Genomic DNA, 55,359 nt, shown 5'->3' on the forward strand with positions numbered 1-55,359 from the left:
TCAGAGAGGCGGGCCATGGCCAGGGACTCTGGTGGACACAGGTGAGTTCCAGTTGAGGAAGCCTGTCCCACTGGTTCTCCCTTCATATGAAAGGTCAAGTGTAACAAAGCAGCTTTGTGAGACTGGTTGATGCCAGCCTGGTTTGGGGCTGACTCAGTGTACTAGTGCAATAGAAAGAAGTTGACGATGTATATATTAGCAGAACCAGCCAAAGTTGCTGGTAGATTGGATGTAGTAAAATGATGGAAAGAAGGGAACCAGGGATGATGACTCCTGGGTTTTGCGTTGAGCAGCTGGTAGAAGTGGAGAATTTGGCTAGGATTGGGAAACACTAAGGGAAGAAACAGGTTTAGGTGACACTGAGCTTCAAATCCCAGCGACTAAGAGAACAGTTGTCACCGATATATGAAGTTTGGAAATGGGAGATAGGAATAGGGACGAATTCCATTTGTGTCACATTGTGTTTGAGAAAGTGGGGTACTCCAGAAGTGCTCAGGCGGTAACTAATATCATTTCAACTCAACAACCTCCAGAAGGTGACATTTGAAGGTAAGTGAAAATTTAGGACATTGATTTAAAAACACAAAATTCATTTCCAATGTGAAGACAACTACAATTAAGCTTCTAGAGTTGTCTATTTCCATCAACAAACTCAGTGCTCTATAATTGGTCATATTAAATCCTCTAATCCCTCACTTCAATCTGCAGAGACATCATCATAGGCTGTGAACTTAACTTGTATTAAGACAGGAAGAAGAAAAACTCGTATTAAGGAAGCTAGCCTTAATCTAGGATCTTTTCTGTGACCGTTGTTCCTTACAAAAAAATACATTTATTGAACAGTTACTGTTTACCAAGGACTGTGCTAAACGCAACATACTCATTATTCTCATTATCATCTTCCCAACCACCCTGTGAAGTAGTCAGCTTTGCTAACCTGCCCAAACTCACACTATGAATCCAATCCCTACTGGAATTAGAACTCAGACAATCCAACTTCACTGCTTTTTAAAGATGAAACTCTCATTCCAGTAGGACCGATCACAATTCCTGGCCCGAGATCCATCACAAAATGGAGTTCAATGAGTGAGTTAATTTATACTCAGCTCAATTTCCTCTCAAACTAAGAAAAACTGTATTTCAAAACAGAAAGGTAACTACGATTAAGTTTGCGAACTCATCCTAGAAAAATTGCTGCATACCTCATTGCTGAATATCACTAGTCACCTTTGAAGTCCTTCTCTTGGGAAGATACACACTGACGCCAGCACCTAGTCCACCCTTCAAAGCAATTTTGGAACTCTTTCTGGAATGGCCATCAGAGCTGTCATCGTGTTACCCTTGATGTCCTGAATGTCATCAAACTGTCTTCCTTTCAATATTTCCTTTATCTTTGGGTAAAGAAAGAAGTCATTGGGGGCCAAATCAGGTGAGTAGGGAGGGTGTTCCAATACAGTCATGTGTTTACTGACTAAAAACTCCCTCACAGACAGTGCCATGTGAGCTGGTACACTGTCATGATGCACGAGCCATGAATTGTTGGCGAAAAGCTCAGGTCGTCTTTAACTTTTTCATGCAGCCTTTTCGGCACTTCCAAACAGTAAACTTTGTTAGCTGTTTGTCCACTTGGTACGAATTCATAATGAATAATCCCTCTGGTATCAAAAACAGGTTAGTAACATCGTTGCAACAAGTTTGTGAACTTAATTGTCACACCTCATACTTGTGTTTGCCTCTCCCTCCATGGCTAGGGAGAAAGGGGGTTGATACAAAGGTCATTTGCCTCCGGAAATAGGACTGCTGACAATCACTAGAAGGATTTAGGTCAGACTCAGAGTGAAGTAACCATACAGCTTCAGTGTCTTTGAATAACTATTTCTGTGTCCATATTTTTCTTCATAAATGAACTGGGCAGAATCCATTGATATTTGGGGGAAATCGTGTAATTATTAATATACTAATTCTACTAGCTTTAGCTTTGGGAAAATTCAACCTATTTTAGACTTTATTCAGGAAATGTTTACTTTAGGGGGAAAAAAGCTTAGAGCCTCCTGTTTCGTTATCCCTCTCCTATACCCATCACTTCCTTTTCTTCCCTCAGGCACTTTCTGCTACAGTCAGATGAACTACTTTTAATTTCACTTTCACTCAACTTCCCAGGCTTCCTTTGTTTGGTGGCAACCAAATCTTTCACTGCTTTTTCTTAATCACACCACATTCTTTTGCTACTTTTAAAAAGTTTTAAATGGTAAGTTTTAAATTACCATTTAAAAATTTTTTTGAGCTCCACTAGTCATTTTAAATTATGCAATTTATGAAATTAAGTAAATAATTTAACTGTGACATCTGAGTACTTAAGTGTACCAAGCACTGTTGTAAGAGCTTTACACATATTATACTATACTTCATCCTCAAAATCGCATACATTACAGATAAACTGAGGCCAAAAAGGGTAAGACCATCAATGTTGGAGCTTGTATTTAATTGTAAAAGTACAATATTTTCCAGCAATAAATAAAATATCTTTATTATAATTTTAATGGTTAAAACTTCCATGTTTCCTAGTCTGTAACAAAATTAAAAAATTACAAAAATACAAGCTTCTTAATGTTTCATTTGAATTAACTATAAAATTAAAATACCTGCTAATTACTTAATACTAAAATAACAAAATATATTCAATAAGTAATACAAATCTCAAAAATCTGACTCTATTATGCAATTATTTACAAACTGAACTAAGAGGAAAAGATTTAGCTAAACAGAAAAATTAAGAAACATGTTCTTAATTTTATTCTAAGTAATCTATTCTTTGGAGTAGAAATACTTATTTAATACAATGTTAATTGTATCAATTTTTAGTTACATTTTGCTGGTGTAAATTTATCCCTATTTAAATTCCTGTGTACCTGGAAAATACAACTATTCTTTTTAAAAGCTATTAAGAATTTGTAACAGAGTTTAATAATTCAGGCTGACATCCTACCTTACTCATTTTAAAGATAAAGAATTTAATGACAGCTTTTTGATAAACGGAACTCATTCTCATTAACAATGTAAAACATTTCCTTTCTAAACTGTGTAATTTTATTCAGTCATCTATGTTAACAATTTTATACACTAGTAAGCAAAGCAAGCAACATTACTTTTTTTAAATAACATCTTTAATTAAAGTTTTTGCAAAGGTAAAATATTAAACTTAAAATAGGTCTTAGTACATCAAAATACTAAGTTCTCTAATTGTATTCCAAGATGGTTTTTAAAACATAATATCCCATATATCGCAGAAGAGCAACCTTGATCTGCAATTGTACAGAATTATACAAACTTAATAAATATATTTACGCCCTTACACATAACAGTATGTACAACAGCAGTTGACAATAGTAGCTCAGAACAGCAAAAAGGATTAGTCCCTCCCCCAAATTTTAGCCCTGATGCATCCTGGACTGATTTAAGGAACCTTGACTGAAATATTTACTAACTAGTTAAATAGTAACTTAATAGTTACCAATAGTAGTTACTAACTCAATGTAGTTCTCTTAAAAGAGAAGAAAAAAAATTTCTCGTTCCTCAAAATAAACAAAAATATTAAGTTTGGTGTGTTCCTTAAACCATAAAAAAAATGACAAAAGATAAGACTAAGGCAGGCTTAAAAGGGGAATATAAACTTCAGAATAATTTCCATAGCATAATAGATTAAAATGCAAAACTAACATAAACTCATGAGGAAATATAAAGCAACTATTTTTTAACCAATGAATTCAAAATCTGAAATAGCTGATTCAGACAGATAGGTGAGAGACAGACATGAAAATGAAAATGTACAAAGATGGATCAGTTAAATATTACATTGCACAAAACCTCAAAAAATTTCAAGATGAAATAATCTGAAAATATAGGAATTTTCTCGAGTGGAAGAAAATGCTAAGTTAAAAAGGGAACTCCCAAGAGGAAATTATGTCTGCTTTCCTGCACAAGGCGTATTTACCTTCTGAAAACAATGGTGATATTATTGCTATAAGATAATCAAAAATTGCTCTTAGGAGATAACCCTTTTCATTCCTCCGTAAAAGCCAGAAAAAATATAAGAAAACCAAATCCTTGATTTTCACTATAGCAAAAGAAAATCTTTATACAAAAGCTGTTATATTTTTATGTTCTTGATGTCTAAAACAAGAATCTATTAGAATATGCTCTTCAAGAACACATTCTAATCACTATACACACTGCTCAAATCTTGATGTATTCCTAGAATAACATCAAAGTGGTTTTGATTTTAAGAGCGGCAACAATATAAATGTGATAGTATGATGACATTTAATTAACAGAAAGAAATGTGAACATTTAAAAAAATATAAAAGCCCAATATAAAGATCCCCCTCACATAACAGACATTTTACTCTAGAATCTAATTGCACACTGAAGAGTTGTTTTAGCCAAATGGGCTCTTTACAGAAATTAAATGCATTCTCAAGCATTCGTATGGTCTGATTATCCAAATGACCACCAAAAAGAGTCCGTATACTGAAAGGCACATTTCCACTTTATCAAGTCATTTTGTATAAATTTTCCTTAGCACTGTTGATTAACATAACTCTTTTTTATAAGTAAAAGGTGCCATCACCATCTGTGCAAATCTAAACAAATCCTCTTCTGAAACCTTCATCTATTTTCATAATACGTTTGAACTATTTTCTCTCTTTGAACAAACGTATTATTTTCATTTTGAAATTCTGAAGTGGGAATTCTTGCCTTTTCAAAGGAATGACATTTTTATGGAACCTAATGAAATGATTTGTAAAATACAATGTTAAAAACATGATTAAGAATTCAAGTACAATAAAAGATAAGCAAGTGGCATTCTTAGAGCAAGCGACCATAATAAAACTAAAACATGCTAGTTGATTAAAGAGGAACACAATGCAGTAATATATAAGAGCACTGTTTGGTATGCTATGTTGTTTGGACTGGCTTTCAGAACTTTCACAGGTAAAAGCATTTGCCAAGTGTGCTGTAATTAATAGGCAATATGTGTACACAGGTGCAAATACAAATAGTTACTTCCTGCTTCAAAATAACCCTAGTGAATCACTCTGAAGCAGTGGTTGTTCATATTTTGAAAATAATGTTATAAAGACAAGCCAGTATACAATTCTACTATGAATATGAATGTCTACGCAGAGGGGCCAAAACATGAGCTGAATATCATATACGAATACAAGGATCAGTAGCATAAGAACTACTAGATAGTCAAGGGGTTACAATCAACACTGCAGCACTGCTCAACTTTTATAGGTAGGTCAGGTAGGTGACTCTTCATCAGGTAAAATATAAACCTCCTATCAACTACACGGAAGGGCAACTGAACTGGACTTCTGTGATGTCATCCCTCCTTCCTCTTCCCTCAGTTTCATTAATAAAAAACTAAAAACAAAAAAAAACCTGTGTGCTTTCAGAGTAGTGGGGTAAACAAATAAATCTCCCCTCCAAAAAACTAAATTAATATAGTAAAAATAAAAACCGTATTACCAGTTATGGCATCCAAATGAAACCTAACTTGCAAGCTAGAAACCACCATTTAAACCAAAGTTCAGAACATAAGTTAAAGGAATCAAAAGTTGGTGTGTGAGGTGGGAAGTAGGAAAAAACACAGCCTTTTTGAAGAAGTTTAAAAATTTGTGTTAAAAAAAAGAAAAAAATACAATATATAATAGCTCACAGTTTTTCTTTGCAATGTACTTTAAAAGTGTTTCTATGTTACTTCTGAAAACACAAAGGCAAATAAAAGGAAGACAAAAATGGAAGACTTAAAAAAAATCAATATACAAAAGTAACTTAAAACACATGTGAATTTTGTCAAGATAAATCATCAAAAGAATTAGCTGTAAGAACACAAAGGTGAAGACAAGTGTTCCTACAGTTCTCCCAGGTAACTAGATCACACTGAACACAGCAACGCCATATTGCATTTTAGAGGCCCTTATAGAACACAGAGCTATGCATTCTTAATATACATACTAAACTTCTATTATTTTTAATATAAGTCAAATTTATATGCTTTCTTCCCCATGTGCAAACTGGAGCCCATGTCTATATTATCAATGGCCTGGATGGGCCACCAAATGAAAGAGAGGTAAATATGTACTTAATGCCCCCCAACCCCCAAATTGCCCCTCAAATTACAAAGTTGCATTTAAAAAAATTAGTTCAATTAAAATAATAGTTTTAAAATTCTTTACTAGTAAACACAAGAAACTTTTATAATTACTAAATTGTTTAATAAAAATCCAGGTCTTCACCACCTACCCAATGCTTCAGTCAATGCACAGAATGGTATCTGAATGTTCGTTTAGCTTAAAGACTAAACACATATATAAGCATACACTTCAGCCCAACAAGAAAAAAATCTGTACTTTTCATGTGTATAGAATTTCAGTTATATGGTACTTTTGTGAAATAAAACCATAGTCCTGAGGAGCCACTTTGGGGTTTCTTTTTAAGGTGTAGGACTAAAAGAAACAATTACAATTTTCTGTAAGGAATTTGAAGTTGCCATTTTAATTCTGCTCAACTCAGATGAGACTCAAGTTTAATGAAAATGACAACCTAATTAAAATACATATTCATTCCTGGGTCAAATTTTGTCTCCACACTGTAATCATTAATTACTTCCTTTAACTCTTCAATAGATGTTTCATAAAGCAGGGAAAGAGGTATATGTTACTGAGGGAGAACAGCAAGTAAAAATATTTAAGACCTATTATGAGAGCTCTAAATTATTTCCTTATACAAGGAAATTAAAATTCAACACCATAATTCTTGCCCTTTTGTAAAAAGCCCACACGCAATTTTTACCAAATATAACCACATACAATAAGCAGTTTCGTTTCAATCTATCAAAAGGGAAGTTTCTTCAGTTCATTCCAACTAGTATTTTCTGATTGAACCCAAGTTGGAGGAAGGATATAGACAAAGCTTTACATGCTAATTACCGTGGCAGGTACCTGTATTTAAAATCGACACTTATGGTTTTCCTACACAAAACCCCAACCCCCCTCCCCGCCCCAACAACCCCAGGTGCTACAGTTCCATGGCTTGCTAGTTAGAAGTAGTGTCTATGTTGTCAAGGTCTCTTTGTTCCAGTAGCTTTGCTTCTACTGCACTTTTCTGACATGCAGAAGATAAGTTTTGGTTGTTGTATGTCCCAAGTTTCAAACTGTCCACTTTAATTTTTTTTTAAGTTTCTTCTGTTTTATTTATAAAAGAAAAGAACCAACTCTTCACCATTCTGCATCGCCAATGGCTTTGGAAAATATATAATCTCTTCCATTAAGATTCATAATACCATCCTTGAGATGAAATTTCCATTTGTTTTTACTTCTGTGTATCTAAATAAACAAATAAAAAAAAAGAATGTAAGATACAATCAAAAGACAGAGGAAACAAAACAAAAAACCCATTCACACCAAAAAAAAAAACTTTCCTATATATTACTGCATTTGCAAATTGGTTTCTTTTTTTTATTATTGAGCTATAATTGACATGTAACATTATATTAGTTTCAGGTGTGTAACATAATGATTCACTGTTTTTATATACTAAGAAATGATCACCACAGTAAGTCTAGTTAACATTCGTCACCACACAGTTATAAGCTTTTTTTGTTGTTAAGATGAGAAGTTTTTAAGATCTACTCTCTTAGCAACTCTCAAATATACAACACAGTATTAATTACTCACCATACTGTACATTATATCCCATGACTTATTTATAACTGGAATTTTTTACCTTTTAACCACCTTCACCCATTTCACCAACCCTCTACCCCTCATTTCTGGCAATCATCAATTCACTCTCTGTAACTATGAGTTCAGTTTGTTCGTTTTAGACTCCACATACAAATGAGATGGTATGGTATGTGTCTTTCTCTCACTTCACTTACCATGTGCCCTAAGGTACATCGATGTTGTAACAAACGGCAAGATTTCACTTGTTTTTATGGCTAATATTCCATATATATATATATATATATATATATATATATATATATATACATATATATATGTGTGCATATATGTGTATATATATACACACACACACACACACACACACACACACAAAGACACTTAGATTGTTTCCATGTCTTGGTTATTGTAAATAATGCTGCAATGAACATGGGATCATGCATCTTTTCAAGTTAGTGTTTTTGTTTCCTTCGAGTAAATACCCAGAAGTGAAATTGCAAGATTATACAGTATTTCTGTTTTTAATTTTTTGAGGAACCTTCATACTATATACAGTAGTGGCTATACCAATTTACATTCCCAACGACAGTGCACAAGGTTTTCTTTTTCTCCACATTCTCACCAACACTTGTTATTTCTTGTCTTTTTGATGATAGCCATTCTACAGGTAATATTAATGAGGTTAATATCTCACTGTGGATTTGATTTGTACTTCCCTGATTAGTGATGTTGAGTACCGTTTTGTATACCTATTGGCCATCTGTATGTCTTCTTTGGAAAACTGTCCATTTAGATCTTTTTCCCGTTTTTTAAACATTGTATTTTTGCTATTGAGTTATATGAGTTCTTTATATATTTTGGATATTATCTCCTTATCATATATATGATTTGCAAATATTTTCTTCCATTTAGTAGGTTGCCTTTTATTCTGTTGATTTCCTTTGCTGTGCAGAAGCTTTTTAATTTGATTTTGTCCCACTTGATTATTTTTGCTTTTGTTGCCTTTGCTTTTGGTATGAAATCCAAAAAGAACATCACGAAGACTGATGTCAAAGAGCTTACCACCTACGTGTTGTTCTAGAAATTTTTCATCCATTTTGCTTTGATTTTTGTGCGTGGTGTTAAGACAATGGTCCAGTTTTCTTAACATCATTTGTTGAAGAGACTGTCCTTTCCCTATTGTGTATTCTTGGCTCTTCTGTCATAATACACATGCATGGGTTTAGTTCTGGGTTCTTTTCTGTCCCATTTATCTTTGTGCCTGTTTTTACATCAATACCATACTATTTTGATTACTATAGATGCATAATATAGCTTGATTATCAGGGGACATGATGACTCCAGCTTTTTGCCCTTCTTTCTCAAGACTGCGTTGGCCTTCATTTGTTCTTCCTTAACTAGTTCTTTCTCATTTCTTAAAATAGAGTTGTAATGATATAAACTTCCCTCTTAGTAAACGCTTTTGTTGCATCCCAAGAATTCTCATTTGTCTCTATGTATCTTTTCATCTCTCCTTTTAGTTCTCCTTTGGCCTAGTTGTACTTTAGTAGCATGTTGTTTAATTGCCACATATTTGTGGTTTTACCCAATTTTGTTTTGCAGCTGACTTCCAATTTCACAGCACTGTGGTCGGAGGATACGCTTGGTGTGATTTCAATGTTCTTAAGTTTCCTGAGGCTAATTTTATGTCCCAACATATGGTCTATCCTTGAGAATGTTCCATGTGCACTAGAGAAGAATGTGTAATCTGGTGTTCTGGGATGAAAGGTTCTGTAAATGTCAATTATGTCCATTTGGTCTAATGTGTCATTTAGGGCCAACATTTCCTTATTAATTTTGTTTGACCTACCCATAGCTGTCAGTGGCATCCCCTGCTATAATTCTGTTTTTGTCAGTTTCTCCCTTTAATTCTGTTAGTAGTTACTTTATATATTTTGGCACTCCCTGATTGGGTGTATATACTATCGTGTTTCCCCTAAAATAAGACCTAGCAAGACAATCAGCTCTAATGCATCTTTTGGAGCAAAAATTAATATAATGCCCAGTCTTATTTTAATATAAGACCAGACATAATATAATTAATACAATATAATTAATATAATATAATGCAATATAGTATAATACCTGGGTCTTACATTAATTTTTGCTCCAAAAGATGCATTAGAGCTGATTGTCTGGCTAGGTCTTATTTTCAGGGAAACATGATATATTGATTAAGTGTTATGTCTTCTTGATGTATTATCTGTCCCCTTTATCATTATGAAGTGCCAATCTTTGTCTCTTGTTACCATTTTTATCTTGAAATATATTTTGGCAGATATAAAAGTACAACTACAACCGCATTTGCTTATAGTATCATTTTCCACCCTTCCACTTTGAGTTGGTATTTGTTCTTGCAGCTGAGATGTATTTCTTGAAGGCAGCATATGGTTGGGTTTTGCTTTTTGATCCAGTCTGCTACTCTGTACCATTTTATTGGTGAGTTCAGTCCATTTACATTTAGGGTGATTACTGATGTATTTAGATCTCCTATAGCTGTTTTTCTCTTTTGTCTTTTGGCAAATATAACATACACACACACACACACACACACACATGCACGCACACAAAATTACAGACCAATATCTCTGAAGAATACAAATGCAAAAATCCTACACAAAATACTACCAAATCTAATACAACAATACATTAAAAAGATAATATATCACAATCAAGCAGGGTTAATTTCAGGAGTGCAAGGATGGTTCAACACGTGCAAAACAATAATAACAAAATAAAGGATAAAAATCATATATCAATAGATGCAGAAAAAAAAATCTTTGAGAAAAACATCATCCATTTATGATTAAAACACTCAAAGGCATAAAAGGAAAGTACCTCAACACAATCAAAGCCTTATGATAAACCCTCAGATATATTCAATAGTGAAAAATTGAAAGCTCTTATTCTAAGACAAGGATGCCTACTCTCACCACTGTTATTCAACACAGTACTGGAAGTCTTAGAGCAATCAGGCAATAGAAAGAAAGAAAAGGCATCTAAGTTGGGAATGAAGAAGTCAAACTGTCACTTTTTTCAGACGACATGATTTGTTATACAGAAAACCCTAAAGGCTCCACCAAAAAACTATGAGAAACAATAAACAAATACAGTCAAGTTGCAGGATACAAAATCAATGTACGAAAAATCCAATGCATTCCTATATACTAACAATGAAATTTCGGAAAAATGGGAAAACAATTTCTTTGGTAATTGCAACAAAAATAAAATACATAGGAATAAATTTAAAGAACGTGAAGAATCTATACAATGAAAACTACAAGACGTTATTGAAAAAAATTGAAAAAGACACAAAGAAATGGAAAGATATTCCATGTTCATGATTGGAAGAATAAACATAGTTAAAATGGCCATGTTACCCAACACAATACACAGATTTAATGCAATCTTCATCAAAATCCCAACGGTATTTTAAAAAGAAATACAAGGAAAAAAAACTCATCTGATTTACACAGACCACAAAAGACTCCAAGGAGCCAAAGCAATCCTGAAAGCAAAACAACGAAGCCGGAGCTATCACACTCCCTAACTTCAAATTATACAACAAAGCAACAACAATCAAAACAGCAAGGTATTCGCAGAAAAAAGAGACTACACAGACCAATGGAACAGAATTGAAAGTCCAGAAATAAACCCACTGAATATGAGCAAATAATTTTCGACAAAGGAACCAAAAACATACAATGGAGAAAAGAAAGCCTCTTCAATAAATGGTGCTAGCATAATTGGAAAGCCAAGTGCAAAGGAATAAAACTAAACTATTTGTCACCATACATGAAAACTAACTCAAAATGAAACGAAGACCTAAATATAAGACCTAAAACGATAAAATACCTGGAAGAAAACACAGGTACTAAAGTTATGGACTTTCGTCTTAAAATGCTCAGCTTCACTAGCTATTAGGAAAATGCAAATCAAAACCACAATGATACCACCTCACACCTGTTAGAATGCCTAGCATCAACTAGACAAGCAATAACAAGTGTTGGAAATGCTGTGAAGAAACAGGAATCCTCATACACCGCTGGTAGGAATGTAAACTGGTATAGTCACTATGGAAAACAGTATGGAGATTCCTCAACAAGTTAAGAATAGAATTACCATATGACCCAGCAATCCCTCTTCTGGGTATAGCACCAAAAATCTGAAAACGTTTTTCCGTAAAGATATACATACCCCTATGTTCACTGCAGAATTATTCACAGTGCCAAGACATGGAAACAACTGAAGTGCCCTTCGATGGATAACTGGATAAAGATGTGGTACAATGCAATGGAATATTATTCAGCCATGAGAAAAGATGAAATACTGTGTTTTGCTACAACATGAATGGATCTTGAGATTATCATGCTAAGGGAAGTAAATCACATGTAAAAAGTCAAGAACCATTACAATTTCATTCATATGTGGGATATAAAACTGAGCAACAAAAACTCATAGTCACAGACAACAGTATGGTGGTTACTAAAGGGAAAGGGGCATGGGGTAGGTAGCAAAGTGTAAAGGGGTCATGTATATGGTGACGGAAGTAAATCTGACTTTGGGTAGTGAACACACAATACAATATACAGATGATATATTATAGAATTGTATACTTGAAACCTATATAACTTTGTCATACCATATGACCACAATAATTTTTTAAAAATTTATTGGGGTGATAATTGTTAGTGAAATTACATAGATTTCAGATGTATAATTCTGTATTACATCATCTATAAATCCCATTGTGTGTTCACCCAGAATCAGTCCTCCTTCTATCACCATTTATTTGATCCCCAACCACAATAAATGTAATTTTAAAAAAATTATAATGTAAAAGAAACAAAGATTGGTTTGGATATTCAGGTCTTCTGTGGTTTCATACAAATTTTAGTATACCTACTGTTCTAGTATATCTATGAGAAATGTCACTGGAGTTTTGATAGGGACTGCACTGAATCTGTGGATTGGTTGTATGGACATTTTAACAATATTAATTCTTCCAATCCATGAGCACAAAATGTCTTTCCACTTATTATTTGTGTCTTCTTTCTTTCATCAAAGACTTTATAAAAGTTTTCAGTGTACAGAGTCTTTCACCTCCTTGGTTAAATTTATTCCTGGGTATTTTATTAAAATTTTTGACACAATGGGAAATGGGATTGTTTTTCATAATTCCTCATTTTGATAGTTTGATTCCAAGGTATAGAAATACAACAGATTTTTGTATATTGATTTTGTATCCCACAACTTTACTGAATTTGGTTTTTAGTTTAACAGTTTCTTGGAGTCTTTAGGGTTTTCTACATATAATATCATGTCATCTGCAAATCGTGACAGTTTTATTTCTTCCTTTCTAATTTGGATAACTTCTATTTCTTGCCTAACTGCTCTCGGCTAGGACTTCCAACAATGTGTTAAATAAAAGTGGTAAGAGCAGACAGGCATTCTTGTCTTGTTCCTGATCTTACCAGAAAAGTTTTCAGCTTTTCACCACTGAGTATTATGTTAGATGTGGGCATATATAAGTCCTTTATTATGTTGAAGTATGTTCTCTCTATTATCACTTTGTTGAGAGTTTTATAATAAATTACATTGAATTTTGTCAAGTGCTTTTTCTGCATCTATTGAGATGTTCATATGACTTTTATCTTTCATGTTGATGTACTGTATTACATTGATCTATTTGAGTATACCGAACCATCCTTTTTAACCCTAGAATAAATTCCACTTGGTCATCGTGTATGATCCTTTTAGTGTGCTGTTGAATATAGTTTTCTATCTTTATAAAGTCTTTATTTTTATAGTCTTTATTATATATATAGTCTTTATTTATTTTATAGTCTCTATATTTATCTGCTCTTTATTTCCTTCCTTCTACTAACTTTGGGCTTCACTTGTTCTTCCTTTTCTAGTTTCTGGAGATGTACAGTTAGGTTGTTTGAGATCTCTTTTTCTTCATGTAGGCATTTACCTCTGTGAATTTCTCTCTTAAAACTGCTTCTGCTGCCGAAGTTTTGGTATGTTGTTTTTCCATTTTCATTTGTCTCGAGGTATTTTTTAAATTTCTCTTTAGATTTCTTCACTGACCCACTGGTTGTTCAGTAGTATACTGTTTAATCTACAAATATTTGTGAATTTACCAGTTTTCTTCTTGTAATTGACTTCTAGTTTCGTATCATTATGGCTGACAAATTGGTTTTTTAATAAAGTTTAATCAGACCCAAAAACAATTCACTCACTAGGTGGGGTTTTAAAAAAATAAATCGATAATTGTTTTTTAAAAGCTCTTAGTATTTGTGTTTATTAAAGCAGTTAATATTTCTCTGTAAAATGTCTTATCTCTATCAGGTTTGCATATACAAATGTCTTTTTCCACAGGAAGATTTATACTGACAAACATTTAAAACAGGAATACCCCTTATTCTCCCTGATGTTTCTAGATCACAGTTTTGCCTTTTCTCTCTAATTCCTTTTATGTCTATACCATTTGCTTAACCTTAGGCTTTTCTTATTACTCCTACCTACTGACCACCAGGACACTCTCTCAATACTGGTATCAGGTACAGCCATTCTCTTCTTCTTTCTCACATGCAGCAAGAACTTCCACACTGCTGACCCTTTTAATACTGCAGCCTCACAGTATTATTGTTCATACTAATATTAGTATTTTTAATCTCTAATTACTTTTTTTCTAATTCTACTTTGTCTTCAAGACACCTGGCAACTGTTTTCTCAAAGGCCACCAATAATCTTCTAGTTACCACATCAATAGCCACTTCTCACCTGATTTATTACAATAGCTTTCTAACTGATTTCCATTCTTCATTCTCCCCTTCCTTCCAATCATCTTATAAACATCGCTGCCAGGAGCACAATTCTAACCAATAACCTCTTCTTGACTATTTCCATTTCTAAATGACCTGGTAATAACTCACCTTCCCAAGCGTATTTCCTATCTTCACATTACTCAAAAGACTATATTCCAATCAAAAGAAGTGTTAGCCCTTACTCCCATTTTTACAAATTCAATTCTTATTTGAACACACCTCAAAAACACTGTGTCCTCCACAAAGCTTTCCCTCATCTCCTCAGCTAAAAGTACTCTTTCCTATTGATCAATTCCCAATGGCACTTCCAAAGACCTTTCTGGTATCATTTCTAAGTATATGCAAACATAGATTGATTCCTTCTACCAAAATAAGTGTGATAGTTACCAGTCCTGTTTGTTGCCGTAGTTCTCTCCTTAGCAATAAAAAAAGTTGTTGGGATTCAATTAAAGCCTTTTAGTTTTGAGATAGTTGAGGCTAAAAAAAGACAGGATCTTCCCACTGAGCTATTACTGATGTTAAAGGACAACTCAAAGCGCTTTGTTTACTTTGTTAACAAGTTGAGACTTAACAACTCTCCTTAGCCTTCATTCGTACCTTATTTTTCAAATGTAAAGCTACACAAGTTAATTTCTCATCCTATTAAAATAATCTATTAAACTATAAAATGTTTTCATTCACACTGTTTATCCTGAATATGAGAGGCATCAATCAGCTTCCCAAATGTTTGAACAAGGCAGAAAGAATGGTTTAGGGAAGCAATTACAATAGAAAAAATGTCAGTAATCTGATAAAATCCTTACCTTATCATATTGGCACACAACAACATTTTCTGTATCAAAGAGTTCTTGTCCTTCCTCATCACTCACATCATCTTCACTATTGAGGGGCTCCTACCAAAAAAAGGAGAGTTTATTTATTTATACTTTATATATTACTAGAAAAAGGCCCTTCTAATATTTAATGAAAAGAAGCACGACCTTGATGTTCTTTGAGAACTAAGGGTCAGAGAGATGCATATATATATGTATGTATATACACACACACACACACACACACATACATACACATAAATACCACGGACATATTATTAATTGACTACACTGAGTCAATGTTACTGGAATGCCATCAAGAAATTAAAGACAACAATTAAAATAGTTGGGCTAGAAGTCTGAAATGATATTTATTTCCTTCATTTTTTTCAGAGTAGCACAAAATAATTTTCTGCAATAACTGTTTAAGATGTCTAGACATGGGTTTTCCTTCTTTCTTAGGTTTGAAAATGTGACAGTTTAATGAGATAATGGCCCTACCTACCACCAGAAGCTGTAGCGTGAAAGGGGAAACAAACTGGAGAGAAAAGTGGCTATAAAATAGGCTAGCAGCCTGGCTTGTCTTTACATTACGGACTAGGACTGAAAAATGGTGGTGATGGATGCTTAGAGTATAATCAACTAAGCCATTCAGATTAAAAGTGTGTGTGTTGGAGTTGGGACTAAGTCTCAGTACCAAAAAGAATTAAAGATCAAGATCTAACTAGAGCATAAAATGACCAACTATGTTAAACTTGACCTTAGTGGTGGGAGAAGATAAAAAGATACAACTTATTATTTCTAATCACTGGAGAAAGAAAATACAACAAAATAAAAATGGAAAGGAAAAAAAAATCAAGATATTAAGGCTGGGTCTGTACCTACTCACACATGTGTATGTATACATAATCTTAATTTAAAAGATTATCACCAATGCAAATACAAATAAAAGATTTGAGATAAAATACACGTAACAGAAATTTCACCATTTTAACCATTTTAAAGTGTACAATTCAGTCACACTTCATAATGTGTGCAACCATCACCACTAATTCCAGAACAATTTTATCACCTTTACCATTAAACAGACATTTCCCATTCCCATCTCTCCCCATTTCTGGCAACCATTAATCTGTCTTTATAGATTTACCTATTCTAGACATTTCATATAAATGGAATCAGATAACATATATATATGTGGTCTGGCTTCTTTAACTTAGCATAATGTTTGAGGTTCATCCATGTTGTACCATATACCAGTACTCTGTGCCTTTTCGTGGCTAAATAATATTCTATTATACGGATATATCAAATTTTATTTGTCTATCCATCAGTTGATGGCCATTTGAGTTATTTACATCTTTTGGATTTTGTAAACAGTGCTATAATAAACATTCACTTACAAGATTTTTTGTTTGACACCTGTTTCAATTTTCTTACACTTAGAAGTGAAATTGCTAGATCATATGGTAATTCTATGCCTAACCTTTTCAGGAACGAGCAAACTATTTTCCCCAGCAGTTACATCATTTTGCATTCCCACAAGCAATACACGAGAGTTTCAATTTTTCCCTAGTCTCACCAACATTTTTAGTACAGTATCCTAAGAGATGTAAAGTATCTCTCTGTAGTGTTGATTTGCATTTCTCTAAATGAATAATGATACTGAGCATCTTTTCACATACCTGTTGGATATCTGTATATCTTCTTTGGAAAAACGTCTATTAAAGTCCTTTGCTAACTTTCGAATAGAGTTGTTTGTTTTTTGTTGAGTTTTAAGAGTTCTCAATATATATCCTGGATGTTAATCCTTTATCAGATACATGATTTACAAAGACTTTCTATTTTGTAAGCTGTCTTTTCACTTTTTTGTATTGTCCTTTGATGCACAGAGTTTTAATCTATTAAGTCCACTTTATGTTTGCTTTGATTGCGTGTGCTTTTGGTGTCATATCTAAGAAACTATTGCCAAATCCAATGTCGTGAAGGCTTTGCCCTATGTTTCTTCTAACAGTTTTATAGTTTTAGATGTTACATTTAAGTGCTTGATCCATTTTTAGTTAATTTTGGTATACGGTGTAAGGTAGGGGTCCAACTTCATTCTTCTGCATATGTATGTATATTCAGTTGTCTAAGCACCATTTGTTGAAAAGACTATTCTTTCCTGATTGAACAGCCTTGGCCCATATTAAAAATGTTGTAACATGATAGCATGCATAGCAGTATTCCACATAAAAAAGACATACTGAAAGCTTAAGGATACAGAAATTTTGAAAGTGAAAGAATGCAAGAACTCTATCAGGAAAATTCTAACTGAAACAAAGCTGGTATTGCTTTATTAGTATCATACAAAACAGAATCACTAGGAAAATACCATTTTAAGCTTAGTACACCCATTTTTAGGCTTAAAAAAATAAACAAGAAATAAATCCACCATCATACTGTGTTTCCCCGAAAATAAAACCTAGCTAGACAATCAGCTGTAATGCGTCTTTTGGAGTAAAAATTAATATAAGACCCGGTATTATATTACATATTATATCATCACATCATATTATACCCGGTCTTATAATAACGTAAGACTGGGTCTTATATTAATTTTTGCTCCAAAAGACTGGCTAGGTCTTATTTTCAGGGAAACAGAGCAGTAGGAGATTTAAGCATCTTTCACTAAGTAATCAGTGATGGAGCAAGCACAGAAAAAATATCAGTAAGGATATACACAACATCTAAAGAAAACTACTGACAATCCAAATCTAACAGACATACAGAGAAGACACATTCTTTTCAAATACACAGGAAGCATATGTAAGAACTGACCACATAAAGCAGGTCTCAACCAATTTCAAAGGATGCACACATCACACAGATTATATTCTCTACAAATAAAACGGTGAAGTTAGAACACAAATTAATAAAATAGCAAAAAACATACCAGAAAATAAGCAAAACTAAAAGCTGATTCTTTGAAAACATTAATAAAATCAAGAAACCTCTGGTAAAATTGAACAAGGAAAAAAAGCAAGAAGATACAAACAATACTATTAAGGATGAGAAAATAAAGAAGGAATGACTACAAATGATTCTGCCATCAAAATATAACATCATTAACTTTAGGCTAATCAATTAAACATTTTAGATAAATATATAGTTATAAAAATACAGGCATACCTTGTTTTATTGCGCTTCACCTAAAGTGCTTCCACAGATGTTGTGTTGCCTTTTTTTTTTTTTTTTTTTTTTTTTTTTTTTTTTTTTTTTTTTTTACAAACTGAAGGCAAGGCCCTCCACCAGCAAAAACATTAGGACTCACTTTATGAGATACTCACTTTACTGCAGTGGTCTCAAACTGAACCCACAATATCTCCAAGGTATGCCTGTATAACTTACCCAAACTGTCCCAAAAAGAAAAAGAATACTTGAACAGAGTCAAGATTACTAGGACCAGATATTTTCAGCAGCATATTTTAACAAATACTCACAGAAGAATTAAGTACAATCTTTAAAAAAAGGACCAAGGTAGTGGGAATACTCTCCAAAATTCACTATATAAGGCTACCATAAACCTGAAAACCTTGTAAGAGTGTAAGAACAGAAAATTACAGATAGTATCATTTATGAATATACATGCAGCAGTCCTGAACAAAGTGAATTCAGCAATTCATAAACAGGGTAAGATATAATCGTGTTGTGCTATCCCAGGAATACAAAATTGGTTTACAAACAAAAAAACAATTAATGCAATTCATCATAAATAACAGATTATGCATAAGAAATCATGATTACTAATAGTTGCAGGAAAAGTGTTTAATAAAATTCAACATTCACAGTTTAAAAAGAAAGCAAAGCTCTTAGTTAATCTGAATAGAAGGGAACTTCCACAACCTGATAAAGGATATCCATAAAAAGCCTACAGTAAACATTATACTTAATAGTGAACCACAGAAAGGATTCCTTTTAAGATTAATAAAGGTGCCAGCTCTTACCACTTCTAATAAATACTGTTCTGGAGGGCTTAGCTAACAAGGGAAGAAAAACTGTCATTTTTCATATTTGGTTTGATTACCTACAGAGAACACATGAAAAGAATCAGAGGCTAAACCTCATCAGTAATCAAGGAAACGCAATTTAAAACCAAAATGAAATACCATTTTCTACCTACCAGACTGTCAAAACTGAAGAAGCCTGACAATATCAAGTATGGTGAAGATATGGAGACATCTGCACTATTATATACTGAATGGCAGGAGTGTTAATTAGTACAACAATTTGGTATTTTATTGTATAGTTGAAGATGCACATGCCTTAAGGTCCAGCAATTCAAAGTTTAAGCATCACACCTACAGACTCTTGCATATGAATTCCCAGGTGACACACACAGAATTTTATAACTGTAACGGTAAACAAGTAGACACAACCCTAATGTCCATCACACCAGAAAAATGGATAAATAAATTATGGTATACTCAATAGTGAAAATAATTATTGGTAATATGCAACAACTTAGATGAACCTCAGAGGAAAAACAAAAAACAACTTGTAGAATAATATGTAATTATTCCGTTAATGTTATAAATGGGTTTGCAAAACTGAACAATATGTTCTGCAGGAATATCAATACCTATGGTAAAACATAAGGCAAGTTAATGATAAACACAAAATTCACGAGCATGGTTACTCTGGACAGCAAAAGGAAGAGGACAGGGATTGGACAGAGGCACTCAGGAACTTTAAGTAAGGGGATTTTTTAACTAAATATTTTTAAACTAGATATAAACAGGGGTGTTTATATCTTAAAAGTATTTTTTATTCATTTGTATCTATTCAATATTTTAACAAAACCAGTATTTTTTAAAAAAACCTTATTTAGATAATTTAGAAGAACTTTGTATTAAGATAAGCAGGAAGACTACAGCTTAGGTTGCAGAAGGCAACTAACAATGAAAATTGTAGTAGACAAATAGCACCTTGAACACAAGTAAGTTGGAACACAGAAGGAAACAAAAATGAATTTTTATGCTTCTAATATATAACTAAGATGAGTAACAAAGGATGGTTTGTTAAACTGAGGATAGACACCAACAGTAGATAAGGTTTTCAAGGAAATGGCATGGAATATGGACCAAAAGGAGGTTCTGAAAAAAAATCTGTCACATTCAACTTTCATCTCGAGTTTCCTCTCTTCCCAAACGTTGACATCCCTTTTTAATTGCTGAAGCTAAAGATTAACCACATCTATATATTCTACCAGTGTCTTATGTTTAAGCCACATCACGAATGCATAAGCCAAAGAATTAGAATTACTTTCACTGTCTCCATCACCTTTGTAAATTCAACCTAATTTGGTATACATTCATTCTTTTATTAACAGTTACATGAAACAATATTTTATAAAGATGTTACCAGAACAATCTAGAAACCTCATTAAGGTAGAACAGTCTAACTTTACATTTAAAATCTTATGTTGTATAGCACCCTAACAGCTTCTAAAAATATCGGATATAATTCAAGTTTGGCACCAAGTAAAGGAAGAAGACTGAGTAGCTTCTCATTTCAAGTCTTTTACTAGAAACTTACCTCTTCTACCTGCCCATCTTCAGCTCCATCTTTCTCTTTGTCTTCCTCTTCATCATCATCATAGTCCTCTTCCTCATCTTCATCTTCTTCAGATGATGTATCCCCAGTTCCATCAACTTGTAACACCAGTGGAGCCTGCTGCTGAGCAGGCTGGGCCTGTGGTTGCTGCTGGCCAGCCGCAGTTATCTGTGCTTGTGCTGGTGTGGGTGCCGCCACCGTTGTAGGTATAACTTGGGTCTTATTTCCTGTAAATAAGATTTGTTGAGGCTGGATAATGACACCTGCCTGCGGTGAAATCCCTCCAGGAAGAGGGGCCAGTACCTAAGGCAAAAGAAAACCAAATATTAAGAAGTAGTTAAAGGATCGAGTAGCTTAATTTCATTACATGATACACACAAATAGGTCCAAATGCTGAAAAAATACCAAAAACGTCCATATCGCATACATAGTTAAAATTACCAAAGCACAAGAGGAGTGTTTAACTAGTGTACTGACCCAGTAAATCTCCACTTCACTGTTCCAATTTCTGAAGGAAAAAAGATTTTCTGAAGATAACTTGTTAAACTTCACTTGTCAAGCATTTGCTATGTATGCACCCGATTTCAGACCAAGAGTTATACAAGTTATTAGTTTATTTTCTTGATGTATGGAGAGGTTTAGGAATTTGCTAAGCTTGTCACCAAAAGCCAAAATTTTAACCTAGGCTTTAGACTTCTGCTCTGATTCTGCTCCGAGTATGATGCTACACTGTCTCCCTACAAAAAAACAGTGTGTTGAGCATCTGAGGTTCTGGATTCTCGTTGTGTGCCTCGTATAGATGTGGCAGAGGCAAGGTGTATAACCTCTTAGCTTTAGTCACTTCACTGTTCGACTAGGATCAATGGTTCTCAACCCTGGCTGCAAATTATAACCACCTGGTAGCTTAAAAACACCAGGTGTGACACCTCGGCTCCACTCCTAATATTCTGATTTAATTGGAGATAAAATCTTTGCTCCCCAGATGATTCTAATTATGCAACTCCAGCTGAGAACCACCAGATCAGATGATTTCTAAAGTTCCTTCCAGCTTTTGCATTCTAGGATTCTAAGGCAAACCACAACTCAAAAAGAACATATTAATGAACATACAACTATAGTTATTAACAAATAAAAAGCAGACAATGCCTAGTGATGAATAAAAAGCTCTGAATGGCAATTAATTACCATTAGGTTCAAGGAGTGCAAAAATGATTAAGACAGTGTTTCCCTTAAGAGGTTTACAGACTGGTAGTGCAACAGACAAAGCAAAAACATCTCAAAAAGATAGAAGATGTAAGAGAAGCATGGTGTGATGTTATGAGAATACAAGGCAGTACTCAAGTCAGCTTGGGGAACACAGCATTATCAGGGAAGCCTTCCTCATAGGTAACACCTGAGTGTCTATTTGTGCTTTGGGCAATTAGCCAGGCTTTTCTGTTTGGTTTATTTGTTGCGGTGGCGAGGCGCTGGAGTGCTAGAAGGAAGGCAAAAAGTGGCATTCTAAATAAAAGAAAAACACCAAGTAAAACCCAGAAGTAAAATGACAAAATTTGAACACCAGGCTGGATTAATGCTCTTTCTCTGATCTTTCTATCATCATACTATCATATTGACACTATGTGTTTATATGTCTGTATCTTTTTTAAAGTACCTCAATTCCTCAAGAAAATAAGCACTTCACCTTTCTCCTCACAGTAATATGAGGCACACAAGTAGGTGATTTGTTTCACTTGATCTAAACAGCAGCTGAAGCAGATAACAACCGGAATATAGCAAAAACTAAACCTAAAGAGATTAAAAAATTAAAATCTTATAAACCATGCTGAGGAGTCTGAACTTTTTCCAATAGGCAATGGGAAGTCATTACACGATTTTAAGAACAATGACTACAAATATAAAGTTGCGGTCATGTTAGGAGGGCACGACACTGGAGGCAGGGAAATTGATTAAGAGGATAATAAGTATTTTAAATACGAAATTAAGAGAGCATGAACTATGGAAATGACAAGAGAGTACGAGAAAACAAGTTTCAAACATATTAAGAGACTGTAAATATGTAAAAACTGCAGTCTAAAAAGAGGAACTATAAAAGAAGACTTGGTAGGACTTCATGATACTTTGGATAGTGAAGGTAAGGGAAAAGGAGGATCCCACACACCCCTTGCGGAGAATAACAAGCATCATGAAATTAGATTCATCCCTGCCTGTTCACTCCTAAATTTCCAGTCCCTTGCAAAAATCCTGATATGTAGCCACACAGTAAATGTTTGTTGAATGAATGCTGAATAACTAGCTTAGGAGGCTGGATGGAAAACAGTGCCACTGATAGAAAAGCATGATGGGGGGTATAATAAAGGAAGAGTAGGAATAACAACAATTTAGCTTTAAACATATTGAATAGAAATTAAACTGTAAGGTATGCAGGAGGAATTTATAATGACATGGTATGTAGTGCTGGAGAATAGTCTGAGAATTTGTGTAGATAAAGTCATAAGAATAGAGAAGGTAAACCACTCAGAGAGCTCATGTAAGAAGAGGAAAAAAGAACGCGATGGTGATCAGAACTTAAGATTCTTTTACCTGTTGTATAACAGGAGCCTGTACTCCCCCAGGCTGCATTTGTGGTATAACCTGTTGTTGTAGAACCACTGACTGCTGAGGTTGAAAGATATACTGAGCACCATTGGCTGCTCTGACCACTTGAAGAAGCTGGCCTAAAGCAAAAAGCATGTATTTTAAGTTACTATTTTAGCAGTTGCCACATCAAAATAGATGAATTCATAGTGAATGTCAATCTACTAAAGGCCCTAGAAATTATCAAATAAGAAATCTAAGAATTTTACTAAGGACTCTCATCCACACACAGTAAACATAATCCTTAATTTCTCTGACTTCCATCCAGGTTCAAATACATTGCTCAAAATTTTTATTTTCTTTATTTACCATCCTTATAAAGCTGTTTTCCAACAGTTTTAACAACAGATTACGAGAGTTGACTAAAAGCTTTAATTATTTTTGCTAACATGTTAGAAATTATGAGAGAACAATACATCAGGATTATATATTCTAGGTCCTATTCATTTTTAAAGCTTTACAGAAATGCAAGTATAATAGTTCATTAAAATCTTGAACCAAAGTACCATAACATTTAGCTTCAAAATTGTTTAAAAACAATAAAAGTTTGCTGAACCAACTATCATTGCCACATACCGTGTTTCCCCGAAAATAAGACCTAGGCAGACCATCAGCTCTAATGTGTCTTTTGGAGCAAAAATTAACATAGGACCCAATCTTATTTTAATATAATAGTATAAGACCAAGTATAATACAATATAATATAATACCCGGTCTTATATTAATTTTGCTCCAAAATACTTATTAGAGGGGATGGTCCGGCTAGGTCTTATTTTCGGGAAAACACAGTAGTATTAATTGTATGACTCGCTTATACACAGAACTGAATCCTTCCAATATGTTGTTTTAGATGACCCAGAATCCTGAATTAATTGAAAAGTGAACAACTATATCTTATTAAAACATGTAACAAGCCCCCAGTTTGTTCTTCACAAATTTAGAAATTAACAAAATAACAAGAAATTATGTAATTAAGGTTACAGAATATTAAAAATTCATGTAAATAAATTCTTCAAATGTTAGTATGCCAAAAATCCCAGTAAATTTTGTCATTCTATGTAGAGATACTATGTGAAATAGAATGCAATAAATTCGCTCTTAAAATACTAGAAGGATTAGTGTTTAGTTTAATATCATGAACTACTTCAAATGACTCAAGTTTAACTTGTTTGGCAGGTTAACAGTGTTTAGCAAAAAACCAAGTAAATAAATAATTCTATGTAATCGTACTTCATTCAGTAACAGAATTCTCATTCATGGATCAAAAGCTCAACTGCAATTCTTCTCTACTGCATCCTCAGCAATGATTACAGTTTAATGTGGTATAGCTCTCAAACAATCTTATTTTAATAACCTAAGCCAAAAGAAATATTAAGATTTTTTTGTCTTCCAATAAAGACAAAACAAAGGCTGGATGGTATAGTTTTCTGAGTTATATATATATATATAATGGTTCCACTATTTCTAATTACCTGAATTTGTTAATATCTGTTGAACAGGAGTCACACCTGCAGGGAGTGCCAAGGTAGCAGCTGTAGCAGCAGCACTCTGCAAAAACAAAGAAAAAAAAATCAAAGCTACGTATGTGCATAACAACACCTCAATTTATCTCTGGTGTATTTTAACAATATTTCAAGTTTATCATTCAGTATATACTAAAATAAAAGTTCTAACAATCAGACTTATAAATCCCATTTATAAAATGGTACAATAAAACCACCTAGCATAAATGCCCTGATTTTTTCAAGCAGTTAAGTAGAATAATATAACTGGGTTCCCCCCATCCATGGAGAATGTGCTCTGAGGAAATCTCACCCATACTAATAATGCTGTACAAGATATGAAATATCCATTACATTATTTCCTTTCCTTCTCTGTTTCCTTACTCCCAAATTCTTACTGTCAATTAACATACTTGAGGCAAAAATGTATCTTCATTTTATAAATTTTAATATTTTTAACTTAGAATCAACAGGTTCTCTATAGAAAACCTTGTATCATAAGACCACTTGGTGTACACCTGGCAATTCTTCTATGATGCCATAAAATGACAATACTGGCATTATACCTAGATGAAACACGTTAGTAATAGTTCTATTAATAAAAAATACCTTAAAAGCTTAAGAAAAGTCACAAATGTTTACTATATTTTAAAATGGAGTTAGTATCTGTCATTTAAATTACAAAAATATACATGGGATTGTACTCTGAATTCTTTAAATCTAGGATAAATTCTTGATTTATTGCTTCTGGAGACTGCTCTTCTCCCCTTCCTCCTAAAGAATTACACCACATTCATACTGTATTTTTATTCTGTGCGCGAAGCATTTCTATGTGTCTCATTATAATTATATATAGGTAGTTTTTCCCCTCCCCCTTCATATAATTCAATGTAACCTATACTTTTAGAAACACCTCTATCTGAATAAGCTTCAAGAAATAAATGTAACTGTGCTTAAGAGATGCTGATGCAGGAGAACTCAACAATACTTGGAAAACTAAACTCAACTAGGTTAATGATACAATTACTATCTAGTGTAGACTCTACGTATAGTTTTCAAAGAAAATATGCTTGTTGTTGCCACTTGACAGGCCTAAGTAATTTTGACATCTTAAGCCTGAAATTCCCACTACATCCCCAGAATCGAGCAACAGCCCTCCAGGCACTCTTTATGAAATACAGGTTCTGTATTTCATTTGGATACCCAACCACCCAACTACCCAATTTCAAACAAATCTAGTCTGTATAGGCAAATGAGAGGTAATCTATGTTTAAGGAACATAACAACCACTTACTATTGAGAAATATCACTTAGAAATATTAAATGCCTATAATTCCTAAGATTACTGTACCTTCCTTTACAGGCAAACTGACAAAGTAGTATGCACATGACAGAATAACTACCTGCATACCTCTGCACATTCAAGTAGCTATTAATAAATATTTGTTGAGTGATGTACCATACACAATCTGTGTTTTATAGTTTACTGAAAATTTCTTCTTGTATTTTACAAAATAGCCCTTACATAAATAATGCATTAGAACAATCATTTCATGAAAAGAACTTGAAAAACTGGTTTGCTATAAGGTTCTGTTTTCTAAGTTCCCTGAAATAGCCTTCAACCTAATATCACTACCCCGCATCCTTATAAAATTACATAATTTGTACTTATGTTCATTTCCAAAGCATACAGAACTATTAAAAAATAAAAACTGTTTTTAACAGATATCGTTAAATCAGGAATAACACAAACAAAAACTCAAAAAACTTTTTGTAAAAAGCCTGTATACTGATTATGTTTCAGAACTTGTGAAAATACATGAAAACATCAAATAAAATGCCGAAATACACACGAATGCTAATACATTTATTGATTGATACTTCTGATGTATGATTTGTTAAATAAGCATACATTTTAGAATCAAGGAGATACAACAAAGCAGTAAGAAATGGGCCACTGGTTTTTGCCCCAGTGTCTTTTTTTTTTTTTTTTTAATTGGGGAATATTGGGAAACTGTTTCTCCAGAACCCATCAGCTCCAAGTCGTTGTCCTTCAATCTAGTTGTGGAGGGTGCAGCTCACCGGCTGGCCCATGTGGGAATAGAACCGGCAACCCTCTTGTTCAGAGCTTGCACTCTAACCAACTGAGCCATTCAGCCGCCTTGCCCCAGTCTCTTTAAACACAATTTTAATTCAAAATTATCTCCCACAACACTTAAAATTCTTTGAAATTAAATGGGCCTACTACAAGTGATTTTACCAAACTTTCTGTTTTAAAAATGACATAAATGATTTGCTAGGAAAACAGTCTCAACAGTACCAACTGCAATATGGATCTTACAGTGAGACTTTTATTTTTAAGGGTGAATGTTGAACAGAAATCTGGGGCCTTAGACACAAAATGGAATTTTTTGAGTAATAAAAATTCTTGTGAGAAACACTAGGCATGGAATTTCGTGATTTTTATGCAAAAGAACTGATTCCAGCAACTTGTACTGAAAGTACAAATACAGAGTCTTGATTTTTTTGTGAATTTAAAAATTGCAATTTCTAGTATCATGTAAAATTTGCAACTCTGCCAAGTTATACATTTCTAAGGCTGGTGTATATATAAAGTCATTTGTTTAGTAGGTGAGGCCTACTTCCTATCTGGCTTATAAATCACAAATGAGCTTTGAGGTTCACTACTTATCATCACTCAACTAATAGAAGTGATTTTTTAGAATATTTCTTTTTCATTAAAAAAATAAAAAACTAGATCAAAAAAAAAAATCTCAATACTAGAACTAGGCTAAGAGCTCTTTTTAAAAATAATGATTCTTACCATTAAGTAAAAGACTTGGCCATTTTAAGAATGAAATGTCAGAGCTAGCACACCACTAACAGTCTACTATGTATTTTAAACAGACAGAACATAGAAAAGCCATTTATGAGAAAGTGGTAGAACAACTATTCTAATGTTTTGTTTTAAAAAAATTTATGCATACAGGTAAAAATTTTCTAAGGATCTGAAGGGTCTTTCAATTTTACTATTATACTGTACTACATTCGATGGGAAATATTATATGCCCTAAGTGTAATTTGAAAACTTGACAAACTATGAACTTCAGTGGACATCCCTTAGAAATTTCAAGTCTAATGTACAATAAACGCATCTTGTTAAAAATGCATTTTAAAGTAGCAATTAATATATTGTAAAAAAAACGTATTAGGCTATGCTATGATTAAATCAGCAAAAAAATGTAATGTTTGCTCTTAAAAGTTATCTTGAACTATTTAAAAATTTTTTTTTAATTTATAATTCTTAGCATTCCTGACCTCTTGTAATTAATGAATCTCCTGGAACAGAAATATATTTGGCATTCTATGTTTGGTAGGTCCTCTAAACTTATTTTCTAGAAATAGCAACAGATGAAATAGCTCTCACAAAGCTTGTTTTTGGTATTTTCAATAGAAAATTACGTAATTTTATGAATCTCAATGTTTAAATATCAAGTTAAGCTTCAGATTTGCTGCTAAATCCAGTATTTAGGAAACCAAATAAAACAGTTGTGTTGCTCAAGCCCTGAATAAGCTTTGTTAATATACAACATACTTAGGCATAATCACAATACGGGTTAGAAGAAGTAGAGCTACACAAAATGCTATGTTCTGAATCTTACCATGTTTGATGCATTCATATGTTGTATCAGCTTAGAATCAGGAACAATAACTTGTGGTGCTGCAGCTATTAAAAACACAAGCACACATGCAAACAAGGAACCATGAGGCTATTTCATAATCATAAGAATGCTGGACAATGCTGAAAACTTTTTTCATGCTTTCCACATTTTATCTGCATTCAACCATTTGATATCTCGGAATGTTATATATTTCTATGGTAAATAACAGCTGTAATACCCACCTCACACTGGAAAAGATCAATTACAAAAAGGATTTGAGTACTAATACTGAAGGACTCAAGGAAGCCTGAGAACACAAAGTAGTGAGATACCTATCACCTAAACATACATACATCCCTGTGCATTCTTAAATTAGAAATTTTCAAACATGATTTAGCCCTGTCTTGCTAACTCAGCATTAACGGTTTTATTGACATACATTGCTATTGGAATGAGATATTAACCCATTAAGAGTGAGCTTAAAAAGTTAAAACTAGTGTTTTTTTTTAATCTACATAGCCCTTTTCTCTCAAATGGACATTTGCCAGAATCTTGCTACTTTCACTAGCTTTAAAAAAATAAAAATCAAAAATAAAGGTGACCTTACTTAAGTGTAAAAGGACTACATGTTTGATTCCGCAAATTTCAGAGAATAAACAGATAACCCCATTATCCTAACATTCTCTGAGTGAAGAAAATCAAATTTTAATTTATGATGACCTAAAATCCTAGTGCCAGGCCTGAAGGCAATAGGAGGAACAGTCATCAAAACAGATTAAAAGGATAAAATTATTTGATGCAAGGTATAGAATAAAAGCAAGTATTAAAAGTCTTCTTTGATACAAGTAGTAAAATAACCCAAACAGACATTTCTACTGCGCATTACCATCAATTTCAAGTTCTACCTATACCCTCAAACAAGTCAAATGGGTAACTAAACAGTTACATTAAAATAAACTTTTCATTTATCTTCATTTTCCTCTCCAATAACAAGATGTACAAAACACAAGTACCCAGGAAGTTGTATAAGTGAATACAGTAAAGTGCCCTTATTTGCAAAAGATACATTCCAGGACCCCCAGTGGATGCCTAAAACCACGGAGAGTACAGAACTCTAAACATTTATACTATGTTACTTCCTGTATCATACCTATATAAAGTTTAATTTATAAATTAGGTATAGTAAAAGATTAGCAACAATAATAGAATTACAACAATATACTGTAATGAAAGCTTTGTGAATGTAGTCTCTTAGCAAACGAGCATGAATTTCTTTCTCCTTTTTCACAACTTCATGGACAGAGGATCTGTTCTTAGCACAAATCTTAGCAAGCTCAGCATACAATTTTTTTTCTTTCCTTATTAAGTCCAGAACTTTCACCTTTTCACTTAAAGAAAGCACTTTACAGCTTCTCTTTGGCATAGCCAACATCAGTACTCTTGCCCTTTGGGGCCATTAGTAAGTAAAATAAGGGTTACCTGAACACAAGTACTGTGATCCCACGACAGTCAATCTGTTAACTGAGAGGGCTACTAAGTTACTAATGGGCAGGCAGCACATACAGAATGAATCACTCGACAAAGGGATGATTCATGTCCAGGCTGGAAGGAGTGGGACAGCTCAAGATTTCATCATGCTATTCAGATAGCCACGAAACTTAAAACTTGTGAACTGTTTACTTCTGGAATTTTCCATTTAATATTTTCAAACCACAGTTGACCACAGGTAACTGAAACTGTGGCAAGTAAGACCACTTATAAGGGAGGACTAGCAGATGTTTGTCAAGACAAAATACTTACTATATGGAATAAATCAAACTTCTTAGCCTTTACAGGGCCCAGATATTACTCAGTTGTGAAATGTTTTAAGAGCTACTTCACAAAGCCTTTATAAGGCTTCAATGAAACAAAATCAATAAAATGACTTGCATAGTACAAAGTAGAAAGGACATAGCACTTGTTTTTTAAACACTTTTTTAAGCACTTTAAACACTTGTTTTTCTTAACTTTAAAAAACCAAGTAATATAAATGAAGATGTTATACATTCACTCTTCACTTAAAAGAAATCTAATTCAACTTAGATTTACATAAATTACTAGGGAACTGAAATTTCAGATTGCCAAAGTATAGTTACAAAAATCCTCCAGTGTTTAAAATATACTTGTAAAAACTCAATTCAAATATGACTTTGAAGGAACAAAAAATTTCATAAAGGAAGTAGCTAATGATTTTACCACGTAAAACAATGAAACCCTTAGTAAATAAACCTTTAGAGATCTTATTTGAAGAAATCCACCATTATGCAGCTTTCTCAAAAGAAAGTATCAATACACTTATCTGAATATCATCTTAGGCTTTCGATTAGTAAATTTCCTGTGTATCATTACTATACAAATAGGATCCACATTTTATACAAGTTTATATATAAATACACATATACATATGCCGGTACCCTCTCCTCAATGGATAGGAGAAACCCAAAGTATTTCTCTTCTTTGAAAATGATGGATTTCACTTCCCAGCTGTAAGCAGGAACACATATCCAGTCTCACCTTGCTGTGATGCAGGAATCAGGACCTGCTGGGCCTGTGCTTGCTGAGGTACTGACTGCTGCGGCTGGGCTTGCTGATGGTGGTGGTGGTGATGCTGCTGCTGCTGGGTTTGATGCTGCTGTTGAACTTGCAATAACAGCTGCTGCTCTTCTGAATGAAATCCATCTACTGCCCTAGACTGCATCAGTTTATTCTCCCATAACTAAGGTAAAGAACATTAAAAATTTCTAAGTGAAAGTCAGGGAATATAACTCTAAACATATGGACAAAACATATTTATTAGTCTGTTTATAAAATCATTCCACTTTCAAAACTGATACAACCACAAAAGTCAACCAATCTCTAATTCATACCCAAGTATATGCAATAATAAAAACTAATTTTTAAAGCATCAAAGGTCATTTTTGCTGCGAGTACTGACGAATCTGTTTCTTTTCTATTTATCTTCAAAAAACTTTCCATGGTAATTCCTTAGTTACCAGGCAGTTTCATATAAGCAAAATTTTAGTAATCAAAGATAATTCTTTTTAATATCAAATCTATTATTAACTATTTTTATGAAAATCTTTCCTTAATACAATGTTTTCTAACTTTTAAACAACACATACAAAACACAAATACATCTTTTCTGATTTGACCAATGAGAAACATTACAGAGGCAATCCTCAAGTCAGAAAAACTCAACTTTCCATCCGTCCAATCCTACATAAGGAAAAAGAAACAAAAATGCCTAATGCTTTTAGAGGTATTCCCAACAGTCCACACTTCTTGAAATTCCCTTCCCTCTTCCATTATGACAAGATTGACAATCTTTTTCTGCTTATCCACTTTTATTTTCTCATCTCACCCTAAGACAGTTTCTGTGACATGGAAAAAAAAAGAAGTGGGTAAAAGGAAGAAAAAGAAAATATTCACAACTATTCATCCTTTTCCCTACCACATGTCTTATCCAGGTAGTGTTCAATCTAGAGAGTCTTGATTCTTATAAGAAATTGCCCAAAAAAGTCACAAACAGTTCTTAAATATATAAATGAAGTTTAATTCAGTCATTTTGTACACAAGGATCTACACCTACTCTCTTTTGTCCCCTAGACAAATATTGGAATATTGCCTAAATCACCTGAGGCTTCTATCAAATCCTTTAAGAAGCTCCTACTGCCACACTTACAGGGATTTTTATCATCTTCTGACACTTCCAACGAGATTATAGAAATCTAGAAACTCCAGATTTGTATTTATGTGCTAGTAACAGTTTCAGCACATCTCTAATGTAATGAAAAATAATGAAAAGGTAAACTCAAAGTCAATCAATTTCCCAGAGCAACCACTTCCCTAGCAGGCTCAGTATTTAGCCTTGCCTGAAGACTATTCTTACAGAGACAGTAACAATATCTATCTCATGGGCTGCTGTGAGGACTAAATAAGATATCCGTGTAAAACACTTATCAGTCTAGCATAAAATCAGTGATCAATAAATGTCAGTTCTTGTAATTATGGTGGTTGTGATATTACTTGCGTAACATAGCATCACACCAGATCAGGAACCCAGTTAGTTCTGGTTTGGCCACTAATTAGCTTTGTGGACAAATCATTTCTCTTTCTTGGTCATTTTTCTCATATAAAAAGGGAACAAGTTGAATTAAATTATAGTTCTAAACTCACTTCCAGCTAATAACTCTAAGTCTCTGCAAATCCCAAACTAAAACAGCTAGGATTCTTCCTAGGGTAACAAAGCACTACTTCTTGAGAGCCCAAGTTGTGCCACATTCATCTATGTAAAGTGGGTAGGGTACCTAGCATAGCACAGTACCAAACAGGAACCTATGCATTCAATAAAACACATTCTGACTAATATATTAGGTTGGTGCAAAAGTAACTGTGGTTTAAAAAGTTAAAATATCTGCAAAAACTGCAATTACTTTTTTAATATAAAATTTTATTGGGGACCAGTGTGTTTCTCCAGGGCCCATCAGCTCCAAGTCGTTGTCCTTCAATCTAGCTGTGCAGGGCGCAGCTCAGCTCCAAGTCCAGTCGCCGTTTTCAGTCTTTAGTTGCAGGGGGCACAGTCCACCATCCCATGCGGGAATTGAACCGGCAACCTTGTTAAGAGCTCACGCTCTAACGAACTGAACCATCCGACCTCCCCTAAAAACTGCAATTACTTTTGCACCAACCTAATATTATACAGTATCATTCCCCAACAGTCAGCTGTCACCCTAACCTTCCATAATTCTTTTCCCCATTCCAAAACAAAATGAAACCTAGCTTCTTGCTAAGCCAAAAATCAAGGTGAAAAAAATTGTACATTTAATTAATGCTTTAAGAAAGTTTTTAAGTCATAATTTTCTAAATTTAACACTTCAGTTTTATCACCTCCAATTGGTCTACCCACTGCAATATGACCCATCACTTCAACAAAGCTGACATAGTAATGGCAAATATTAATGAATTCATATTATGTGCTGCTAAGTACTAGTTACCACTACTCACCTAACCTCCCAAGTCAATAACCTATGAGTTAGAATCCACTCCAAAATACCATTATTTTTGTCAATTTCCAAAGCGTTGTTCCAATCTATCCCTATTATTATGACCCTAGTTCAAGTCCTTTCCTCCCACCAGCACTACTGCAAAGTGTAATGACTGAGCTCACTGAACTCTCCACCTCAAGTCATACATTCTATGAATAATTGTGGAGTATCTCCTATATGCTAGACACCATTAGTGGCATTGAGAACAGAGTGAGCAAGTCTGACAAAAGTCCTTGTCCTCACAGAGCCTACATTCTAGTGGAAACTTGTCCTTCCAATCGACCCTCTATAAATCAGTGATCCTCAAAATGCAATCAGGGGCCCAGCCAGCGCCAGCATCACCTGAGAACTTAGTAGGCATACTAATTCTCAGGCGCCACCCCGACCTAAGGAATCACGGAATCAGCAGCTCTGAGGGTGAAGCCAGGAATGTGTTTTAATAACCTGTCCAGGTTATTCTCATGTGTGCTCAAGTGAGAACCACAGCTTTAAAAGTCCAAACCAATGCTTTCAAGCTGCAGATTGCAACCTTTTAATGGGTCGTTGAAAGTCAGTATGTACTAACCATTATCACCCCAATAAATTTTAATTTATAAAGGAAGGAAGGGAGGAAGGGAGAAAGAGAAACGGAGAAAGGGAGAAAGGAAGAAAGAAAATAAATCAATTTGGTGGGGTTTTTTTTGGGGGGGATGGGAGGTAAATGCAATCAAATCAAGTCAGACTTTCTGGAACAGAAGTTTAAAACTGCATAATAGCACTCCTCCTCACTCTAAAGACCAAGCTCCTCAATATCACATGTTACCTACTCGATTGTTACCATAAATTGTATTCTATTTCCTTTTGGGGCGGGGGGTTTGAGGGAATCCAGTCCCTCTTTCATGTTGTCCTATCTCTCTCTACCCCTTTCAGTTCAACTCGGTAGTGTTTCTGCTAAAATAGCATTCTCAAAACTCTTGTGGGTCTCCTGCGCATGTCACAGGATTCACTCCATTAGACAGATGGTCCTCCTGGATATTTCCTGGATAATCCCATCTCTATCCTGGCTTCTGCTGAGATGGCTAAGGGGATCCATGAGTCACACACCTAAATCTCTATTTTTATATTTTAGCTTTTAAAAAAAATTTTTTTCAGTTACAGTTGATGTTCAATAATATTTTACATTAGTTTCAGGTGTATAGTACAATGGTTAGACATTTATATAATTTATGCAGTGATCCCCCCAATTAGTCTAGTTGCCTGAATATAGAATACATACCTCCTGTCTGAAGCTTAGCAAACTACTCTTTATGATTGACAGTCTTCCCTCATAATTCCCAAAACAAACGCAAATGTTAAAGTTACATAATAGTCTCAAAAAAAAAATCCCTCATTGCCTCTATATCTTAAGAGATATTTCTTATTGTTAGAAATATTGTTATACTTTTCACACTATTAAAGAACTCCTTCAGGGTAGAGACTATATCTTATTCAAGAGTTAACAAAATGACCAAGAATTTACCAGATATTCAATATTAATTCAAAGAAGAGAAGGGAAAACAAACTGCTGTTTTCTAGAATGGTTATTCTCTATAAGATGCTACTGATATTTTGGGAAGGACAACTCTTTATTGTACGGGGTAGTATTGCAGGGAAGTGTACAGAAAATGTAACATACCTGGCTCTAGCCTACTAAATGCCAAAGGTACCCACTAGTCATTATGATAAGCAAATATGGCCCCATACATTTTCAACTGCTTTACGGGGAGGCAAAGGAAAGGGGTGTTGGAGTAGTCCACTGAGAATCTATATTTAATAAGTACCAAATACTGCTCTAGGTAATGTGGAAAATACAAAAATAGTAACATACCAATATTTAGCAGTAAGCTTATAATGTCAAGTTCAAATTAGTTGATGTTTTATTTCTCTTCAATTTCACTTTTTACATAATTTTATTTATCAAAATGTTCGAATTTTAACATATTAACTGTTTAAAATAAACAATGTAATACTGTTTAGGCAGCAGTCATTCTTTACACGACCGAAGACAACCAAGAATACTGAATTGTTATTTATTTATTTTGCTCAGAAAATAGGAAAAACCCTTTCCCTCTTCATTTATAGTACTCTTTTCCCCAACACAGTAGCTATTGTTCCTGGCGCCCAACTTCAGCAATCTCTGCCAGGTCTCTAAAATTAGACATGGAGAAAACTCATTTTCTATTCACCAAATGATTCAAATGTACATCTGTTGTATATCATGGTAACTAGATCAATAGTGAATTCTTACTGTGCACTCTATAAATACTTTATATGCACACACTCATTTTTCATACACACACAAAAAATCATCTATAAGATTGGCATTATTGTTATCTCCTTTTTACAGAAAAAGAACCTAAGGAACAAGAAGTTAGGCAACTTATCCACCACTATCACCCGTTAATAACACGCAAAACTGGGGTATCATCCAGGCAGTCTAACTCCAACATTTGCAGTCCAGGGCAGACCCTAACAGTAAAGAGTGAATGTCCTTTAAATTTTGTACCTTAGGCAGCTCGCTTGCCTCACCCTAATCCCAGCTCTAGTCTAAGTCTCTGATCTCTAAATTCTACTGTTGCTAGTATCAGAAAAGATCTAGTCACAACTCTGGTACCTTCCTTTTTTACTGATAAGTATTGTATATGTCATCTGGTGACAAATGGCCTAGATTCATGTCTGCTACTTGCTAAATGACCTTGGCAAAGCACATTCCTTCTGAGTTTTTTTTTGACCTAGAGATAAGATTTATTGCTTCCTGGAAGTATGCTGGGCTAAAAATTCTGAAGGATTCTCCTAATTTCATAAAACATCTAGTTTCTGGATAAAACATAAGAGAACTGCATTTCTGGGCTCCCTGGAAATGATGTCTGGGAACAGAGCTTTTCCCAAGGACAAATGAAGTAGAATAATAGATTATTATTTAACTTATGGACCAAGTATTTATAACTAGAGTATATTTAGAATAGTGGTTCTCAACCTGGGTTGGTTTTGCCCCCCAGGGCTTTTGGCAATGTCTGGCGATATTTTTGGTGGCCAGAACTGAGGGGTGTTACTGGCATCTAGTGGGCACAGGTCAGTTACGCTGCTAACATCTTACAATGAATAGCACACCCCTGTACAACAAAAAATTAACAGGTCCAAAATGTCAGTTAGTGCAAAGGTTGAGAAACCTGACCTAGAGGCAGATAAAATGAGTATCAGATTTGTCTTCAATTGAAGAAATTCTTCTCACTTTGTTTCATTGAGAAGAAAGGCTATCTATGTTTTATGCTCCCATAGTACTTCCTGTTTGGATAAGGGTAGGTCTGACAGTCTAGAAATCAGAATATGATTTTATCACTCACTTTAAAGAGGATTTTGTAGACTGTCATTCCCACCTACGTCACTCACAAATCCAAATTACAGTTTACACTGAAGTATAGGTTTTCTGAAAATCAAGACTATATTTTACGTCTTTCCTGTCTCCCATAGTTCATTCACACATTAAAGTAGGCCCCTAGTGTTTCAAGAGATAACCTCAAAAATTGGTTTGAATATTTTTAATAACCTCCCTTCCTGCATTATCTAGATAAACCTCAAACTACATCTACTCTCATTACTCATCTAAATTCATAATCTAATTCACCATTGTATCCTTCACAGTCATATGGAAACTTTAGATAAGTTTGTGAAATGGCCAGAAAGGGGGGAAGAAGGGGCTAGAGCTAATGACAAAGTCCTCTATAAATTTCGTGTAACATACAAAATTAATGTTAATTTCTAATTAGCAAGAATGTCTAAACCTGCAGGATCCAGTGTAATAGCCACTAGCCACACATGGCAATTGAAACTGAAATTAAATGAAAATTCACTTCAGTTCCACTAACCACATTTCAAGTGCTTAAAAAGCCACACGTGGCTACCATACTAGAGAGCACAAATATAGAACATTTTCATCACCACAGGAAGTTCTATTAGATAGTGCTGGCTGTCAAAATGTTAAAACTAGGGCACCTTCTGGAAATTCTAATGAGATCCTGAAGAAATTGAGTGCAAAGAATTAAAATAATGAACTCATTTTAGTCTTAACAGTTTTATTTTTAATCCAGTTACAACCCAGAATAAAAAAGTATGCCCCATTTAAAAAACAACAAAAATATTAAACTACTTTGTTCCGTGATATTCTGCAGTCACATCTGTTATTAACCAGTCAAATTAAATATTTAGTGAATGCCAACCACATATGCCAGGCACTGTGGTAGAACCTGAGGATTCAAAGTTGAGTAAGTCACAATTTTTGGTCATTAAAAACTATTAAACAAAAAAATCAGCCTATCACCTATAAGACATATAAATGTATTATTTATATTATATATATATATAATATATATAGTATTATTTATATTATATATAATATATATAGTATTATTTATATTATATATATATAATATATATATCTTTAAAAAGTTAAATGTAATAAAAGTACAGGTGGAGCTATTTGGTCTCAAAGACAGCCATTCCATTCTCTTTGGAGAGAATGCCTTGATTCTAATGGGACCAGTAGAAAAAAATCAATTCCCTAAAGCAAGAGTAGGTAACAAGCAACCTGGACTGACCACTAGTTTGACATATGGTAAACTAAAGTCTTTGGGGCTGATTTTCTACACCTACGAATGTTGTACCTTCTACATAAGGTCGCAGAACAAGGACAATTATAAGATTATAATATAAATTGTAAATATTCACTCCATGTAACACAAAAAAAATAAAAAGCAAAAAGAAGCTTATTCTCTTCCTATTCCTTTCCCCAAGATACTTTATGCTGTTTGAACAGTTTATGTGGCTCTTCTTACAACTCATGTCTCAGAGTTGGCATTCTTTCACTCGTATTTTCAGCTCCCTACTCTTCAGTTTTAGTATCCATTACATTTTTCTCAAGGTAAATATAAATATCTCATCTCACTTAAATATATATATTTTTCCTTTCTCATATGGGTAGATTTTTACTGAAAACGCGACAGAAGTTACCCACAACGCCTAAACACGCTAAGACATATTTCATGACCACAATAAATTTGCTTAAAAATAATAAGTTACTGAATTACAGCCTCCACACTTCTACTGAATGGATAAATAAGACCACAAGATGTTTCTTAGCATTTATTAACTGTGATAACTTATTTGGACACAGCTCTAAAGCATCTCAATACCCAATTTCTAAGCCAGCAGTTTTAAAACTCTTTGGTCTCAGGATCCTTTATCAGTTTCAAAAATTACTGAGGACCTCAAAGAGCTTTTGTGAAACTGTAAAATGTCTTTTAATGTTTGCTAAGTTATTTAAAAATAATATATCCATTACATGTTAACATAAATAACATTTTTAATGAAAATAACCATACGTGCCTAATAAAATTTAGTGAAAAAGTGGCTTAAAGGAAAAGAGCTGATGTCTCATATCTGCTTCTGTGCTCACTTTGTCATTTTGGTCGAAGTATACGAAGAAAATCTGCCTTCCCACAGCTAAGTAGTTAGAAAAGGACAAAGCATTTTAAGTGATGGTTTCTTAAAAGTCAGCTGAAATGCAGAATCTGAAACCATACACCGATGAACTTGAGATACTCTTAGATTAAAATCCATTAATTTATCTTTCACTTTGAAGGGCTTCTGCAACATCATGCATTAGTCACTTTGAAAATGTGAGTTCAGTGCATAATGCAGTTATTCCAAATGTTAACACATTTTTTCATAGAATATCAAACAATTGCATTTCTTAATATCACCACTGATCTTACCTTGACCCTTAAGTAAACATCTTTCTAATAAACAGTGCATCAAAATGCAAAGAATTTTGCTGCATATGGAATAATTATCTCAAGGAAAAGCACTTGTGCATTTGAGGTGACAACTGAATCACTTTTTTTCACGAACACAACTTTTACTAGAAATGTGACAAACTATGATTATTCAGACTTGGGCATGTGGTCAACTTCATGGACCCCCTGAAAGAGCCTGTGGGGAAACCCAAGGTGTCCACGGACCATACTTTAAGAAACACTGTCCTGAACAATAAGGCAAAAATATTCCACAATTTCCTGAGTCACCATAAACTTCAGGAAAACACAAATGTTATATAAAACTATCTAAATATTTCTGCTTAAATCAAAGAGACAAAAAGCCAGTCCCCAAAGTAAAGTACATGATAAGCCCCACATTTGGCCCATTTAAAGTATCAGAGTCAAGAACATGAACTTCTTTCATCAAGCACTTACTCAATCTCCACAACATAAACACGTCAGAATACAGATACATGAAGACTATAAGAAAGTAAAGAAACAAAAACAAACAAAAAACACCTTATAGGTATGTCAAGTCATTAAGCCCATAAAAGTAGAATGTTAACCTGTCCGTTATAAGAGCTAATGCTATTGCTAGGCACCGTGCTAAGCACTTTATATGGTTATTACATTCAATCCTCAAAACAAACCTGTAACATAAGTACTCCTAATTCCCATCTCATATAAGGAAACTGAAACATAAGTAGTTTGCCTAAGGTTAGAGGAAGAGTGGATGAGAGTTGGGATTTAATGCGAGCACCCATCACTTAACTATACCGCCTCCTGAAATCAAGTCCAATGTTCATCCTACGGAAAAATTGTGGATTAGTCTCTGGCTGAAGAGAATGTTAAAGGGGGGAGGGGCACAAACTCACAGTTTTCAGTTCCATCAGAACTTGTTCATCGACTCCATCATCCAGAAAGATGTCTCTCACATCATTGATAACATCTTCAATCACAGATCGATACAATTTAGGCTTTAAATGAAAAATAAAACTGTTGAAAAATATCATTTTTAACATATTAAATGTGTAACACATTTTCACAAATTCAATGTTATACAATAGTAATTTTTCCAACTATCTAAAACTTATTTCAGAAGATATCATTTTAAAGATATGGCTATCCTAGTAAACATCATTTGCCTTAGTTTTAGAGTGAATTACCTGATGACTGCATATTTTAATAGAAGTTTAAACACTATCTCACGCAGTTTATATACACAAGATCCTTGTGCATACAAAGTTCACACAATTGCCAGTTATAATTTCCTGTGTTGTTGTAGTCAAAACACCTAATGTGATCCAATAATAGCTTTCTTGGTTGCTATGTTTGGTTCCCATTATTCCTTATTTGGTTTGACCCCTATTATATCTCATCACCTTGTCACTAAGTCTTAGATTTTAGAGAACTTTGTGTACTACTGTTATTTGCCTGGATATAATCTGAACCCAGTAACTATTCAAATTTTAAAAGTCGCCTAATTACTGTTTTTGTTACCCAGTCCATACCTTTAAGTTATCCCATTAAACTGTTCATATACCCACAACAACAGGACTCAGAATCCCAGAGGAACAAGGCACTGATCTTTCCCAGGATTTCTCTCCTACTACTACCACTCAGATGATGCAATGGAACAGAATTATGAACAACCTCAACATTACTATTATTATTATAATTGGTATTACTTGGAGGTGGAGGGGGAGACTGGCTTCTTGGGGGTTGCCAGAAGGATAAAATGAGAATAGATGTGAAAACACTTTGAAAAGTATAATGTACAGGAGTCCCCCCTTATCCGCGGGGGATATGTTCCAAGACCCCCAGTGGATGCCTAAAACTGGATTGCACTGAACATTATATATACTAGTTTTTCTTCTATACATACATACCCATGATAAAGTTTAATTTATAAATTAGGCATAGTCAGAGGTTAATAATGAACAACAGAATACAACTACAATATACTGTAATAAGTGAATGTGGTTTCTCTCAAAAAATTTTGAAAAATTTCCAAAAAACTTCTGACAAATTTAATACCTTTTCCATCTTCACTAAGAATTTTCATGCACTGTGGCCATAACTTTTGCAGTTTGAAGTCTGAGAGCAAAACTAGCACACATTTCTTTGCCCTTCTCGACAATTTCCGGGATAGATTTGTTCTTACCACAGATCTTAGCAACCTCAGCATTTGATTTAAAAAAAAACATTTTTTCGTTCCTTATTAAGTCAAACCCTCATATTTTCACTTAATGGAAGTACCTTATAGCTTCTCTTTGGGCATATCCAATTGCCAATAGCACTGTTTCACTTTGGGACCATTATTAAGTAAGTAAAATGAGTGCTTCTTGAACACAAGCACTGCAATACTGCCACGATCCGTAATAAGAGGGAAGCATATACAGCATGGATACTGGACAAAGGAATGATTCACGTCTCCGCAGTGCAGAAACAGGAGATTTCAAATTTATGAATTGTTTATTTCTAGAATTTTCCATGGACTATTTTCAGACCTCGGCTGACTATGGGTAACTGAAACCACAAACTGGGGAGGGGGGACTACTGCATTTTTCAAAAACCTAAAGTTGGAAAACAATTTGCCCAACCCACATCCTATTTTTAACCTGTTAGACAAAAAGAAGTTTGCATGTCAGAGTGATAAAACTAGAGCTGCCTCATTATAAATCCTATCCAGTATCATAGAGTTAACGTCACATCTTTTTTTAAGGCTTTGTCATTATTTGTGTTCTTGCTTAAGGTTCAAGTTGCTGGTTACCCAATAAAATCAAGGGTTTGCTCTCATAAGCAAATCCAAAATAGAAGCAAATGTTTCATTAGCATCACTATCAGCAACACTGCTATCACAGGGAACTCTCTAAGAAAATGTGTCCCTGCCTAGCCAAAAATACAAATGAGTTCCTTTGTACAATTTACCTCAGCCATTAATAACTACTTGTTCCTTTTCATTATAACCAGAAAAACAATTCACACATCTGGGTTCTCCCTTTGCTGCTCCATTAACTTGCTTTTTTATATTGCTGCATCTGCCTCTGCGAACTTCATGTATAAAATGTGCATCTCTACAGTGCTCCTAATTTTTATTTATTTTTTTAGTGCCTCCTTATTTTCACATTCTGATTCTACTACCACATATAAGGAAACTGTATCTATGGGTATTATCTTATCCATAGTGATTTAACTACTGAATTACAAAAACATATTTATAAATGGCATTATAAAGAGTCAGCATAATTTTAAAATGGTAGTATCAGTCTTAAATTGATCATATAGATTACTTTTCCATCTAGCTAAATGTTTTGATGTTTCTGAAGTCAGTCACTCCTAATAATCTCCTGCTTGGAGATGCAGACATTTATAGGTACAAATGTGACTTTCTTTTGACACTCCCAATTTGATGAATCAACTTTGCTTTAAGATCTTGCTTGTGTGCCTTAATTAATCCACAACTTGACCACTTAATGAATTCATAAGCACCATAATTGAAGGAAAATGTGTATTCTTCGTAAACGATACGCCTAAAGAATAATTTAGCGGAATTAAGTTGAAAAGCCCTCAAAATACTGATGTTTTTAAAAGTATGTGGGTACACAGACACTTTTTGAAATAAGCAATTTCCAAATTATTATTCAAAATGCTAAACTTTATTTGAGCTGAAGTTTTTGCCTTTTATGAAATACAAACCAGGAAGTTTGCCCTGGTTTTCAAAAAACAGGTATTTCCAAACTTTAAAACTGGTAAATTAAAGGACCACGGTGGCATTATCTAATGTTTAATTAGAAGATTCCTTTCAAAAATGTTATATTGGTGCAATATTTGAGAGTTGAATTTCTATATTGCATATATTAATAGCCAATGCAATAAAAACACTACTTAGAATTTTAATTTTTGTTTAAATCCACTAAGCCCTCTCATTCCTCACCATTCTTCTATACATAAGTGTACAGTGGACGTAACGTCGTACCTTGAAACCTAGGCATTAATTTCTTTGAAAAGCTTCGTGTCATTGATATTTATTATAGGAAAGCATCATGAAACACTAGGAGCTGTATTTCTAACATTTCCAAAATACTTGAACAAATGCTATCAAAAGTCCTCTGCGACTAACAGTTAATATAGAAGGCATTTTTTTTTTAAATTCCCGACAATAATGCACACATTTCCTAATACAAGAACAGACATTTGAACTAAAATTCTCTTTAAAAACAAACATAAATATAAAATATTTTTAAAAAGGGACAGCAATTCTATTCCCCCCCTAGCAAGGACGGCAAAACGCAAACACTGCACCCAAACAAAACCCTGGGGCTCCGAAAGCAGCCTCGGTTGGATGCGGAGTTACAGCAGAAGATGTGGAAATAAACGGAGCGCTGCACGCGCCCGCCTCTCGCCCAGGGAGCACGCACCTCCCAGCCCCGCTCTCAGCCGCTCTCACTATTTAAAGCCGGATCTGGTGTTTAAATGGAGAGGCGGTGACGTAGGCCTGAAAAGCACCTTCCCATCCTGGCAGAGTCTATATTAGAGAGCGGCAATGGCTCTATATAAACAGGGCAGCCAAAGGGAGGAGGACCACAAGGCTCAGGGACTGAAAAGCAGGGTAAGCGGCCGCAGCCATGATGGATCGACCCGAGTCGCCAACGGTACGGAGTCGGGCGGCCGCGGGCTTGTCTGCGGCATTGGGGACCGGGCAAAAACGTGTTTTTTTTTTTGTCACAATAAAAATAAGAGTGGGGTGGACTAGTGATCACACTGCGTTGGTGACTGAAAAGGTTATTTATGTGACTGCTTTTTGCAAACCTACGTGATCGCAAGTAACCAAACAGGGAGAAACGGGAAGGAGGAGGCAAATTTCAAGGCAAAGCGGCGGCACTTCGGCCACTGCAGGCTTTTTCTTTTTTTGTTTGCTTTGGTGCTTTTGCTAGTTGAAGATACGACGGGGGTTTTGCTTCCCCTTCGCCATTTTATACCAATTCGGAAGGAACCGAGATCAGTGCTTTTCAACCTTCGTCCTCTTTTTGTAAACATAAAATGGCCCCAGGGAAGGCTCCCTCACCGCAATCGCCAGAAACACCCCAAGTAACCCCCACGTCGCCGCGAGCCTTCCACCGCGCCAAGCGGACCCCCGGGCGGGCTCTGCAGCGAGGCTGCTCGGGGGGCGCTCCAGCCAGCGCGGCCGGACCCACCGCGGAGCCAGCGGCCGCTGCCCTCCCTCCGTCCCGCGGCCGGGCTCCGGGAGCGGGGCCGCGCGCTCGCCACGGCCCAACGGCCTCCGCGGCCCCGACCGCCCCGCGGCGCCCCCGCCCTCCCGCCGCCTGGGGCCCTCGCTGCCCGCCCCCCCGCGCCCGGCGCCCCGGCCCGCTCCGCCCGAGGCGGGAAGCGGCGGCGGCGGCCGCGCGGGCGGCTGAGAAGAGTCGAGGCCGGGAGTCGCCGCCGTCCCCGCCCCCGCCCGGTCCGGCCGTTGCTGCCGCCTGCACGAAGCCCCCGCCGGCCACCGAACCACGTCCTTACCACGGTGTTTGAATTTGCCGAGTTCGCCATTTCCACACACAACACAAATAAGAGGGGGGCAACCCCAAGAAAACAAGATGAAATCGAAACCAAAAAGCGAAAAACAAAAAAAAAAAAACAGGAAAAAAAAAAAAAACACACCGGAGGGTGACCCAAGCCACCGCAAGATGGGGGGAAGATTTTTGAAACAAAATCGGATCCTGAAGTAGAGGGGAGCGGTGAGAGGAGGAGGGGGGCAGTCCTCCCGGAGCTAAAAAACCTCGAGAATCGCCCTTAAAAAAAAAAAAAAAAAAAAAGCCACGACCCTTAGGGGGCCCGGGGGGCGTTGCCCGCTCCCCACCCCGTGCCAAGCAGGGAAACCACCACGTCTCCGCTCCCCGCGCCGCCGCTGCCGCCACCGGCTGCAGCTCCAGCCGTCCGGTCCGCCCGCTTCTCCCCTTTATATAGCGAGCCAACGAGCTGCGCGAGCCGCCACCACCGCCGCCGCCGCCGAGAGACAGGGCGGAGGGGGAGGGAGGGACGGAAAGGGCGGGGGCAGAGGTGGGCGGGGCTGAGCGCGAGACACCGCGAGAGCCGCGTCGTCGCGCGCTCCGGAGGTAGGCGGGCGGAGTCCCGGGACTGGAGTAGTGAAGTCAGAGCGCAGCCTCCCCCAATCTCGCGTGATCACGTGGTGGGTGCCCAGGCGGAAGTCTCCCGCGGCGCCTTTGCAATGCAGAGCCTGCAAATCGCTGGAAGAGGCGTGAATTCTGGTGATACTCGAGTCCAATGCCGGCTGGGACCGCCTCCCGTCAGGCGTTTCTGTTCCGTCCCGCTGGAAGAGCTAGGAAATGTGGAAGGGGCGGCGACGGCTGCCTCGTTAAGCGCGGCCGCGGAGGATGACCGGTCACGTGGCCCACTTCCGGCCCCGGGCGCGCGCGGACTGAGGGCAGAGTTTTCAATGCGGAGTCATCGCCCAGGGGTTCGAGTTTGTTCGGGGGTTAGCGCTTCCAGGCGTCTGCGGCTATCGCCCAGGGTGGGCCTTTCACTCGCTAAATTGTAATGTTCCTACCAGGGACGAAAGCCGATTTGGGCCCACTGTTAACATTCCAGAACTAATAACCCCTGAAATCCGCTGAGTTGTTTTGTCCCTTAAACGTGTCTGGGTTTAAATTCCTCAAAGGTCCGACCCCCTCCTTGTAAGTAAGTGACTTCCCGCGGTGGTGGGAATGCCAAGAAAACAAACCAAAACACCGGATTGGGACAGCAGGGTCACTTTCCCTGGTTTTCGGTTTTCTTCCAATATTGCCAGCGTTCTGTGGCTCCACGTGGCCAACGTGTTGTGACTAACGTCTGAAATCCTTGCTCTTGACCGACCCACCCCGCTGGGCTCGCGCGGCCAGCGCTGGCAGTGAACAGCCACGCGTCGGAGTGGGTTTGACCTGCTTTGCCCAGGCAAATCCCGCCTTTCGCCAACACTTCACGCAGAACAGAGAGGCTCTGTTTCGAAGGCAGAACTCACGGCACCTAATTTTCTGGTCCCTAGGAATTTCGAGATACGGACTGTAGTCTGAACGAAGGAGGGAGTGTATCCTCCAAAGAGGAAGCAAAACAAAAGTGCCGAAAGTTCTCTGCCGCTGAAACCAGATTTGAAGAATACCGGACAAGCCTCCTAGAGAGTGGAACAGAGGCAACCTGCCAGGATGGGAAGAATGAGATGAGAGAAAACAGGCCGTCGATGCTCAGAAAATGAGAAGTTGTGGATGGTTTGTGAATAGGTGTAGAGAATATGTATTAACCTTGAGATTTCGTTTCCCTCCATCTGATCCCCATTCAACTCTTAGCCTCAGTTGTCTCTGTTCCCTGCACAGCTGGCTGTTTGGGGGCACTTTTAAAGAATGCTCGGTATATCAGAGTGTTCTTGGTACAGAAAATGATTCTGTCAACGTTTGCAATTCATTTAATATCCAGGTGACCATCAGCCTGGAAAGTTACACTAAACAATACCTTTTCTGGTAAATTTCACTGCATTATTTTAAGAGGATTTCGTGTTACCTCCTGTTATACGGACTACCAACTGTTTGCACATGGAATTCTTCACCTTCCTCCTCGTTTTCTCCCCTACCACGTGGTACTCTTAGCGAAATTACCTAGTGTTTTGCCATCAGTTAAGGTTAAGACCACTGTAGACAGGACATGGGAAGAATCTATGAGATTTACTCTCCGCCAAATTATTCATAAAGGGATTGATGACAGGTATGCCCCGATTGGGTCTGACCTCAGAAATAATGGAATATAATTAAGAGATTTAAAAAGCAGAAAACCCAATCCTGGTCTGAAGACCTTCCGACTCTCTGGAGGCTCTGGGTCCGCCTTTCTCTTTACACACTCTAAATTGCAACATTGCTTAAGCACTTGATTAATATTTTTACCTAGATCTCTTCCCTTCTCCCCTTTGTGTGCCTGGCATCTAAGTAACTATCGTGGATTCCATTCCAATTTATTGTTTTCCAATCATCATTTAGCTATAATACGCCTTCAATCATAATACATATGTGCCAGCCAGTTTCGTTTCAAAATTAGAAATTTTCTGATTTTGCACCAAAATAGTGGGTCTGAATAATTTGGAGGCGACAGCTCTTTAATTCACAAAACTAAGAATTGTGAGAAAACTCCTCCCATGTAAGACTGGATTTAGCATTACACTTAAATTGTTTTTATCTGAGCTTTTTCTTCTTTCTGCCCTGAAGCTTGAATAACTTCTAATTTTAGCAATTCTTTGTACTACGTGAAATATTTATACTAGGTTTTCAATTTGTGAACTCATATTTTGTGACAACCATTTACTTAGAGAGATAGATACATAATAGAGCTCTCTGTGATGAATTTTTTTACTTCAAAATGTTTTATATTGGAGGATTAAAAAGTTACTTCTTTTAATATTAATATTCCACCTAAACACTGAACTGCCAAACAACAGAAGAAAAGGGAGGGAAAAAGTCAATGCATAAATTTTAATATACCATAAACAAAATAAACATCAAACCTTATATGTCCAAACATTTAAATATTTTACTGTCCAAGTGACTATTTAAGCAACAATGCTAAGAAAGAAGAAAAAGTCCTCTTTTCCTTGACTGCTCCAGGAAAGAGACTTAAACTAAAATCTCATTATATGACTTCCCTTTAGCCTCCATATTCTTAATAAATGAATGAATGAATGAATGAACAAAGCTAATTAGCATATTTAGGCATCATGCAGCCTTTATATGCTGAGAAATATTGGGCACTTTTGGAAGATACAAAAGTAAAGAGGAAAGATCTTATATATTAAACTTACTAATCCTAATGAAAGTCCCTTGTAAAGTGTAGTGCATACTTACAGCATTCATTCAAGATATAAAAAGCACTGATGTACTTTAATTCTACAAAAAAATGTACTATATTCACATTTCACTTAATTTTGGGTCTTTACCAAAAAAAGAAAAACTTGATTTCCACATACAGTAAGTTTTGATGCAGTGTATAAGAAGAAATTGCTGGCCACAGAAATTACTTCTATGCATGAGAGTTTTTAAAATCCTTTTTTAATGTTCTCTTTCTCCCTTCTAACTTACAGTTTGAAATTGTTACTACATGTCTTAAAACATCAGCTAAGTTGCAGTTATTTTCTGTATACCAAAATGTAAACCAGTTTCTGGTGGCTTACAAAAAATAAGTTAGTATACTCGTATATAGAGTGCAGTCTCAGTGGAATGAGGCTTGACTCTGCCATTACTTTACTTTGTGACCTTCTGCGATAACTAAACCTCTCTGTTAGTAAGATGAAATAAAAACCACATATGATTGTTGGGAAGATCAAAGGTACTTTGATAAGTAGATAAAAAGTGCTTTAATAAGTATTTGGTGGATGTTTTTATTATTTATGGTAAACGTATAATAGCTATATCAACAACATCAAAACGGGAAAGCTCTTTTAAACTCACTTTGTAAAACAATACCATTAGGTTTTAATAATGAGGCCAATGATCTGTGATTATCCACAAGATTGGATACCTCTAGGGCTGAGTACATCACTTTTGTATGTAAATATAATAATTATATGCTGTCATGAGATAAGACTTCTTCAGCTGAATGCTGATTTATCAGTTGGAATTCAGCCATTTATTGATTTGCTTAAATTACACGTGCCCAATTATATTTAGAAAACTCACCTATGAATTTGGCCATTGACCCAGCAATACCAGTTCTAGCACTCTGTCCCACTGATACAGTGGCAAAAATTTGAAAAGATCTATGCCCAGGACTATGCATTGTGGGACTAATTGTAACACTAAAATAATAGAAATACCCCCACACACGTGCATGTAAGAAGATTGGTTGAATAAACAAACTATGGTTCTTGCAAACAATGGAGTACTGTGTAGCTGTAACAAGGAATGAGGAATATCTCTATATACCACTAGGCAATTGAGCTTCAGGATATAGTGTGAAGTAAAAACAGAAAAAAATGTTATTGTATTCTACCATTTAATAAAAGGGGAACTAAAAAATAGGTACATGTACCCTTGCTTACATTTGAAAAAAAAAAAGGAAAGATAAACCATAATTAAAAAAAAAAAAAGAAAAGAAAAAGAGTTACCTATACGGATAAGTAGGAAATAGTGCGAGAGGACAGGAATAGAAGATAGACTTATTTAAATCATACTTTGTTTTATAGATTTGACTTTGGAAACAAACATTTCACTTAATTATAAAAAATTATATTTTGAAAAGAAATCCCAAAACTGAATAAAAAATGAAGGAAATCAACCAAACAGTATATTCCATAATATCCACAGAGAAGAACTTTTTTAAGTGACTTAAAACAGTAATTTGACTATATATCTGTAGTGGGATATTCTCTAAGGACAAAAAGAATCAAAAAAATTTTTCACTGTTCTCAGTATTTGTATTGGTGCTGTTAATGTTTGTATATGCACTCTGTTTTTTTTAATGTGAAATGTGGGATGAAGATAATGAGTAATTTTATGATCCCAATTGTTCTTGATAAGTGGGATTCCCAACATAGTAGAAAGGAAAGAAAGGTAAGATAGAAGAGGATAAGTAAAGATTTTGTAGTCCTGAATTTAAATTAGAAGCATCATGATGCATTTTGTCTTGAAAATTTCCCCCCTGGCTCTGAAAAGGCCTAGAAACAACAACCAACCCAGTAGCAATGAGTATACCTAATACCTAGATTATGGTACTTCAAAACCAGTGCTCCTTGGAGACATGTCTTACTCTGATTCTAGGTCAAGAACAGGAAATGTCTTTTTTTTTTTAAAACAACAAAAACCCAAACTCAATATGTTTTAGCTTGTAAAACATACATAGCTCTGAAAAAACCTAAACACAGTGAAGCCGCAGTATCCATGAGCACCTCTAGCTCCCAGGTTATGATCTTGAAAAATATTTTCCACTAAAAGGAATCTGGGTTCTTTGGACATATTGCTGACTCCAGGACTGGGGCAAGAACAATATTAGTTTAAATCAAATGAAATTGCCAGTCGTTGCCCAACCAAATACAGAATGAGTCTAGAATATCTTTTTGTATAAATAGCAAGGAAGATGTAGTCATTTCCAAGGGCTATTGTAACAAAGTATCACAAACTGGATAACTTAAAACAACAGAAATTTATTGTCTCATAGTTCTGGAAGTTAGAAATCTGAAATCAAGGTGTCAGTATAGGACCATGCTCTGCCTGACATTCTTGGTAGAATCCTTCCTTGCCTCTTGCCAGCTTCTGGCCAGAAATTCTTGGCTTTTCTTGGCTTGCAGTTGCATCACTTCAATCTCTGCCTTCATTTTTTACATGGCATTTTCCCTATGTCTTTATGTTGTTTTCCCTCTGTGTATGTCTGTCTCTGTGTCCAAATTCCCCCTTTTTATAAAGATACCAGTCATACTGGATTCAGGTTTACCCTGATGTCCTTATTTTAAATTGATTCCCTCTATAAAGGCCCTATTTCCAAATAAGGTCACTTTCTAAGGGGCTGTGATTAGGATTTCAACATATCTTTTTGGGAAGACACAATTCAACCCAGATTAGAAAGTATCAAAGACTACTAGTATCACGCCAAAAATTTTAGGAGACAACATGAAGAGGCTCCCACTGACCAAAGATGAGACACGACTGAGTATTAATAGGATAGTCCTTACAGCAAATTCAACCACATCAAATATTTAAATCCATTAATTTATAATGGTGCTAAAAAAAAAAAAGATGAAAATTCTAATTGGTCACCATTGGAAGATACTAAGGAAAGAACTCATTATTTTGAAGACTGGTAAATAAAGAAATAATGAAGCATTTATCCAGCCTTACCTACATGAACTGTACCACCAAGTACCAAAGAGTACATGCAGTGAGTTGAATGGTGGCCCCCAAAAGAATGTGCATGTCTTAATCCCCAGAACCTGTGAATGGTCTCTTATCTGGAAAAAGGCTGATGTGATTAAGGATTTTATGATGAGATGCTCCTGGATTATATATACCCTAGTAGGCTGTAAATCTGATGACAAGTGTTCTTCTAAGAGATACACAGAGGTAAACAAACAGAAGAGGAAGAGGAAATGTATCAAGAGTGGTAGAAACGGGAGCGATGCAGCCACAAGGAATACCAGCAGCCACCAGAAGCTGGAAGAGGCAAAGAACAGATTCTCCCTTAGAGCCTCTGGAAGGAGTACGGCCGTGTCAACTCCTTAATTTTGGACTGCTGGCCTCCAGAACTGTGAGATAATTTTCTGTTGTTTTAAGTCCCAAAGTTTGTGGTTATTCATTAAAAACAGCCTCAGGAAACTAATACAGTAGACGAGAGGAAGTTTCTCTTTAAAGAAACATGGCAGCTAATAAGTGAATAAGGAATAAAAGAATAACCCCATCTTGCAACTTCTAATGAATTAAGAGGTGGAGGCGTTAAGCACTGACCTCTGCCAACATCTCAGAAAGGGAAATAACCAGATATTATGTGCTTCCTGATGAAGACTATGTTACCACCTATAAGGTAGCCTTACCCCCACCCCCTCCACCCAAAAAATGTAAACCCTGAATGTGATCAAGCTTCTAGAACCAACTAACAATTACAAAAAAAAAAAAAAAAAAAAAATACAGAAGATGCCATCAAGAATGCAATCAGCAAAATCCAGACCCTAGGAATCTATAGGACAAATGATTCAATTTCTTCAACAAATAAATTCAGGGAGAGGAATCTACAGATTACAAGGTTCTTAAGAAACTTATGAATCAATCACAATGTGTGGACCTTATTTGGATCCTAATTCAAATAAACTGTAAAAGAAAGGTGACAATTATGAGACATTTGGAAATTGGAACACTTAACTGGATATTTGATTAAATCAAAGAGTTGTTGAGTTAAATGAAATTTTTCATTAAAAATATTAAAAATAAACTCCATAATGCTTTATTTTACAATCAGCAATAGTTCTTTAGCCACACAGCTTGTCTTCTAGTCAGACAGTTGGTATTCTCAAGACTGCCTGGTACTGTGTTATAAATATAATATTAAACACTGTTTAATTACATGGGTTTCTTCTTTCTCTGATTCTCAGCTCTTGGCTCTCAGCTACATATGCCATATCTTGATTCACAAGTTGAACAGCTATGATTTGGGACAATCAAAAATAATGAAAATTAAGGTGCTTGCTCAGACTTGCTCAGAATATTATTAAAATATTCTAGTAGCCAAATTATCTTTGATTTACCTGCCAACTTTATGTTCTCACTCATATACTTTCAACTTGATAGAAGCTTTTGATATGACATAATTCTACATAGACAACTTTCTAATAAAATACATCACAGAAGATAAAATTATATCTATAGTTAATCTACAAACTACATCTTAAAGAATTACTACAGAAACTAGAACTAGATGGGCCAATTTCAGTTCTTCTCCAGAACCTACCTTTCTATGGCAGTAGGGGTTATAAAAAATATAAAAAGTGAGGTGGCAGAAAGATGATTATAGATTCCAGGCCAGAATGGAAGTAAGGAAACTGCTGGTCTTTTTTTAATCAAGGCTTTCTATAAGAAAATTGGGTGCAGTTCAAATACCTTCTTGAGAACAAGGCTCTGAATTAATCTTGTGGATGGTTCTTCAAAGTAATGAGATAGCCAGTAGGCAAAAAGAATGGATGTTTAAACAACAACAAACATGGAAATTTAAAAAAAAAATAAGGAATTTGCCATTTTGTGCTTCCTGCCAAGTAGAGAAGCAATAACAACAACAACAACAACAATAATAATAGATTTACTTTAAAGCTTTAATCACAGGGTACCTCCTTTGAAGCTTGTAACAGTCAAATGAGATAAGTAGTAATATTATCCCTTTATTGTGGCTAGGAAACTGAGACTCAAAAACAGTGACTTGCCCAAAGTCTTAGTGCTACTTGTGATATTTTAGAGGTACAAGTTCAAGGGTCTTTTCACCTGTCTTAAAATAAGAAGCTATCAATCCAGGAGAATGTGAAGGTTTTGAATCAAATTATGTTGCTCTTTAAGTTTATCAAATATATATTAATTATATAATGTGTTAAACTTAATTTGGGAGAAGAGAAACTCTATAGTGTATCCAAAACTGAGATGTGAAACCAAGACTTTGCCCTGATTAAATCTAATTGCCTTCATAAAAGCATCATTAAAAACCATTTATTAAGTCATTTAAATAACTGACTTCTCTATTTCTACATCAGCTGAAAATCATCTGTTTCCCATTCCAAATAGCACTTACTCAATTACTGAATTTGGCAAGAACAGTCATTTTCTAGCAAGATTCTCTATAATCAAAACATTTCTGTCTAGTTTCATATTTATATTTTACTTGCTTTTGTAAACCAAGAAAATGAAGGATGACCATTTTTACCGGTAGAACATGGGGAAGGTAGAACATTAATCTTTCTATTTTACTCAATGGGTCAGTGGTATAACTCACATTATGTAGATAGAAAAATTTAAATTGGGCCTGTGCCAATGTGATTGTACAATACATTAGAAGAGGCAGTGTGTATTGATATAGTGGTGTAGCGAGTACCCATGAGCATGAATTTGGGAGTCAGACCAAGATGCCTGTCCTTGCTTTGACCATGGGCAAGTTATTTCATCTGTAAAATGGCAGTGAGTAATATTACCTACTTTAGAGTTGTGTGGAAATTAAGAGATAATGCATGTGAAGCCCCTTAGCACAGTGATTGGCACAAAGTACGTCCTCAGTATATATTAGAGACCATAACATATATATTAGAGACCATAATAACAATAACAGCAAGAATAATAACATACATTGTACAGAAAATTAAATGATTTCTATTCTGTCTTTGTCTAGATCATGTTGAGCAGTGGAGTAGAAAGAAACATTAGGAATCAGAACATATTTCTGAACTGAGGTCACCAATTACACAAACCCACATCTATCTTTTGGACGTGTAAGATTTTTCCATCTGTAAAATTAAAATCAAAGAAGAAAGCAACTCCAAGTTTGAAATAAAACACATACTACACTTAGATTAGTACAATTTTCACCAGTTTCTTCGAGGTTTAGTTATTTGAATAAATGATTTCTTTGTTTCTATATCATTGAAAATCATCAATTTTTTGAAATGATTATGTCAGGTTGTTTAAAACTAGAGGCTTTATAGAAATCTCTAGTCAAGAGATATAATTGTTCATTTGTCAAGTGCAGAATGCATTGCCAATCCTCCATAAATCTTAAATTACAATGATAGATTTTCAGCTTTCAGATATATTATAGTGTGTGATAAAAAAATCAGTGCCATTATTTGGCCACAGGATGGCAAAATACACCTGAGCCCAGAAAGAACACAGGGCTAGGAAACCACAGTCCCTAGAATGGTGTTTCATTTCTTCATATATTTTGTAGCCTCCTGAGTGATACTTATCACTAACAATGGTTTTATTTTCATAGGTTAGAATTCATCACATATTTGCTTCTTAATTCTAATTTTAGCAAACAACACAATCAAGTCCAAATCTCTTCTTTCTCTCTCCCTTTGTCCCTTAACTTTCCTTCCTTCCTCCTTCCTTCCTTCCTACATTCTTCT

At 35.3% G+C, this 55,359-nt stretch overlaps 1 protein-coding gene across 4 annotated transcripts; it reads right to left on the minus strand.

The window, feature by feature from the left end:
• Window positions 1–3,153: 3,153 nt before the first annotated feature.
• On the minus strand, window positions 3,154–45,761 carry GTF2A1 (general transcription factor IIA subunit 1). 4 transcript variants are annotated; one of them, XM_081048260.1, is made up of 9 exons: window positions 45,264–45,761; window positions 40,616–40,717; window positions 31,379–31,580; window positions 28,826–28,890; window positions 25,134–25,209; window positions 23,608–23,741; window positions 21,010–21,330; window positions 15,424–15,513; window positions 3,154–7,391 (listed from the first exon to the last, which is right to left on the minus strand). In XM_081048260.1, the coding sequence occupies exons 1-9, from the start codon at window positions 45,291–45,293 to the stop codon at window positions 7,284–7,286; spliced, it is 1,128 nt and encodes a 375-aa protein (XP_080904386.1). In that variant the 5' UTR covers window positions 45,294–45,761; the 3' UTR covers window positions 3,154–7,283. The 4 variants fall into 4 exon arrangements, with proteins under 4 accessions (XP_080904386.1, XP_080904387.1, XP_080904388.1 ...); XM_081048261.1 differs by having other exon boundaries at window positions 45,604–45,751; XM_081048262.1 differs by having other exon boundaries at window positions 45,405–45,409.
• Between the last annotated feature and the right edge of the window lie 9,598 nt (window positions 45,762–55,359).

Source organism: Rhinolophus hipposideros (assembly GCF_964194185.1).
Source record: "Rhinolophus hipposideros genome assembly, chromosome: 5".
Lineage (NCBI taxonomy): Eukaryota > Metazoa > Chordata > Mammalia > Chiroptera > Rhinolophidae > Rhinolophus > Rhinolophus hipposideros.

Excerpts from the sequence above, each read along its gene's own strand:
- GTF2A1 (XM_081048259.1), bottom strand. The coding sequence starts at position 40,780 with ATGTGTTACACATTTAATATGTTAAAAATGATATTTTTCAACAGTTTT. Across the intron at positions 23,742-25,133 it reads ACAGATATTAACAAATTCAG|GCCAGCTTCTTCAAGTGGTC; the intron begins GTAATTAGAAAT and ends TTTTTGCTTTAG. Across the intron at positions 21,331-23,607 it reads AGGCTCCTGTTATACAACAG|GTACTGGCCCCTCTTCCTGG; the intron begins GTAAAAGAATCT and ends CTTTTGCCTTAG.